Source organism: Mycena indigotica (genome assembly GCF_014461135.1).
Source record: "Mycena indigotica strain 171206Taipei chromosome Unknown Mind.scaff0015, whole genome shotgun sequence".
NCBI classification, from domain to species: domain Eukaryota; kingdom Fungi; phylum Basidiomycota; class Agaricomycetes; order Agaricales; family Mycenaceae; genus Mycena; species Mycena indigotica.
In genome coordinates, this window is record NW_023503014.1 from 746,280 (window position 1) to 816,823 (window position 70,544).

The 70,544-nt window shown below is 49.9% G+C and overlaps 9 protein-coding genes across 9 annotated transcripts; 5 read left to right on the forward strand and 4 right to left on the reverse strand.

The window, feature by feature from the left end:
- Positions 1-11,366: 11,366 nt before the first annotated feature.
- Positions 11,367-12,658, forward strand: MIND_01334900 (NmrA domain-containing protein; the record flags this gene model as incomplete). Its single annotated transcript, XM_037369796.1, has 6 exons — positions 11,367-11,403; positions 11,453-11,664; positions 11,709-11,804; positions 11,856-12,201; positions 12,249-12,469; positions 12,515-12,658. The coding sequence occupies 6 exons, from the start codon at positions 11,367-11,369 to the stop codon at positions 12,656-12,658; spliced, it is 1,056 nt and encodes a 351-aa protein (XP_037213792.1).
- A 1,074-nt stretch (positions 12,659-13,732) lies between these two features.
- Positions 13,733-14,970, forward strand: MIND_01335000 (uncharacterized protein; the record flags this gene model as incomplete). Its single annotated transcript, XM_037369797.1, has 5 exons — positions 13,733-13,925; positions 13,976-14,234; positions 14,284-14,432; positions 14,480-14,710; positions 14,756-14,970. The coding sequence occupies 5 exons, from the start codon at positions 13,733-13,735 to the stop codon at positions 14,968-14,970; spliced, it is 1,047 nt and encodes a 348-aa protein (XP_037213793.1).
- A 1,354-nt stretch (positions 14,971-16,324) lies between these two features.
- On the reverse strand, positions 16,325-16,688 carry MIND_01335100 (uncharacterized protein; the record flags this gene model as incomplete). Its single annotated transcript, XM_037369798.1, has 2 exons — positions 16,325-16,583; positions 16,630-16,688. 2 exons carry the CDS (start codon positions 16,686-16,688, stop codon positions 16,325-16,327), a joined length of 318 nt encoding a protein of 105 aa, XP_037213794.1.
- A 9,309-nt stretch (positions 16,689-25,997) lies between these two features.
- MIND_01335200 (uncharacterized protein) lies at positions 25,998-27,630 on the reverse strand (the record flags this gene model as incomplete). Its single annotated transcript, XM_037369799.1, has 8 exons — positions 25,998-26,382; positions 26,431-26,616; positions 26,664-26,736; positions 26,788-26,935; positions 26,989-27,280; positions 27,331-27,375; positions 27,429-27,537; positions 27,588-27,630. 8 exons carry the CDS (start codon positions 27,628-27,630, stop codon positions 25,998-26,000), a joined length of 1,281 nt encoding a protein of 426 aa, XP_037213795.1.
- A 9,267-nt stretch (positions 27,631-36,897) lies between these two features.
- MIND_01335300 (CBM1 domain-containing protein) lies at positions 36,898-38,546 on the reverse strand (the record flags this gene model as incomplete). The annotated part of the gene is made up of 14 exons (XM_037369800.1): positions 36,898-36,915; positions 36,972-37,029; positions 37,090-37,098; positions 37,152-37,393; positions 37,441-37,518; positions 37,572-37,603; positions 37,652-37,660; positions 37,710-37,900; positions 37,951-37,989; positions 38,037-38,079; positions 38,131-38,226; positions 38,280-38,304; positions 38,355-38,420; positions 38,481-38,546. 14 exons carry the CDS (start codon positions 38,544-38,546, stop codon positions 36,898-36,900), a joined length of 972 nt encoding a protein of 323 aa, XP_037213796.1.
- Positions 38,547-40,499: 1,953 nt separating this feature from the next.
- On the forward strand, positions 40,500-42,152 carry MIND_01335400 (ZnMc domain-containing protein; the record flags this gene model as incomplete). The annotated part of the gene is made up of 9 exons (XM_037369801.1): positions 40,500-40,572; positions 40,626-40,772; positions 40,828-40,916; positions 40,967-41,113; positions 41,168-41,232; positions 41,289-41,392; positions 41,449-41,587; positions 41,638-41,820; positions 41,867-42,152. The coding sequence occupies 9 exons, from the start codon at positions 40,500-40,502 to the stop codon at positions 42,150-42,152; spliced, it is 1,233 nt and encodes a 410-aa protein (XP_037213797.1).
- A 522-nt stretch (positions 42,153-42,674) lies between these two features.
- On the forward strand, positions 42,675-43,598 carry MIND_01335500 (uncharacterized protein; the record flags this gene model as incomplete). Its single annotated transcript, XM_037369802.1, has 3 exons — positions 42,675-42,808; positions 42,858-43,519; positions 43,570-43,598. The coding sequence occupies exons 1-3, from the start codon at positions 42,687-42,689 to the stop codon at positions 43,596-43,598; spliced, it is 813 nt and encodes a 270-aa protein (XP_037213798.1). The 5' UTR covers positions 42,675-42,686.
- Positions 43,599-43,612: 14 nt separating this feature from the next.
- Positions 43,613-45,860, reverse strand: MIND_01335600 (Carboxylic ester hydrolase; the record flags this gene model as incomplete). Its single annotated transcript, XM_037369803.1, has 11 exons — positions 43,613-43,691; positions 43,739-43,880; positions 43,939-44,075; positions 44,138-44,260; positions 44,307-44,375; positions 44,425-44,917; positions 44,973-45,230; positions 45,275-45,361; positions 45,408-45,509; positions 45,561-45,679; positions 45,728-45,860. The coding sequence occupies 11 exons, from the start codon at positions 45,858-45,860 to the stop codon at positions 43,645-43,647; spliced, it is 1,710 nt and encodes a 569-aa protein (XP_037213799.1). The 3' UTR covers positions 43,613-43,644.
- Positions 45,861-67,326: 21,466 nt separating this feature from the next.
- Positions 67,327-69,078, forward strand: MIND_01335700 (DUF659 domain-containing protein; the record flags this gene model as incomplete). The annotated part of the gene is made up of 3 exons (XM_037369804.1): positions 67,327-67,680; positions 67,733-68,348; positions 68,393-69,078. The coding sequence occupies 3 exons, from the start codon at positions 67,327-67,329 to the stop codon at positions 69,076-69,078; spliced, it is 1,656 nt and encodes a 551-aa protein (XP_037213800.1).
- Positions 69,079-70,544: the final 1,466 nt, after the last annotated feature.

A 70,544-nucleotide genomic window follows, 5' to 3' on the forward strand; every position in this document is an offset into this window, starting at 1 on the left:
TGGGATGAGCTGATTCCGGCCGCGGAGTTCGCCTACAACAACCACGTTCACTCCTCCACGCAGCAGGTCCCCTTCATGACGGACACGGGACGGCTCCCGCGCATGGGCTTCGAACCCGGAGTCCGTTCCGCCATGGAGTCAGTGAACGAGTTCCGCGACCGGATCGCCACTGGTGTTGCTGAAGCCAAGGCCGCGCTCACTAAGGCCAAAGAGGAGTACAAGCGCTACTACGACCGGAGACGGACTCCGTCTCCGGAGTTTAAGGTTGGCGACCGTGTTTGGCTGGATGCCTCTGACATCAGGACGACTCGCCCCTCGGAAAAGTTCTCCCATCGCCGCCTTGGACCGTTCAAGATAGTCGCGGAGATCAGCAAAGGTGCCTACAAGCTCGACCTCCCTCCGCGCTACTCGAAGCTCCACCCGGTCTTCCCTGTCGTCAAGCTCGAGCTCGCTCAGGACGACCCCTTCGACGGACGCCCCGGCTACGACCAGCCCCCTCCGGACCTCGAGGACGGAGTCCCGGAGTGGGAAGTAGAGGAAATCCTGGACGCAAGGGTGAGGTATAAGCGGCTGAACTACTTCGTCAGATGGAAAGGCTACGACGCATCGCACGACCAATGGGTCCGCTTCGACCGCGTCTTCGCCCCGGAGAAAATTGCGGAGTTCTATCGTAGATTCCGTTCCGGTCTATGCGTCGGGACGCCGCATTCAAAGGGGGGGGTGATGTCAGGGGAACCTCCCTTTCGGCCCCTCGGAGACGCCTCCGATTCCGGTCCGACTCCGGTTCCGACTCCGGTCCGGCCCTCCATCTCGCCCGCACAATCACCGATCCGTCAACGCCCTCCCGACGGTCGCCCTGGGACCTCGCCTGCGACGCCGCCCAAGCCTTCTGTGCCCGACAGCGGCAGCTACGGACAAGCAGTATATAGTCAGCTACCTAGCAGGCGGACCCTTAGAGTTTCTTCTCTTTGGATCCTCCCCTGCTAGGTCAGCTTCATTTGTATTCGCTTACCAATGTTCACGCTTTGGATCCTCCCCTGCTAGGACCTTGATCTCAGGCCTCCGGGGTTGCCCTTACACAAGCGGGGAAAGAACGAATCACTGGGGGAAGCAGTGTCGGCAGAGAGGAGATGGGCAAGGAGGCCACGGCCCAGTTGTCCGAACAAGGGGCGGATATCCTGAAGGGAGCCGTCCTCGCGACGCCAGATGAAGGAGGAGGGAAACGCATCGAACAAAACGCCAAAGTAAAGGTGGTGGGGCCCGAAGACAACGGGCTGCCACAGACCGGCTTTCATCAGGCGGTCGAACTCGCCTTGCCACAAGATTCGACGGGAAGACGACGGGAACTGGGGCGCTGCAGGGGGGACTGGGAGAGTGGGAGCTCGATGCGAACGGACTACGGGGGCCAACCGAGGGAGCAGCTTGGAGGAATACTCGACAACTTGAGACAGAGGCAAGTCCTCCAACGGGGCGGAGGCGCTCGAACGACTCCCGGTACGACGGGTCTCGCCCTTGCGCGATGGGCCAGGAGGCAGGAAACTCGACGAGAGACATAGAGGTGAAACGAACGAACAGACGACCAGGTTCCGACGACGGGGGAACGACAAGGGGGGGCAATAACCCGGAGCGGTACAAGTTGGGGGGTGACATGGAGAGAATTAGAAGGGGAACCCCCGGCTTATATGGAGAACGAATGCGTTCTATATCGAACTCGACCGAGGTGCGCAGCACAGCCTACTCGCAAGCAATAGGAACAAAGGACGCGCAACTGAATTGAAAAACACCTACGATACGCCGCACGTGACCGCGGTGAAACACTTGATAGACAGGAAGAATCGATCTGCGGACGCCACGAGGCGACAGAAGCCGCGGGAGATTAAAACGCGCAGCCGAAGCTTAGCTTAAGCTTATGGGCTGGATGGAATTTGCGATTGGAAGGACGAGCTAGAGTCAAATTAACCCGAGAAACCGGGGCGACCGAGCCACGCCGACTCGAGACGAGTCGTTCCTAGGGAGGGGGTGATGTCACGGATAAGACCCGGCCCGTCCGCTCCGGCGCTGGTGTCGATTGCGGGCCCGCAACACGCAGCACGTGACGACGGGGAACATGCGCCCCAGTAGGAGGAACGCACACGTGGGAAGCACGTGACCGAGAACGACGCGTCGAGCCGTCGCCGAGCCCAACTCGACACAAGGGGACTGGGGAGGAGTGCTAGGAGGTCAGGAGTAGCGCCTGGCCCGCAAGGGATGTACGATCGTCCCCTCTGCGGCCAGGAACGGGAGCGAGGAGGAAGAGGAGAGGCCAGGGTGTCCGATCACCCCCTTTGCGGGCCCGCGTATATAAGGCGCGATAGTGTACTCTGTACTCTATCGCTTAGATCGTCTGAAGAACTACCTTACTCCGTGCAAGGAGACGCTATCGACTCATCGGGCCCGACACGACCCGATTCGAACCTTCGACCACCGACTACGGCAAGGGACCGAGTTCACGGGCCCTTTCGGTTTCGATCTACCCCGCCCGCCGTACTTGCGGGCCCGACTACCCGTCTGTTCTGTTCCGGGCGCGCGTTCTTAGGAGAAGTCCTTGCACGGCCCGACCCGCAGTCTGACACCGAGACGGCCATCATTTGTCATGTACTGTGCAATGATTGCTTGGAAAGCGTACTGGTTGGGCGAAGTCCATGCATCGAGGGAGATGCTAACTTTCGATTCAAGTTCCTACAGCACCGAATTAGCAAACAGGCCTAGACGGTGGAGCTATGCATACCGCAAACATTCGTTTCGTCCCTTCTACTGTATCCTCCCCCATTTTCATGATGCGAGTCCGAATGGCCGCTCGTTTGGGCACCTTGAAGTTGCGCGTCGCCCCATGGTGAGTGTATGTAAGCAAGCGGACAAGCTCTGGTCGTTCCACCTCCTCAAATGGCTGATCGCATGCGACCATCCATTCAGCCAGAAGTCCAATGAAGACTTCATCCTCGAACTCACCCTTTGGAGACCAGTTAGCCGCGCAATAACAGACAAGAGGTGGCGCTATACACACCTGCGCTTTTTGCGCCTGCTTCTGAAGTGCCTGCACAATACTCTCCGTAGCTACCTCCAAACGAGATAGATAGGCATGGGCTTTATTGCTGTCGATGTCGATGGTTCCACGAGCAAGATCCACTTCTTGCTAGGTGGGCGGGCTGTCACGACGCGTGTACAGTGCCATAAAAAGGCGGTAATGTGCTGGAGCATGCTTCTTGAGATGGACAGACAGCTCTGAACGGGAATTAGCTACGGTCTCGGGGGAATCAGAGATATGACATACTTGTCGTATTATGGTGCATGGCCTTGGTGATTGTGATCGGTGTGCGAATAACACCATGGTGGCAGATATAATGCTTGTCGCCTTTCTGACCGACGGTACCTTCGCTGTTCTTCGGAACGCTGTTGAAGAACAAATAGATGGGGTTCTTGTACTAGGAAGAATTAGCAGGCCCGATATCGCAGAAGAAAACAATACATACCCGGGTTGCTGATGTTGAATCCTCCTCATCCCCCGCGGCTGCTGCCGCAATAGCGGAGCGCTTCGATGGAGTTAAAGCGGCAGGCGCCATGTTCTTGTGTTTCGTGTTGGTCAAACAAGTGGTCGCCGATGTTGTATTGTTGCGAGCGGGCACAGTCTTCGATGTCAATAGATCAGCAATCTAGAGGATTGGTGTTGGTAAATGGGGTTTCTGAGACAAATACCGTGCTAACCTCGTCATTGTCGACCTCAAGGTCGGAGTTGCCGTCCTCAGAGTCCGATTCCGACTGCAGTCCGGGCATATCGATATCCGTGAAGTCGTCGTCTTCCTCCTCGCTCCGGGTTTCAGCAATAAAGTTGACTTGCGCCGCAGTTGATTTTCGAGGACGCGGGACACGGGGTTTCAGGATATTCCCATCCTCATCCATCTTCTCCACTTCAAGCCACGTTGTGAGCTTGTCGGTCTAACAAGGGCGGTCGCTGCGACGAAGAGGTTGTTGAGTGGCTATCACAATCAACAACGAGAAAGAAGAAAACCAAAGACGCACCAATGGGCCGTTCATCACTCTCAGAGTGGTAAAATGTCAGCTCTTCTGCTGGCTTGAGATTTCCATGGGCATCGAGAGCAGTCTCGTCAGCCATTGGGATCTGGGAAATGTAAATTTTCGTGTTTTCTCTCAAGTAAATATATACCCATGGCTCCGGAAGCCTTCCGCAACAAGTGTCATCTCCCATTTGAAGTATTCAGGTCACGTAAACGCGAAAGGTCAGTCCGTTGGCCCACCAACGCCCCAGTCGGCAAAATTATTGGCTGTAAGCGCAGAGCGGGCGGTGACTCCTGAGCATGGCAGAGAGGTTGCTGCCGTCGGTCTGGTGCAGTGGGCGGTCTCGGAGATATCAGGTCGGAGGGAAAGAAATGCTTCAGCCAGTGGCTACCTGGAGGCGAAAAGCAGGATGCTTATCATGCGTGATATGACAAATGGGTGGTGATTTTCGGCTTGCTAATCTATGGTTTCTATGACATTTGCGATAGCCGTCGAGCCGTACGACGGCCGTAGCAGCCGTCGATGCGACAGCAACTACGGGAACCAGCCATCCTGTAGCCGCGCCGTGGATGTAGGTTCCAGCCCTGCCAACGGCACGGCAACGGGTGCCCGTTGGCGGGTGCCGTTCCCCCCGTCTCAACGGGCACGGCCGACATCCCTACGACTTGTAGCAGCTGATTCTTAACATATCACATCCTCTTTCATACACTCTTGTCCTCATCCTCTTGCAGGCCGAAAGCAAGTCTGAACAAATACGTGAACTTCTGCGGATACGTTCGGAGAAGCCAAAGGCGATAAGGCTTAGAACGCAGGGAGGAGTCGGACGAGAGCGGAGAGCGAGGCAAGAAACCTTAATAACGAAACTGAAGTACAGGAGTATAGAGTACGAGTATTTATACTAAGTGGTAAGCATAAGGCATATGCGGAATAAGTACAAAGGCATAGAAAGTAAGGGGAACAAGAGGACATACATGAGGCAAAGGAAACAAGGTGAATGCCTAAAGGATATAAGTAAACAAACGAAAGTCTAAATGGATAAAGATCCGAGTTGATGGTTGGAGGAGCTGAACAGGTCTGAGGGAGTCCGCATGCAGATTAACAGTTTGAAGGGAAACGCTCAGATACCTTCATTGCGTAAACACCCTGTTGCACTCCAAGGATAACCTCGGAGCGTCCGAAGATGCACGGGATATAACACATACATTCTAAGCATTTATGGTAACTTTAAACTCTATTTATTGCAGCATAGGGCTAGGGTTAGAAACATTTCTAGTTAGAATGCACACTATACTGTAGTATATATTCTAACTACAAGAAATATATGGGATTAATAGATGGCTTGATGGAGTTGCGTGTTAGGGAGATTATTTTCAAAAAGGGCTATGGTCACAGGTAACAGGAAATACACAGAGGGACCGACCTAGCAGGGGAGAATCCAAAAAAAAAATAAACTCTAAGGGTTCGCCTGGGCGCCAACTATATACTGATTGTCCCGGATCTGTAACTGCCGACGTAGAGTGCAGAAGGCCTGAGTGGCATTGCAGGCTCTGTCTCAAGGTGATCGTTGGGAGGGTCTTGCTAGATTAGTGATTATGCGGGTGAAGGAGGCTGAGGACGAGGGTCAGGGTGGGTCGGAGCATCCAAAGCAGGGGTTCCCCTGATATCATACTTGTGCTAGCTTATCTGCTGGTGGCTGGACCATGTGACTATTGAAACATGTGAAATGAGAGCAATGGTGAAAGCAGAAACAACTCCGCAAACAACCAAAACACCCAAATTAAGATCTGTGTGTTTAGGGCTCCATAAAAAGTATATTTATACTGCAACCCATAAGAGCAAGATGACAATGAACAAGTTGAGGTAGTGAAAGTTGTGTTGGTGTGATGGGATTATTGATGGCAGTGATAATATAGATGATGGGAAGTGTGATAGTGGTGTTGGTGGTGCTGGTGGTGTTGATGATGATAATACTCTTGAGTTGGATGGAGAGGAAGGAGGTGTTGATGTAGGGTAGAATAAAGATAACACACTAAGTATGCCTCTTATATTCAAACATCCCCACAACTACAACCCACTTTAAAATGATCCCAACCCACATAAATACCAAAACCCAAAATGGTAGTGGTCACAGTCACAGTCACATCTGGTATGTTGTTGCATCTTCATACCTTCACGTCAAGCTAGAACTTCAAGGTTTCGTAAAATCAAAACAAATCAGCACTTGTTCAACAATCAGAGGTTTGTCATCATCCTAGACGTTCTTGAGGGTAGCAAGTTCAACTTTCCACTATAGGGAGCAATAGAACCGCTATGAGGAGCGTGTTGTATTCTGAAATCTACTGTAGCATACAGTGGGAATTTATACCTGAGTATCCCCCGCCTTATCTAATCTTTGGCCATAGCCCACAGCATCTCCGCGGTCATTTGCCTGCCTCTAAGGCTGTTTCAGCTCTTTTCTAACGCGTCCCAGCCCCTTGTTTCACGTTTATGATGTGTCTAGACCTCCTTATATGTTACATCCCTTTGTTTAAAGGGCCAGTGTTTTACCCGGGACGTGTTTGAGGCTAAACACGCCCTACTTTGTGGTTTTGGGGGTGCCTAGCCAGCTGCGGCCCAGTCCAATTCTGCCCTGGGGCCCACCCAACTGCCTGGACATGGCCTAATGGCCCTTCCGGCCTGTTTCCCCTGCTCGGCACGTTGCACGCATGACACTGTAGGGACCACCTGCCAAAATAGGCAAATGTCACAAATGTCACAAATGTCACAAATGTCATGCTCAGTTGGTCCGCCTGTGAGCCCTTAAAATAACTTCAGTGCATATGTTCCTTGATTTTTTTCTTCCTTCCCCCTTGCTCCACATGTTGATTTGGCTCTAAATTCTGGTACTCTTGATTCTACAGAATCTAGAACACAGTTTCTATATTTTACCAAATCCGGTGTGAAAGCCTACTTAATAGTGCTGTCCAAATACAGATATGATACACAATTTTGCATATCATACTCATACTTATTACTCTTATATTAAGCAGATGTCGTGTGAATGTGTGCACATGCTTAGCATCAGCTTTAGCAATTTATTTACTTTCCACTTTTGGGACTACTGCTGTTGAAACCCTAATTTGGTAAGAAAAGCTGTCAAGTCTAATTGGGACACAAAGCTGTAAAATCAAGATTTTACATCAAGTACCATAAACAAGTCCAATCTAAGGCTTTGAATAAAATTGGCACATTCAGTCTGCAAAAAATTGTGAAACACCATTTGAAGCTGGGGCGTAGCCCCAGCCTGTCTAGTTAGTATTAAGTATATCTTGAGGATCAGGGTATATCATATTTGTACTTTATTATATCAAGAGTAAGTGCATACGATAAAATATGTTTCAGATATATATCAAAAACATATTAACTAGTTTTTCTTGCTGCAGCTGCTCTCAATGTACTTGACTCCATCCACAAGACCCGACTTCAACTTAAACCACTCCTTACTAAGTTACAAATAATGTTGATAGATGCAGTTTCCGGGGTCATTGATGTGCCTGTGTCTGTGAGTGTCTTCTTTATGCATAGAAATACTGTAGTAATTTATTCAATTCGGCGGTCACGCGTCACACCAGCCCTCCGACGCCGAAATATTTCGGCGTGTCGCGGGCCCACAGCCAGATGCTGAATGTCAAACAACCATCAGACCATCAAAAAAAATTTGGCGGCCCTCCGGGCCGCTAAGTACCACCTGTGGATTCCACATATCCTCTCTAATGAGAATGACCATTACCCCCCACTGGTCATTCTAATTAGAGAGGATGACTCTGAAACCCCTACGCTGTGATAAATACTCCAATAAAGCTGCTATAAAGTGCATAAATCCCAAGCTTTGAGGTAACTTGGGTTCTATAGTCTAAGACTCGGGCTTGAAATTTGATACTGGTATGTGACGTCGCAAAGGGGTTTTCTCACAAACTCTGATATGAGTGTATTGTGCTATAGATAATTACACCCTTAGGTAACTTGTGCTTATTTCAGCGCCAGAGTCACAATGTTACATAGTGATAGTGTGACAGATGTCCAAAAAAGGAAATTTCTGACATCTGATACTATAATCATCAGAAAATATCACACATCGTCACACAACCAACGTTGTATATTTTGTCTATATGAACAACTTTCATTGAGTAACATACAGTAGTAGCTAAATGGTTGTGCCAGCACTAGCCAATCACTAGCTGATTACAACTGATAAGATGATATCTTAGTAACTGGACAGGCTACAGAGCTGATTGAAGTACTACTCAGGAAATATCCCTATCAATATAATATTATCTGTGTGCTGCACTACCTAGTAGATATCCATCAGATGTCTTGATCTCGTCATATCTCCATGAGTTCTCGATGGATTCAGATGATTGTCTTACTAGGAGGTAGGCAGTTACCTAGCCTTTATATGTTCTGAAGTGATCATAGTCCCATAGCTTTAGACTATCCTAGTATACCACTTTTCTGTAGTTTTTTCTGTTTCAAATTTAATCAAGCACAATGATGTCTTGATAGCTGGGTCAAGAATGCATGGATAATCATGATCCAAGTTGGGTTATACATTAATGAATGTCTATCATAGCTCTAAGAAACCCATTGATTTTTAGACATCCCATACATCTGTATATCTGCCATGCACTCTATAGGGTCAATCTCCCAATAACTCACTCAGTGGTGAGGGACCCCTTATGGATTTAAGGTAGGTAGGAAGTATACAGGGGGGTCCTCTGATGAGATAATATCCCTCAAATTATCTTGTATGCATGTAATCTGCTGTTATTGCCTAATATTCCCATGAATTATATTGCACATCATATTGACAATACAGCTATCATCTGGTAGTTGATCATAGATCCAAATATCTAGAATTCAGTCACTGAGGAGTTTAGACCTTCCCACATACATTGATTGATCTCTGAATGCCTATGGAGGATGAATTGGGGTCGACATTCAAAGATAGGTTGGGTTCAGAACTAGTTTACATGAATAGTAGGGCCTCTAAACTGAGTACTGGACATTGAGGTGGGTGTATGAGGATATTTGGATGTCTACTAGGACCCTGTACTATAATCAGTTGTGGTTCTAGCATGTGCCACTGAAGGTACCTGAAGAGAGGGTAGGTACCTATAGAGCAAAAGAGTGTGTCTTCGCTATTACAACTGGTCAGAAAATAATTTCAAGTATGATCTAAGACTTGAATGTAGAATGGTATAGACCTTCAAATTAACCTGTCCAGCACTTCAATCAACTTTATAGGTATTGTGGATCTCTCACAGTACCATTATCAGTGTTATCTATCCCAAAAATAATAAGTTCACCACGGCATGACCTTTATGAATCTGGGGGATCTGAGTATCCCTATCAGTAGGGATATAGTCCACCTCCCAGAAGATGGTGCCCTTGCCCCTATAGCAGATCTCTATCCTGGGCTATATAGCACCTAAGGTCTCTAAGAATTGAATGACCCTAGCACTGACTGTGTGGTCAAAGGTGGGTGGAGGTGTAGTGGACTATCATATGTCACTATATTAACTTAAATCATGAGATTCCATGGATGCAGTCCCAAAATATCAGCAAAATGCTCCATACCTCAGTATTTCATTATACTTGGCAGTCCATAGGTCAATGTAATGGTACTATGATAAGATGGCTAGATAGATGGGATCATGGTAGAATGAGATACCTTTCAAATGAGCACTCTCCCAGCTTTATCTGCCCTGACTAGCTTGAGATCCATAGTTATCTTCCATGGTTGATGGAGATTAAATACTACTGATGTGTGGATACATTGTCTTGCTAGTATCATATTCACTCAGGTTTTGAAACTGAAATATCAGAGCCCTGGTGGGGAGTATCTGAACATATAAGTCATCTACCACACATTGGTTTAAGTACCAGATATTCCCTTTGTTATAACTAAGAGCCAAATACAGTCATCATATGGTATGATATTACTGACCTATTTCGATCAATTCAGCGGGCCTGTGACCCGTGACCGTTTGGTCAAAATGTTCAATTCGGCCGTAGGCCGAATTTTCGCGTGACCTATTGCCTAATGAGGAAATTCGGCGCGCCGCAGGCGCCGAAAATTTGAAAATCATCCTAATTGGGACACTTTGGGACCAAAAGGTTTGGCTGTGACCTGTGCCCCGCCCGAAATATTTCGGCCAAAAAATCCCATGTGACCGTGACCGGCCTAATTGAAGGAAATGGGTCAGTAATCAAATAGCATGGTTTATTAATGGTACCACTCAAGAGCTTCCTGGTAGTACTTGAATCATGTCTTTACCTCAAGTTGTTATGGAGATAGAGGCTCATCAGTTGTAGATCAGTTAGTGATTGGCTAGTGCTGGCATGACTATTTAACTGGCGCTATAGGTTACTTAATGAAAGTTGCTTGGATGAAATATACAACTTTGGTTTTGTGACAATCTGTGACATTATCTGATGATTGTGCTGTCAAATGGCAAAAATTTCCCTTTTTGGAAATTTGTCACGCGATATAATTCTGTAAGCTAGGGACCTCAACTAGCCTAAGTTCCTCAATGGTCTCATTAGCTAGTATTCTTCCTTATATAATAACCTTGTATTCTAGTCTCTAATTAATCCCTTTGTGATGATGTGATGTTACATAGTGTCTAAGCCCGAGGTTACCTTGTGAGGTTTCAGCCTGGGATTCATTCACTTTATAGTAGCTTTATTGGAGTATTTATCACAGCGTAGGGGTTTCAGAGCCATCCTCTCTAATTAGAATGACCAGTGGGGGGTAATGGTCATTCTCATTAGAGAGGATATGTGGAATCCACAGGTGCTAAGTACGCCGAAAATTTTCGGCGGTCACACACATTGACAGGAGGCGCCGAAAATTTAATTTCGGCGCCGGTGTCACACCCTTTTGGCACGCCGAATTAAATAAATTGCTACAGTAGTCGCTCACACAGAATACTCATGCCAGGAATGAATAGGAAATTCAGCGTACCGAAGGCGCCAAACTTTTGAGATTCTTCCAAAGCGGGACGCTTTGGAACCAAAAGAATGGGCTGTGACCTGTGACCGGCCGAAATATTTCGGCCAAAGAAACCGATGTGACTGTGGTCACGCTGTCACGCGGGTGATTGACACGTGGCAAGTCTTCTCACCCAAACCATCATCATCTGTAGACTAAGAGGGACCGACCCCTCCCCCGGCAGTGCAAGGTTACCCTACTGTTTGCTTGGTACTCTCTTTTAAGCATTCGTCCAGCCGCTTCCAGTTCTCACACTGTCAGACCTTCCGCCCAGACATCGATGGCGACGCAGCAGATTCTCTTCATCGGTGCCACTGGTGCGCTCCAGGCTGACAACCGCTGACCGCTGACCTCTGACCGCTGCAGGATACATCGGCGGCACAGTCCTTGCGCGGCTCCTCCAACCTGTCAAGTCTTCCCGCAACAACACAGACAACTTGAATATCACAGCCCTAGTGCGCGATGCGGGGAAGGCGCAGCTGCTGGAGGAGCTGGGAGTCAGCGCTGTGGTGGGCGATACTAACGATGCCCCGCTGCTGGGCCGGCTCGCAGCGGAGGCAGACGTGGTGTTCTCGATGGTGAGCCCTTCCTCGATGGTGACACGTGCTGAAGCGGGCATTAGGCGGAGAGCGACAATATCGGGGCAGCGGAGGCACTCCTTGCCGGCTGTAAGATGCGGTTTGAGAGGACGGGTGAGGCGCCGACGGTCATCCACACGGTGCGTGTCAGTTTTTCCATTGCATTTCATCTTACGCGGACTTTTTTGCAGTCTGGCGCCGGAATCATCGCCGACATGGGGGCCATGGGTGACTACAGTGCCTCGCCTATTTGGGACGACCTGGACATCGCGCGCCTGGCAACTATTGCGCCCACCCAGCTGCACCGCCCCGTTGACCTCGCCCTTCTCGCGTCAGACGACAATGGCTACATCAAAAGCCATATTGTCGTCCCCCCGATGGTCTACGGTATCGCACGCACCGTCCTCGTCGAGCGCGGCATCCAGCGCCCACACCACACGTTGCTCACGCACATTGTTCCGCCCGCAGTTGCCAGGAAGCGCGGCGGGTTCATAGGCGCAGGGAAGAATGTATGGGGACATGTCGAAGTTCATGAACGTAAGTAGACACTCTGTTCGGCATATGCTTATTGACAATATTCCCAGTCGCAGACCTCTTCATGCTCATTTTCTCCGCCTCCCCTCCGAGAAGCGGCGCCTCTGGCTTCTACTTCGCCGAAAATGGATCCTACGCGATGCAAGACGTCGCGGACGTCATCTCGCAAACGCTCGGTTGCCGCCGGCGCTGCGTCTGCAGAGTCCACTACGGCCACTGCGTTTACAGAAGCCGAAATGAAGCAATACTTTCCCATTTCCGTCCTGGTGCGGTCGCTTTTTTTAAAAACTCGATAGGCGCTAGCTGACGGTGTTAGGCTGCGTTGATAGCGTCAAATGCCCGGTGTCGTGCGAGCCGCGCTAGGGCACTCGGTTGGGCACCGACCAAGGGAACGCAGGATATGATGGAGAGCGTTCGGGAGGTGACGCGGAACTATGTGCTGCTAAGCCGGGCGGCATAAACAGATGATTTACCCCAGTGCTAACGATGCAAAACTAACGTACGGAAACATCAATAAACTTGAAATGGTTCTGTCACTGATACATAGAACAAAACATAGGTCCCACTACTACCAATCGACAATCAAGTTTAGACAAGTTGGAGAGGATTTCGGTGGGCGATGTAGGGTTCTCCTGCTAATTCTGGGGGCCCCAGAAGACGTAACTCTCCCAGTTGAAGCTGCGCATTCCGGTCAGCCACACTGCATTGCGAGAGAAATGCTGCACGCACCCGTCTGGCGCGGTGGCGCAGCCGTTTTCCTCCCGGAAGCTCTTTCCCGGAACGCCGGTTGCGGTATCGGCGCGGCTACAGAAGTCCTGGCTACCACCGGACTTGAAGAACTCGATGCGATGGGTGTTCCCCGTCCATGACATGCTACGTGCAGTTCTTTTATCTGGTGACGCATAGACGCAATCGTTGTTGGCAGCGCCGTTAGTCGTGTATATCACCTCGCCGGTGCAGCCCGCGCCGTCGTACCACAGAACCTGACGCGGTGGTGCTGCGGGCAAGAATGGTGAGGATGCCGGCGAGGCGCGGGCCGCGGAGGCGGCGAGGAGTACGAGTCCGAGAAGGCCGATGTGTTGCATGGCACTGAGATGGAGCTCGAAAGGGGCGACGCCTGCAGTTTTATGCCCGGGCTCAATGGCTGCGGAGCCGGGAATGACATGCGTAAATAGTGCAAATGCGGTGTCTTCACGCCGTTGTCCAGGCTCCTGTTCGGGTCTATTATATTCAAGTTAAGTACCGTCTATGCATAATACCACCAAGTAACTTAAGTGTATTATCCTTATAGCAATAAGTAGCTATGTCTGCGACCACTGGCATGCAGTACAATTAAGCTGGCTGTCTTGGATCCGTGCTCCAGCCGTTGAGTTCAATCTGATGCTCCATAAGCAAGTTGGAAATGATACCGGAACACGCGTGGCGCCATCATCGCCATCACCGCCCGTGACAGCGCGGCGTCACGCTTATCACAATCACGCTTAGCTCACTTCTCCTCCTCCCTTTTTTTACCCAGCGATTGGCCCCGCCAGCAATGGATGCCGGCGCGGTGAACGTGAACGTGACGGCGGACGACTTCGACAGCATCCTCACATACGCCGACCAGGGCTCGTGGACAACGCCAGACCCGTCGAGCAAGGCGTTTTCCGCGGCGGGCAGTCCATGGCTTATGGGCACTTTCCACTCCACGGACGTCGTCGGTGCCGGCGTCAGTATGAACTTCACCGGTGCGTCAGAATGTCCTCTATTCTGCCAAGTGATTAAGCACCACAGACAGGCCCAGCGGTCACTATTGTCGGCGCATCTGGCCCGGAGTATGGCTCGGTGGAGGTGGTGCTTGACGGGCAGGCAACAGTCCACAGTGCGTACGCTACGAGTAACGCGTCGGCACCATATATCCTCTACAGCACCGCCAGCCTCGCATATGCCCCCCATACGCTTACGCTGCGCAATCTGGGGAAGCAGGGCTCGGATGCGGGTGGAAATAGGTTCTTGCTGGACTTTGTGAGGACCGTGGTGCAGGTGGCGCCGGCTGGGTGCGTTATCCTTCAGCTCTCACATGTTTTGGGCTCACAGACAACCTAGCGCGACCGTCACGAACCAGACATTGGAAGAGACCGACCCGCGGATCAAGTACTCGGGCACTTGGGGCAACAACAAGTCGCCCAACTTCGGCGGAGGCGGGACGACGTTTACGAACGACGATAACGCCAGTTTCGAGCTCGAATTCAGCGGTGTGTCCGTAGCCCGACCTTTTTTCACCTCCGTTCACGCTTCCCAGCCTCCGCGATCTATGTCTTCGGCGACAAGAAGAACGACCACGGGCTGTACACCGTAACGCTCGACTCGCAGCCCGCACAGACGCTCAGCGGCATTTCTGGCTGCGGTGGTGCGTTTGGGATGACCTGCGAGCAACAAGCGCCCACTCTGAAGTACTTCGCGTCCAACCTCGCTGCCGGGACGCATAAAATCACGCTCACGAATCGCGCGGGGGTGAACCAGTCGTTCTTCGGTGCGTTTCGTCGTTCAACGCAGTTCTGATGACCCACCTGTGTAGACCTGGACAGCATCGTCCTCACTGTGCCCTCCGTTTTTGCACCACGCAACTCTTCCGCCGACGGAAGCCACAGCTCCGCGCACGGGTCGGCATCTTCTTCAGCGCCATTGGCACACCAATCAACGTCGCATGCGCTGCCCACCGCCGGCCTCCCCTCATTCATTCATCTGTTTTTATTTGTGTTTTTGTGTGCACATATCGTGCGACATCACTAAAAGGGTACTTAATTACTGCTTTGGACTTGTTATTACTTGTGTCTAATCCCAGCAGCAGTCGCTGTTTATCCTTGACGTCAGAGCCGTTTGCCGCGGCGGTTAAGAAATATGAATATGAAATGGGAGGCCCTGGCTATGCGTGGCAATACGGACAATCGCGACGGGAAGCACACTCCAAGCGCCTCGCCCAGCCTGCTGTGTTGTTTTGTTTTCGGCGGCACGGGGGCGCTTGTTGCGGACCCGGTCCGGCAAATCTGGTCGTTTCGCAACGGGGGCACCGGCAGCTGCTGTTGATTCCCCTGCACAAAGGGGCCGGCGCGAGCATCCGTTGTGTTGTGGACACAGTACTAGTCCGGCATCTTCCAGGCTACAGTCAAGTCGTTTTGCACACGAGGGCGCCGGCAGCCCCTCCTGGATTAGAGGAGACAGGGGCGAGGATCGCTCGCGGTGATGTTTTCCGTCTTAGGCCAGGCTCCATCCATGGGCGCATCGGGTCCGAGTAGACGGGATGGACGGACAACGCATCCGTTCGGTACCCTACCAAGGCCATAAATACGCCGTTGACCGTCCTGAACCCTGTCTCTAAACTCCCCACCCTCAACCAAGACTGATGTGCGTCGCCCCTACCACTGGCTCCTGCTTCCCAAGCTTACCCTTGCTTAGCACTCCATGCGCTTAATCACAGCCGGCCGCTTTATCGCCTTCTTTGCCGCCGCCGACGCCGCGACGATTCAGTGGTTCGTCGGCGCGAACTGCGAGGGCGAGATCATCGACATCAGCTACCGCTCGCGCCCCGGCGACTGCATCGCGCTCTCCTCCGGCGGCAGCGCGCGCAGCATCTTCTGGGAGGACTCCTTCACGGGCCTCGAGTTCTTTACGTCGGGCGGCGCGCACGACAACTGCGCCAATGGCCCACGCCTCACCAGCACGGACAAGGTCGGGTGTGAGAATGCGCCAGCCGGGTGAGTCGCAGCTCGCTTGCCAACTTCGCTGGCACCAGGCTTGCGCTGACCACACATACAGTGTCAACTGGCAGAGCGTCCATGTGATGTGACAACGAGATGTTCTGCTGTACATAATGTAATGCCTTGCCTGTAGTCGAAGCAATGAGTGCACATTTGAATCCTGTCTTTCACAAAAGAAAAATCCGAAATTTATCTGCCAGCCTTAAGGCTCAAATGGAAAGGTTCATTGTGAAGTTCACACAGGTTGCTTACCAACCAATCATAGGTCAGCTGTAACCTTGGCTGCATCCGCATTTGGACATGGCCGTCATCCAACTGTAGGTTGACTGCTGTCATAGGTTGTTTTTCATTTTCATCCTATAACCATGCTACACCTAGTCCTGGTTGATTCATAGGTTGCTCAAGATAGGTTGATGCTTTCCAATCTGTGAGAGTTGTGCGAGCTCCAAGACATATCGATCTAAGGAGGCCCATGGAAATGTCCGACTCCGGATTCTGGGCTGGAGACGCCCACAATATCGCTCCATGGGATATGCCGAATAGCACCACTGCGGCCCAGCAGACAGAATGGCGTCAGGAATAGGGAGAAGAGCATGAATGGTGAGGGTGTAGGTAGAGAGTCGAGCTGGGTCATATTGGTAATAAAACCTGATTTTTAAATAAGAAAAAGAGGTAAAAAAGGGTAATAATGTACTTCTCATAAGTTTGGACCCATTCTGGAATTTTTTCCCTAAGCCAGTCTATCTCGTCCATCCCAATTGGCAATCTCGAACGCCAGGCATTTATTGAGGATTTGAACAAGAAGAATGAAATGATCATAATATTTCACATGGGTAAATGCCTGTTGCAGAAGGGTCGGTCCAATAAACTGTACCCAGATGGAGTGCATCTCTGCGGATATGGGAAAACCACCTTTGGCAAGATTGGGCACAAATACGCTGGGAATTGTCCCTCCTGCTTTGGCTGTGTCCTTCCCATAGCAGCCCAAAGTGCACTATCGATTGAATAGTGCTCCAGGCCCTCATCAAGCCCCTTGAACTTGTTGGTCCACAATAGGATGAGATTGGGAATAAGATTCTCCCATATAAGATGCATTAGGGCTTGGTTTATATAGGGGTGTTTGTAAACCGGTTTATAAACACCCCTGTTTTATATGTTTATAAACAGCCTGGCTGGAAACCCCCTGTTTTATGGTTTTATATTAGTAAGCACATCAAAAGGAAAAAAGCTAGCAAACCAGACTTACTTGACACCAATGGTGCACGTGACTTGGAAATTACCAAATAAGGTAATTTCCGAGTCACGTGCGGCGGAAATCCGTGGCCTTAATTTAAATCCAATTGGCTGACCCCATTTGGCGCCGGTTTTCCCACAAATAAGTCCTGCTTCGGGCCCCCGTTTTTGCGCGAATCCCCGATGTGTATACTATATTAACCATATAGATTTAATTATTATCAAGATCATTATAAATTTTCAGTGGTATAAAGAATCCATAACAGGGCATCCAAGATCTGCTGATAAGATAACTTCAAATAAATTGTATATGATATATATATATAACTTAGCCATGTTATGCCAACTTACAAGTGATAGTTGATATATCCTGGCTGTTTCAACCCCTACTGTCTATGAATCTTAAAATCATGAAATTAAAACACTAAAATTTGCTGCAAAATTTCCCAAAAAGGCAATTTTGATCTCTCCCGTCATATCAGCTCAGTTGGTTTATAAAACCTAAAAACCGGTTTATAAACAGGGTTTAAGAGGCTATTTTTATCAAACCGTTTGATAACCCCCAAAATCTTTACAAACCAAGCCCTAAGATGCATGAAGTTGTATGGAAAGGAATCAGGAAATTTGAGTGAGTTGAGGCAGGATAGAATGGCTGTTCCCTTAATGCGATACTGGCGAGCCAGATTTTCCGCATCTGTCTTGGTACGGGCATTATCAACAGCTGTAGCCTGTGCCATAAACTCCTCTTGTATGCGTAGTGGAAGGTTGTGTGGGTCGTATATGGTGATCATATCATCATGGATGTCAGGGTGTTTGGAACGGTCAAGAGGAACATAGAGTGTGTTGTTAGTAGAATTCGGAATACGGACACCGTGGATGTTGCACATGCGACAGGGTGAATAACTGTTATGGCCTTTAATGTGCATAAGCATAGAGACTGCCGGTATATCACCAAAAACAAGGATAAGGAAGGCGCGAAGAAGAAACTGGCTGTTGGAGATAATATCATATGTCAGAAGGCCCTCCTCAAGGCGCACAAGCTCGCGAACGAGTGGATAAAGGAATGATCACATGTCTTTAGGCTTCGATGGACCAGGAATAACACCAAGAGAGATGATATTCTCCAGATGAAATCGAATTTCCAGAGGAAGATTATAATTGAATAGGATAAGTGGCCACGCAGTATGCCGACGTCATTTAAACGGAGTGAAACCATCACTTGAAAGGCCCAGAGCAATATCTCGGTCATTGGCAAAATACTTCGGAACTGGACGCCCGCCTAGGTTAAGTTAAAGGCTCGAGTCAAAGACATCTTTGATTGTCTTGTCCTCCGCCTGAAAACGGGCACAGTACTGGAGCAACTCTGCCATAGCTTGATTCTGGAAGAGCGACTGCAGCTGAGGAATAAGGGGAATGTAATTGAAAACCTTTCGGGGTTTGCCATTACTCCGGACTCGAGGCTCCTTGCAAAAAAGGCAGTCGGTGTCATCCGCATATGGTCCTACGTAGCAGATACAAGAGTTGATGCAACAGTCATATGTTTCGAGCGTCACTTCGGAGAGCTCAGCAACACGGGACCAGTGCTCATCCAAACTGGGAAGCGCATTGTGACCCTTGAAAAGCACTGGAAAGGCCATAGGTATTGACTTGAATTCGGCATCAGTAAGATGGCTCTTGAGCTTCCACCTATATGCATGACAGATATTGAGGTCATACGATTGTAGTGTTTGACCTAAAACCCGTATCAGTCAGCAGATAGCAGTAACGAGAAAAGACTGCCCACCCTCACGAATGACACATGAGAACAAGCCACCAGCCCAAGGGGTATGCGCCAGCGCAAGCCGAGACGTCAGGGGGGAGGGGAGGGGGTGGTCTGGTGGCCTTAATTCACTTTTCTTTTATAGGGTACAGAGTGGCTAGGAATGCTATTAATGGTCTCAGAATGCATATAATTGTCATTGAAAGCAGATTTTGAGGTTCTTCTGAGGCATGTATAAGCATTTTGATAGGAATTTCCTATTTAGGTGGTGATGACATGGCCACGTCACACCTGCCAGCTATGCCCGCAGCTAAAATTGGGTTTATAATGATGTCTGCAGGGTCAATGTGGGTGGAGGGCACAAGAAGGGACACTATATATAGAGGAAATTAGTAGTACTGCATGACATTTTCATGAGTTTCTGGAGCCCATCAAGGAATTGCCTTTTTGGGACATCACGTGCAATCACGTGGTGTGACGTCACACAGGGAGGGGGGTGTCCAGCAGTAGCTAATTCACTTTTCCGACCTGATGTTGGGGGTTTCAGGTATGCATACCTCTTGCACCAGCCAGTTTGTGAGCAGCAGTGAGCTGTCGGCTTCGCGCAATACAATCATACCACTCCCAATCATAGACTGCCTGGTCGGCATCAATATCTTCATCGTCTGCCATATTTGGGCTTGTTGACCGTAGTGGAACAGTGATATCTGCCTCTTCTTCATCCTCTGGAACCTCCCAAAGGATTGTATGCACAACCACAGGTCGCTGGACCAACTCTTCGACATGTAAGACATGTCCGAAGTTTTGTGACAACTCCTCCATCTCGTCTGAATTGTCCTCCTGATTATGAGGAGCCAGATTGTCTTCGTCACTGGAGCCAGTATCGTGCAACGCAGCAAGAGATGTTGTGTCAACTGGCAGTGTAGCCTTGTAACCACTCCCCTCAGCATCTGACTCCTCCTCAAAGTCTTCAAAGTACTTGTTGACAGTAGTCGAATAAAGTGTCGAAGGATGACCAATGAGGTGGTGTGGAAGTGTGGAATGTCCCTTACGTAGCTTTCCCATATGAGGCAGTTTCCCCTTTAGAATGCCCACCTTCCCACACCATCCGAGCCGACTTCTTCCCCAGTTCCGCCCGATTCGCGCTGCTGAGCACACCGGTCCGCTCAATCCGAGTTCCTCCCATCCCGAGATCGCGCCGCTGATTTCCCACGCCCCTCGCCGACGTCACACGCATCGAACCAACCAGCCGCGCATGCTAATGCCGTGCGTCAAGTGTCAACAAGCTAAATCGATGCAGTTAATTCAAAGATTGCTGTTCGACAACGCCCTTCGAGCCCACTTCACAGAGATGATCACCACCTTGAGTAAGCTTGATCCCGACACTCTGGCGGCGCTTTCTGACAAAATGATGGCAAGTCACACACTCCCGCCGTGTTTCATCCACGCTCATCTTTCGCAACCAACCGTGTGTCCCTTTGGCTGAGTACTTTCGTCATTGGTTTCCGATCCATTCCCACTTCCATTCCGGCAATCTCGAGGTCGAGATTCAAGTTCCTCCCACTGTGGAAGTGTGAAATGTCCCTTTCATAGATTTTCCATATGAGGTAGTTTCTGCTTTAGGACGCCCATCATCAATATTTGATGTGGCTATTTGTTTGTAGTCTACATCATCATTTAATAGAACTCCTCACACCCCAACCACCACCGAGTTTGCAACCAGTGCCGAGATTGCTCCACCGAGGGCAAGTTGCTAGTGAATACCAAGCCCCCGACCACCAGATTCTTGCGCCTTTCGAGTCCCCGAGCCCCGAGCCGAGCTTCACGACTGGAACGAGTTTCTGCGATTTTACATTCACTTTTGCTTTCACTCTTACACGAATTCTTCCACTCATTTCCCTCTGAAATCTTTCCATTCGTGCTCCCCCAATCCCGGACATATCGACCGTTCTTCTGGCGAACACTGCACAAGCCAGTACTTCCACAGTGGTCGCTGTGACGGTGCTGATTATAATGGTGGCGAGTAATACGAGCGCCATTGGTCTTCCCACATTGAATACAACGCCAGCAGATACAAAGAACAAGCTCAGTGGTGCACTTGCTTCTTGCGGGAGGCATGACTATCGTTGTCTTGAACAGAGATAGGAGAGGGGCTGCGATTGCGACACATCACTGAAATTTGTGAGATCACATGCAAGCACACAATCATATAAAAGACAAAACACTTACATCCTTCTCTTGACTTCAATCCGCCATGCCATCCTCGAAGGTCGCCGCTAACGCGCTGACACAAACCACCAATACCATCAAGACCAACTTGGGGTTGATCCTCCGGGTTCCGATTCCCAGTGCAACGGGCAAGGTTGGCAGCGAAGCCATCAAACAGGTCCAAACTGGGCAAACCACGGTCAACAATACACCAAACCCATCGAAAAAGAATGTGAAGCACAAACCTAAACCCAAGCCGAAGCAAGCTGCGACTGTCTTTACCACCAGCACACTAATCACGAATGTGCCTATTGTGAACGCGCCTATTGTCAATGCGCCTATTGTGAATGCACCTATTGCAAACATACCTATCATGAACATGGTGAACGATCACGGAGAAACCATCCTAGGTCAGTTTGAGTTTAAAGTCATTCAGATATGCACTTGACGCACCACCCAGAAGAGGTTACTCATCTCCGTGCTGAGATTGCAGCAGGACATGCAGCTGCGCATAAGTCAAATGTTCATTCCGGTGAACAAGGTCAGTAATTGCTTCTACGAGCATGTAGATAAACCTTACTCTTCACCCAGCTGCTCAGACGATGTTGTAAGGGCAACCCTGGAGACTCCGACGAAAGCCTAGCAGGGGAGGATCCAAAGCGTGAATAAAAGCTACGGGAAATACACGGAGGGACCGACCTAGCAGGGGAGGATCAGATTTCGAAGGGCGGATACGGCCGGTAGCAAGTCCCTCCTCGATGAACTCGTCAAGTTCGCGCTGTTCAAGGGGGGAGATCGGATACACCTTGCAATTAGCGGGCTTCGCGTCGGGAACGAGTTCGATAGCGTGGTCCCAAGCCCTCCGCTCTGGTAACGTGTCGAAGGACTCCTTGTCGAAGACGTCTTGGAACTCCTTAGCCCAGTCCGGAATTTCCGAAGGCGGGGGGGCCGAGTTACGGGCGAAGGCCTCTGCAAGGCGTTGGGACACGGTGCTCGCAGCGCGAATCTCCTCGATTGGGCGAAAGGAGGTGTAGAAGATGCGGTCGCCGTCTTCAAGATGCTCGTCGTCGTCGAGGTCTGGCGGGGGACTCGGAGGGTCCGAAGTAGCTCCGAGTTCATCGTCAGCATCGTCTGGACCGGCAATATCGATAGCGCAAACGGTGGGGAAGGCGCCCGAGAGCAAACACGATTTGAGGAGTCGGAGGCGCCGAACCTCAGCGCGCTCGGTCCGTTCCTCATCGCGGCAAGTGGAGCAGCTTTGGGGGCATCGACTCATTTTCACCTCTTTCGTTTCCCAGTTGATCTCGGGGTTGTGTTTCTTGAGCCAGGAGTATCCGAGTATCAAGTCCTGTTTCCCAAGGTGGGTTACAGCCAGCTGAACGCGTTCGGAGTGTCCGTTGTACCGTAGAACGAGGTCCGCGATTTGGCGAATAGACCCAGCATCATTGGGAGTACCGTCGACATTGTAGACCGGTATGGGTACTGAGAGATTTCGGACTGGCACGTTGTTTCGGTTGACGTATTCTGTGTCGATAAAGTCCGAAGTGGCTCCGCAGTCGACCAGACCTGAGAGGGAGAGCTTGAGCGCGTTTGCAGTGGACTCAAGTTCGAGAGGAAGGTGGAGCGAGTTAACCCCAGGAGCGGCAGAGATGGTATAGCTGCCAGGTAACTTTTTCTCCCAGGCAAGTCGGCGAATCCGAACGGGGGCTTCGGAGGGGGCAGGGGGTGCGTCTTTCGTTTCAGGCTCGTTGTAGGGCAAGGGAGTTGATTCATCATACAAACAAGTGAAACGATTTATGGACGCGAACGAGGGCACACCAGTCACTCGTCGCGGGGGGACAAAATCCTCTGCCGGAGCCTCCGAATGCGCCTCCGCTAAGGCCGCGGTATCGGACAGCCACGCAAGCAGCTCTCCCAGCATCTCATCGCCAAGTTGCTGGATTACCTCGTCAAGGATGTCCACATGGCGAACATCGGCGGGGAGCGGACAATTCCGAGCCAAGTGGTTGGGGTCGCCACATCTGAAGCAGGCTCGACGAGGGGCGCCCCGAGCCCTAGTATGATCCAACTCCATAGGGACGGGAGCCGGAGGTACCGAGACGGGGGCGCGGGCCGCGGGTGGCGCAGGTGCGGCCACCGAGCGGATGGGGAATGGAGTTGCCGAACGGGCGATAGGGAATGCGCCACGCGGAGCCCCCAAGGGCGTCCGCAGGGTGGTCCCTTTGATGAGCTTCGCCCGTACCAAGGCTTCGTATTGGCGGAAAGCCCGAGTGCGCCAGCCCAGATAGTCACGGAGGTCTGGGGGGTCGTTCGAGGACGTGATGCCATTGTTGATCAGGGGGTCAAGTCCATGGCGGTACTTGGTCACCTTAACCAACGCGTCTTCGAATCCGGCGAGGTCCATTAGGTCCTCGGAAGTCGTCGGTGTATCCGTAGACGTCCCGCGTTCCCATGTGATAACCCACGCTTTCCAACTTGGCGAGCGCAAGGTCTTGCTCGTTCTCCTCAACGAACCGAAGGCGAAACTCGGAGAGGAATAGGTTCCACCAAGGGAAGGGGAACGGGGTTTTACTTCCATGACGCTCTGCCCACTGCTGGGCAGGTCCCTCCGCCATATATGACATGGCGTAGCGGACGGCCTTTTCTTCGCTCGGCTCTCCGTTGACCACGAAGGCCTCCGGGGCAAGCCGGGCGTAAGTCTTGACCGCGTATAGGAAGGCGCGGCCACGTTTGCGATCTCTGTTAAACGCAAACGGGGGGTTTGGCCGTAAGACCAGTTTTGAGGCGACAGTAATGTCACCAAATAACGCATCCGCGTCGGGGGCATTCGGAGATGCCGAAGGCGGTTCGGGAGCTGCCGAAGGTGGTGCGGCAGCGGAAGCGGAAGCCTGGGAAGCAAGGTGGGTGAGGATATTGGTGAGGTTGTCTAGTTTCGCCTCAAGTGCGTCCATGCGCGCGTCAGCGTCCGGAGCAGCTCCGGTAGACATAGCGGGCGTAAAGACGACAAGAGCAGAGGAGGAGGGGTCAAGTGGCAGGGGCGGTGACGAGGGGGGTACGGACTTGTACTCCGAGCCTGAATCAGCGCCAAACCTGGCAATCTTGACCGGTTAATCTCGTAGAGAGTTTCTTCTGCTGTAAGGGCAACCCTGGAGACTCCGACGAAAGCCTAGCAGGGGAGGATCCAAAGCGTGAATAAAAGCTACGGGAAATACACGGAGGGACCGACCTAGCAGGGGAGGATCCAAAGAGAAGAAACTCTAAGGGTCCGCCTGCTAGGGCGCCAACTATATACTGGTCGTCCGTGACTGCCGACATAGAGCGCAGAAGGCCTGAGCGGTGTCGCAGGCTCTGTCCCAAGGTGATCGTTGGGAGGGTCTTGACGGATCGGTGATTGTGCGGGCGAAGGAGGCCGTGGGACGATGGTCGGGGTGGGTCGGAGCGTCCAAGGGGGCACCGGTCGGATGCGCCTCGGATGCGTTCGGAGGGTCCATAGGAGGCCGAAGCGGGGGTTCCCCTGACAGATGTGTCATACACGTCCACCAGTCGCACGCCCTTCCTTGCCATCTATTGCAACTACACCCACCACTCATGGCCATTCTAATACTAACACTGACCATTAGCCTCTGTCTGCAGCAAGAGACAGAAACACAAAGACTGCAACAGATACTGGTAAGTCTTCGGATTTCATAGTCAATGCCCGGCTCACTATTCATAGCTCCTGCCTCTTCACTTTGGGAACAACGTGGCCAGAGCGTGCACATGAGCCTCCAACTTGCTGGAAGCCAGAAGGCCAACAAGCACTACCATCTGATTGTTGTAAGTATCTAACTATGGAAGGAAACAAGTCTGACGTTGAATAGCGAACACTTCATGAACTGGTACACCAAGCAGATCTGCCTGTTGAGAAACAGTGGAATGAGCAGGATACGCAGTCAATTAATTTGATCTGCAAAGCGGTCAGCCGGCTGTCATCGCACATCTGTTTACACTTACTTGTTGTTCCTAGGCCCGCGAAAAGTTCCCTCGTCTTGCTCGGTGCCCGGGAGATTAGGCTGTAAAGAAACTGGTCCACCAATACTTGAAAAATCGGTGCCAGAAAGCCTACAAGAATGGAAGTATCAGTGTTCCAATACAATTTGACTACCTTAAGTACAATGCTGCTCAACGGAGCCAGTCCGGGTCTCATGTCAAGAAAGAAGAAAGCAAGCGTTACCAGATGGAAAGAGATGTCCGTTGCCTGTCCTCAGCAAAGTCAGCAGAACCAGGCTGCCTTTGTGCAAGGCTCTTCCCACAATGCAAGCCCACCTGTTGGTAATGAGGATGATGCACACCCTACCATTAACGAAGACTACAATTCAGAAGAGGAAGAGCAAGATGACGAGGATAGCGCGTTAGAGGAGCACAGTGATTTCGAGACATAAAGGTTTCCAGAGGGCAATTTTCTATTGAAGTAATCTACTGCAACAAATATAACTCTATATTCCTTCAGTCTTGACAAATAAGCTGTAGAGTCTACTTACATATTGTACGCTCGAGCTCGATGGTGTGTGGAAAGAGGCCTTGACGTGGCGTGACCATGGTGTGACAGTCAACAAGAATGATTGACTTCAACCGTGATTGTGAGTCAGATTATGTTGTCCAAGCCTCATCTATGCCAACACTATCCCAGGTCTATTGGCCACAGTCTTATACTACTATTTGCATCTCACAGACAAATTGTGCTCAATGGTGTGGGCCACGGTAACCTTCTTTTGACCTGCACACCCAGTACGGTTAGCGAGACGGTCGCGGTTCAATTTCAGGTTGACAGATGTGAGATGGCGGTGATGGATGGCATCGGCTAGATAATATTGTAATCCAATCTATTCACGTTCCAGCTCTGTAGCCATTTGTGTAAAGATATCCCAGCCATTTGCCATTGTAAGCTCGGGCTCCCCCAGACGGAAGTAGATATGGCTTGCCCTCACATCAAACTCCGCCGTCAAACTCGGCCATGCCTGAAATTGGGACTTGGGCCCCTCCGCCAAGTTAAGCTCCATCCTCAAGTCCTCGACAGCTTCGTGTGGGACTCGAATCCGACAGTCGAGCGCGCCAAACAGCTCGGGGTACTCCATGGCATGCGACGGCACATGTCCCGATGGCAGTATCTTCTCGTGTTGATGTCGAACGCGATGGTTGTTCCACCAGTCGGCGAAGTCATCGAGCTCATGCTGTATCAGCGGCGCAAAAATCCAGTAGAATAGTGGCCTAGAATGGGTCAGAAAAATGCCAAATTGACTTGAAGGATTAAAATACTCGTGGAAACGGTTGTGGGGGTTGTAGAGGTGCTCAGTCTTGCCTCGGAGAAGGTAATCCTTCAGATTTAGACCAAGTTTCTCCTTCAGGTGACGCCAGAAGCCTTCGATGACTGTGTTGTGGACACTTTTGATGAGAACATGGAAGGGGTAAAGGTTTGAATTGATGTCCGGTGCGTAAGAAGCTCTAAACACATTCAAAATGATGTCTGAGAGTGGAACAAGTACTAGTACCTGAGCGCTGACATGAAAGCATACATCCAACCAACTTCAGACCCTTTGTCAGTCGTGAGTTGTATCGGAATAACTGTAAGTTGAGCATCAGTTCAAGCACAGCAGGTATAACCAGTTAACCCACAGCCAGTATCTTCAACAAAATCAAGGAAAATATGGCCACCCGCTCCAGCACTGCGCACATCGGGGAAGACCTTGATCCAGAGGACAGAGTCGGTATATTTGTCCTTGTAGGCGTAGATGGAAAAGCCGACGCCACCCATTCGAAGTGCCTGCGGAGCAAGTTTCTCATGCCCGTCACTGCTGACCTCGAAGTACGGCCCACTTGCCCGAAGAAGGACACGAATGACGCGGCGCCCTCTCTTCCCAGGAAAGCGAACGTCGAAGCCATCAGGGTAGCGTTGGACCATAATTTGTCGGATAAGGTCTCTAGAGTCAGCATATTAGTGATGGATAGGCTAGCTGGAAGGACGGAGACTTGCCGAGGAACGAAGATCATCTTGAGACGGAGTTGGTCCTTGATAAACGCCGGGCCGTGAGAACTTGCGGGGTCTTTCCCGACTTTGTTGATTACCGCTTGCGTCACCGCCTCGACGGACAATTTCTGCGTACGAACGCTGTGAACAGTGAGTGAGCAATGCAGGCTATCGTGATTAGAGTCACTCACGTTGGAATATCAAGACGGAGCTTGATTTTTCGGAGGAGAGTCAACCTGCGTGTGGATCCAGAAACACGCCCAATAACGAACGAGAATCGAATACACACCCAATCTGGACCCCAAAATCCTTTCCCAAGGCTGCAATCTGTTGCTGGCGGGTCATATTCTGCCGTGTATACTTCAGCAAAGCTGTTCGAAGCTCATCGTCGGGTGGGACTGTCAGAGGTAAGTGGAAGACCAACACTGGAAGATAGTGAGCAACTCACGATTTTTTTCGCCATAGCCATTAACACCGTCGAAGTTGGGCATGGAGGATGGAATGGGATTGGACAAGCTGTGGAGTGCTGCCTTGTTCCTCTGGATTAAGGACCTTTTTAATGGTACGTTCTCGGAAGTAGCGGTTCAATTATTTGTCATTTTCCTTCACTTTCAGATACGCTAGGGATGCTAAGCAAGCTCTTTCCATTGTCCTTCACCCAGCCGTTCATGTCGTCGTGGGCCGCAAGGCCTGGAATAATATTGTTCTTTTGTCTGACATCATCTACTAGCGCCGGATTGTCGATTGCTGTGGGCCTGACGCTCAGTCAGCTTTCCCACTCAACAATGCGCTTAGGTCTTTGGCACTACAGCCCCGACGCAAACAATGCGCTTAGCAACTGCAAGATTATGCTCAAGTCCTTACTTTGTCTCTGTCTAGCAAGCAAAAATTGGCAATTGCGGGCCTTAAAAACTTAGGAAAATGCAATGGCTTCAATCCCAACCAACCGAAAATGTCGCAGCCTCTCACTTTCGAATGCAACGACTGTGGAACAATGTTCCCGCTGCGTACCGAAGGCACAGGTATTAGCTTAGGTAATCTTAAGATACTTTTGGCCTAGTCACCCTTTATCTTAAGTTTACTTATACCTTAAGTTGAAATAAAATACCTGGTATGGGTCACGAGTATGAAAGATTATGTAATTTCTTTATAAAACATAACTTAAGTTCATGTCTTAATTTATTGAAGCTGAAGGGTAAGATCTTAAGATATTAGCCTTGTAGAATTGAGTTACAAGTCTTATGTACAAACAAACCTTAAGATTTATTGCAATACAGAGTGCTGGAAATCAATCATCTAACTAGGGAACTGAAGCTAAACTAGGGAACTGAAGCTAAATGAAGCTAACTAAAGCTAAATGAAGCTAAATGAAGCTAAATGAATGAAGCTAAATGAAGCTAAATAAACTTGAAGAAGTCAACATATTGAAATATGTTATATAGGATGTAATGGAAGCTAAACACAAGCCCCATGACACTCCATACATGAGCTTGAACATCTAGTGGATTATAGTAAACCTATATAGTGAATTGAAGCTAAGTTGGCAGTCTAGGAGCATAGCTGAAGCTAATTTGATAGAGCCAACTATGATTTACAAATTTTTGTATATAATGGCACATGTAAAATGGTCCTTATTTGAGTTGAGTCAAATTGAAATGCTACAATAGTACCTTTAAGGTAAAGATATGGAGCCAAATGAAGCTAACCCTGATATTCATGGAAATTATCTGATGATACAATTTAAGGCCAACTGAAGCTAAACTCAATAAGTGATAATCATGCTGAAGGTTTATATCTACAGAAGAAAACTTAAGTTGAAGATTTGGTGATCTTTTGGGGCATCAAGTTTATATACTTAAGGCTCAGGTCTTAAGAGTCTTTTAAGTTACATACAAACCTTCAGATTTATAGTGGGCTATTTGATTGAAAACTTAAGTTCCAAAAGCTTAAGCTGTGTACTAAAGGCTATACTTAAGTATTAGATTTTAAGATCATGTTATATAATCATACATATAGATCTACTTAACCAGTGAGAGGTCCTAGTAATATTTCCAATATCTTAAGATTGAGCTAGGCTTAAGAAATAGTTTGACTAGGCCATGGAAAACTTAAGTTATGCTCAGCTAGTTTATGGAAGGCACTATCTGCCACAAGTGTGAAAAACTGTCGCATTACAAATGCGATTCTCCCGACTATCAGCGTATCGAGGTATGGAAACCTTTCTCAATTTCGACCTTCACCATCTCACGCATATTGCAGGAAGAGCCCCAGTGCCTTTTCTGTGGTGTTAGCCGCCGCAACAACATGCCCGTTATCCACGAAAAGCAGACATGCAATACCAAGGCTTGTGTCGAAGAAGCTCGCAAGTACTCGGACGACTGTGACTGCCAGTGCTGCTCCTGGTACGCAAAGTTCCTTTCTGTCTGTTGTCACTCACCTTGTCACTCACCATCTTCTAGGCTCGGCAGTCCCCGACTCGTACAAGGAACGCGCCGACAAGATGAACGACCGTCTCAAGCGCCTCCCTGGTGTCAAACCAGGCACTGCGTTGCACACTGCGGCATTGATCTATCACGAAAGCGGCAGCGGCAGCGGCAGTGCCACTGAGGAGAAGATTCGGCTGGCTGTTGTTGTAAGTGATGTCTTTCAGCTTTGAAAACCTTACTCATCAATGAATATAGACACGATGCAGTAGCGCAAAGTCCGCAAATACCCAAATCGGCAATGTCATCCACATGTTTGCTGTTTCTACACCGATGCCTGGTGCATACACTTCCATCTTGAATGATTTTATTGCTGATTTTCGCTTTCATAGATGTCATCGCCACTCTTATCGAAATCATCTCGCCTCAATTCCTGTTACACAAGCTGGGGACTTCGCCGTTGCAGCTGTACGTTGATCATTCAATACTGTGAAGTCATGTACTCACAACAAATAAGGAACGAGGTTTACATTAGATGGACGGGGAATCGTATTCCAGAGCCAAACTCGCTTACAGGAACGCTTGCCGACTTCTTCCGCTTGCACGATAAGCTCACGGCGTATATCAACAATATTCCTATCATCTTCCGTCAAATCGCGCGCAGCCATAACTCGAAGCTTCTTTGCCTTGAGTTTGTGGTGAATATGGACTTGGTTAGTCTTTCTCTCCGCTAATACCATTACACTGAAATATTCTTACAGTATCGGGAACGCGAGGCCATGGAGGCAGCGCTCAGAGAAGGGACAACAGGAACAGTGCGTAAGCGCACTGCATCGAGCACTGAACCCTCCGGCATCATTGGGCTCGGAAACAAGCGTGTTCGCAGCTTGAATCCCGGTGCACCCAGTGCGTGATCAAGCAATGCTGCCTGCTGCTTACTGAACAGTTTTACAGATCTTGGTTCGCTTCTCGGCTCGCGTTTTGGTCCTTCCGGCAGCGCCGCATACCCAGCCCACTTGCAGCAAAGACTCAATCCGTCGTTTCTCTAGAGAAATTCGATGTGTCGATGGACCCCACCACACTCGCTCCTGAGCTATTCAAGCGTCCTGGTACCATTGAGGCATTGATTTCCGACGAGCACTTTGCCAAAGGTGCTTCAAAACTTGCATACGATGTACGTGCAGATTCATTCTACTTCTTATTCCAATTCTGACATCAAATCCTAGATGGTCATTCAGCGCGAGGGTAGAGACGAACGGGCTGTTGCCAAACGCATCCACTCTGTCTCGGATGATCAGAGCTCCCTGGCCGAGGTCATTACTCTCGCGCAGAATCGAGCGTTGCTCGAGTCGGAATGTGTCCGTCTTTCTATTGGTAACAAGTTCTTTGGAGATTTTTTGGCATACGCCAAAGATATGAACGTCCCTGTTTTCCAGCGTACGTGTTAATCATTTTTCTTCCGCTTCTTAATGAGTAACTAACTGTTCAAGCAGATATTCAATTTGCTCAAGCTTATCTCGCCACCGAGATGCCGGTCCAAGTCACGCGTTCTCCCAGCGTCGCGTCCGGTCTCATCGTCTTCGATGTGGACGATACTGGGATGACATGGCTTATCGAAGCCAAGCGCGCTTCAGCGGTCATTCATTTCACCTCAACTCTCGACCACAAGCCCCGTGGCTCTGATCTTCAGACGGAGACGATCCATAGTTTCGCGCACTATGTCTTCGGCGAAACCGGTGGGTCTCTCGTGATGGCTGACCTCCAAGGCACACCTGCTTTCGTTCGCGGTAACGATGGACTTGTTCTGTTCGATCCAATGACTCACACGACTGAAGGGTGCGCAGTTTCTTCCTTCTCTCTCACCGAAGGTCGTTGATCCAGTACATATAGCTGCATCTATGCAAAAGATGTGGGTACCATCCCAAGGGGGTAATGCAAAAGATGTTATGACAGATGTATTTCATGAATTTCTCACTGGAATCAAGAGATATGACTAATATAAAAATACATATAGGAAGATAAATCACCTTTTCTTTGGGCCGAATATTCGTAATATTATATTTGGGACCTATAAGCCCAGGGACCAAAAAATTAATAATCGATTAAGTAAGGTTGATGTAGCAAGATGCAGTCATCAAAAGCTCTGATGGCAATCAAAAATCGTTCCACATTGATTAACATACCTGGCTGCCATTGATCCCATCACTGATACCTTGATATAGCAGCCACAAACAAGAAAACAGTGTTATTTAATTTAATTTCCAAGCAGTTGCCCTCATCTTTTGCATTACCGCCCTAGGATGCTACCCACATCTTTTGCATAGATGCAGCCATATGAGCTGGTTGATCCTCTGTCTTAGTGGCTCTGGACTCGGAGATTTTGGCATAGAGGGTATTCAGAGCTTCATCGATACACACGAATGCAATCAGCTCTGCGAGAAGCTCGATCTCTGCGCTGCCTTCCCGCTTGAGCTTTCAAACGACATTCCCGGGCCGGGCACGACCGACGGATCCGAGGGGTGGGGAGGAGAAGACCTGCAGCTGGATGATGACTAGTCCGTATCATATGTGCCTCAAAGTGGCCTTGTAACTGAGTCTCAATCTATTACATTTGTGCTTGCCTAGACCAAGATATCTAACCGACATTACCCGACGCCAAGCATCACCCCTGTTAATCCCACATATCCCTTGTAGTTAGAATGTACGCTACAGCGCGGTGTGCATTCTAACTACAAATGTTTCTGTAAATGGCCCAATGCTGCAATAAATAGAGTTTAAAGTTGCAATAAATGTAATAATTCTGGGGCACAAGACTTGAATGCTAAGTCGGCAACCTATGCTGCAATATCTACTATAAATATTGAACTAACAAATTGTTGAGGCTTGCCAAAAAAGGCAATTTTAGTTCAAAGGCACTATAACGTTTGTAGACTGTAATATCTGCTGTCTCCAGTAATATATTATGATTACATCATTGAAAGCTTAACTGTTCTCTTAGACATTTCATAGATATATAGTCCCATGGAGACCCTTCAAAACGAACCCACCCGCATCTTGCTGTATGCTCCCATCGTTGAGAACGACATTGACGAATTTTGCTATATTTGGCATGTAGGTAGGCTATCAATGAGCTGACCTGCATCTGTGCAACTGCGCCATTTAGCTGGATGTGTCGCAGAGATGGCAGAGAATGGGGTGGGGTAATGGGAGCTATTGATTGGGCAGCTGTCTATAGCAACTAATATATACTTGTTTTTCAAACTAATATTGGCTGCATTACAACCTAAGGACAACCTAGTTTTGGATAACAATTGGCCATAGGTTGAGTGGACATCAACCTGAAGAGCAACCTATGTTTGGCTGTACTGCATGATGCTCATCAGGATATCAACAATTGGTTGATTACACTGATTATCAACTAAATATTAGTTGCAATTTTTTATCCTACAACAGGTTGGCACTCAATCTACAGTAGGCTACTAACCAACCTACCCCAGGTTGGATACCTAGGTTGCAAATCAACCTGTGTGACTTTCTCAGAGGTTGGAGGCTCCAACCTTTCCATTTGTAAATATTTGCAAGCAGCAAATAGGTAATAAACATTTAAATGCCCGTCTTATTTGTGAGCTTGGGCAAACATAAATTAAATACAAATAACTAGTTTAAATGGTTTTCACTCCAAACACACTCAAATTAATGTCAATAGTGTGGTTCAAGTACTTATTTCTAAACCTTAGAAACATTTGCACCCATTTTAGAACTAACATTTCATTGCTATGAAGTTTATATTACATCTCTTTAACACTGAGCTGCACTTTATCTTTCATAATTTGGCAAGATAATCAATAGGAAGCATACTTCTGAGATCTATTTTGCATTGAAAGGGACTATTGCAGCTTAAATGAACATGTCTCTCTCACTGGTAGATGCATATAGGTCATAAAAATTGACATAATATATAGCAAAATTTGTAAACAGATAGCCCAATGTTGCTTGATGGTAAGAACCATTTATAAATAGTTTTAAACATTTATTACTGTTTCTATTTGTGTTTCTATTTTATTGAAATTTTCACAAACAGAAATAAAATAGTTGAGACTGTCAGTGCCAGTGACTCATTGAGGACAATGAAAAGTGTGAATGCCAGGTAGGATATTGCCCAAAGATAAGGGAATGCTGGCTACCCAATATATATATTGTAGTGCAAAAACCCATGAGAGCCTTAGGTCTGACTGACCATAGTGGACATACCAGTCATAACTGTCAGGGGAACCCCTACTTCGGCCTCCCTCGGACCGTCTGAGCACATCTGAGGTGCATCCGACCGGTGCCCCCTCGGATGCTCCAACCCATCCGACCATCATCCACAGCCTCCTTTGCCCGCACAATCACTGTTCCGTCAAGACCCTCCCAATGATCGCCTTTGACTGCATATCCGTCATTGCCTAACATCATTGAATGATGATGGTCATTGAAATATCATGCTGCAAAACAAGTGGATGCTGCAGAGCGGTCGAAGAGGAGTGTAGCATACCAGAAACTGACAGTTATCAGTGACAACCCTAGAATAGCACTGATAAACCACAGTTACTTTTTCAGTTCTCATATAAATAAATAAGCATTGAGGAGAGCAGTTAAGTCATATCAGGTGCAAGTTGTCAGTCACTACATGCAGAATAGCCTTATAAATAAGCCCCTTCAAGATCTCCACATTTAAATATCATAACGTAAGTGAAGCAGTGGGACAAATCTAACCCAATATAGTAATTTGCTGATAGGATGGCTACCCAAGACACCCTTACTGCACTTGCACAGATTCCTTTATTCACCTCCGTCTCAGGAAATTATTTACCAGTTACCTAATGTTGCCAGTCAAACAGTGTCATACTGGCCTTGTACACAAGAAATGACGGGAAGCATAAGAAGTTTGAGGAGATTGAGCGACTGTTTCAATATAAGATGCTACTCCACTGATTAAATAAGTATATATTCCAGGATTTCCTCATTGTATTTTGTATTTTACTCAATCTAGATGAGAAAATTTGCTGGCATTGGTGTGATCTTCCCTCTTAACATTAATAGAAAGTCAGAGTTATTTATAGTGTTTTGCAGTGCACATACAGGAAAGGCATCTTGTGAAAATGACAACATGCCACTTAGACTCTGCTTGAGGCCTCGTAATACTGCCCGTGAATTAAGGCTAATCCAAATTTAGCAATTAAATATTTACAAAAGCAAAATAACCTTGCAAAGAAAGAATTGGCAAAGACTATAAACAGATAGACACTGTTAATTCTAGCATTCATCAGAGGAAATGATAACACACTGCGCGCTTCAATAGTAAACACTGCTACCCATAGGACTGTCTCATGCATAAGAAAATTGATTGGAATAGATATTTATACCCACAGTTTGTTGGCATTACATGAAACTAAATTCTGATTCAGCATCAAGAATTACTTTGTAACAAACAACATACAAATATGAGTGTAATCATTGAAAAAGTACTGAAAAGCTGTGAGATGGTATTCATCAGGCATTTTAAGTAAAAACCTGGTTGCAACACCAGTTTCTTGCTTTTCTGTTAGTAGTTATACACATAATTCATATGGCCAACTAACCAATTGTCCAGGTTATAATTTTGTCCACAAACATTGTTGTTCTGGAAATCACGGTTATTTTTGTTTATGAGGGATGTATTTGAGCTTACTCCTTATGCAAACCATCTCTTTGTGTCCATAACAGCCATACAAGTGTGCTTGTGATTGTGATGTCTTCAAGTGCACTGAGACCCCATACTGTCAATGCAAGGGGCTGCCACTTTCCAATGAACTCTGTTGTATTCTTGGCATTAAGTGCCACAATAAACAGGGCGACCCCTGTTGTGAGACGGAGGAAAGAGAGGGTGTAGGTAAAGTATGGGATGAAGCGGAGTCGGGACCGGGCTCGTGTCCGGAACAGCACAGATATCCGATAGGTAAGGAATACTTGAACTGAAAATATCAATTTTTCCAAGTCTATATTGAACAATGGGAAAGAACACATACCAGTGACAGCAATGGCCACAGTCAAAAGCAGTGCCACCAGAATGGAGCGAACAGGCCGGCCAAATACAACATCCGCTTTACCATAGTTTGTGACAAGGAGGCCCCAGACAGTGCCTATAACACATCCCATATGGGCTGCTTCAAAAATCCTAATGATAATCAAGATTGACATCACATATGGCTAAGCATGCTCTCATACCAGACAAACATCGCAGTGAGCCTCAGAACCTTGTGGTCCTGACTGAATGACTTTTGGTAGATGTATGCTTGAACAGTTGTAACTCCTCAAGACAGCCTCATTATGCTAAGCATAAAGGTGAACCAGGTAAGATTACCAAATAAAACTGATGACACTAATGAGCCAATCACAACTGCACCTAGCCAAGGAATTGTTAGTCAAAGGCTTTGAGGGATACAAATTAGAATGCACCTAGTGTAGTATTGAGATTCAGGGCAGGGAAAGGCATTTCTGATACTGCTGTGTAGGGGGGATGGATCAGGAGCGCACATCAGTCCTCTGTGGTTTATGTATTAAATTCTAATTTTATTGCAACATCTGGGGCCTGTCATACTCGGGACTCAAATGACTGAAAAGTCACTTGTCAAATGTGATAGCCAGCGGTTGATGGAAGTACAGACAGAGCTAATTATACTTGGACTTCAACATACTGCTTATTTGTAGTATTGGAGAGCAAGTGGACACCAGGACATAGATAATAGTACATATTGCACTTCATGCATACAATGCGCTTGCAGACATTGCAAGGACAGACTCTAAGGCAAATTTTGGCAGATCTGACATTGACCAGTGACTGTGTGGCAGGAGTGGCATTGGCATTGGCATGAGAGTTAGGAAAAGAATGATGATAATGACAGATTGTTGATGCACGGCCCACGGGTTGTGCTCATCAGCTTCTCCGACTGCTCGCTTGTACAATAGAACACCAAGAACCTGTCCTGTAACTCCTATCCTCGAACATTTCTCGCGGCGTCATGAATTGTGACGCAGCGACGTCGACAGAGCCGAATGCAGTACTTCATACAAGCTCATTATATCATCACTAGCAGTCCCAATACTAACACCGGCCGCGCGCAGCATTGCATGCCGAGTGGAAAAGTGTATGTATCGCCGCGGCACAGCCCAACAGTGTGTAGTGTGCCAAGTTGCGAAGGACCGGCTAGGAACTTGAATTGTGATTTGTCTTCAAACAAATAGATGTCAATTTGAGGGTCAATTGTTTAATACAAATGGACATGACAATGGCCAGAATTAGAGCTAAGGAGCCATCTACAGGCACTGGCTGTACTATAATCCAGTCAGCACTGCGTTTTCTTTTTATTGAAAGGGAAAAGGCGACGCACGTAGTCGTTGACGACGGTGCACTTGAATGGACTGACACATCCAGTGGCACCAGTATATCTGTACAGAAACAAACACATCAGTCGTGTCGATGCCGCCATGGGCTGTGTTGCTCCTTACCCGGAACCGCTGTAATGTGATTTAGTCATAGGCGGAGATCCCAGAGGAATTGTAGGACTCACCCGCACTGGCCGTACTGCGCTACCGTGCCGGTTGAGGTCGAGACCGCGGACGTCGAGGTCTTGACTGTCGTCGTCCCGCTAGCAAACGTCGTGGTCGTCTTGACGGTCGTGGTCCCCGCCTGTGTCGTGCCGGAGCCGGAGCCGGAGCCCGATCCGGAACAGCTGAAAACGGGCGGGCCAGGGATGGTGTAGTTGGTGAGCGTGGGGTAGTAGATGTTGACGGTGATGCCGGGGTCACTGCCCTGCTCGCATTGGGGAATGGGTCTAGAGCGTTGGCGAGCACACGCACCTTGTAGGCACCCGGGAACGACACGGTGGCGGGTTGTGTGCTTCCGCCGCCAGTGACGGAGATTTGTGCGCATTCCATCTACACAAGGGGTTTAACCCTCGATAATATAAGGAGTTGATGATTATACATACGTAGAACTGGGCACCAGGGTATGCAGTCGCACCTATAACCGTGAGCACGTTGCGAAGGGCTTACGGCTGTCCCAACTTACCATGCAAAGCTAACAAATATTAAGCACAAGCGCTTGTCTTGGGTCTAAAGGTACTCACCGATGATCTCGTGTCTGAGCAGATATTGCCCGGCAGGGATGCAGGACGGGATCGTCACCGTCACCTTCCCTTTGTTCGCGATCATGCGGTCGACGCCCCACGTCTGGTTGCCCGCGATCAGGCCGTCTTCCTGGATCTTGAACCACTTCAGCCCGGTAACAGTGCTCTGCATGGCGTTTGGAATCGCGGCCCTGGCGCGATGTGAGGCCGGGTTAGGGAGACAGAACGGAGGGCAACATACATGTAGGTTATCGTTGGGCCCTTGTGACTGGGGTCGATGCTGAAAAATCGTTATTTCGCATTCACGGATGAATGCGGAGGGCTTACGGGTCCTGTGAGTCGCTCGCGTCCGCGCCGTTGAGCGTATGATCTGTTTTTGGGTTAGCTTTATACTCACAATACAAAGAATTCTGCGACTTACGCCACTCTGCTGTGAATTGCGCGCCAGCGGGGACGGTGATAACGCTTGAGGGGAGGGGGGAGTGGTATGGGTTGATGCCTCCATTGCAGATGATATCTGTATCGTCCAGTATAAACTTCTCTGGCGCCTGCAACAGGACAGTAGCGCACCATTCGACGTTACATCACTGATAGGCTGGATTGGGCGTCAGAACAGGAAGATGCGCAAGACAAGCAGGAGCCTACGCCGTCGTAATCGGGGACACGGATGCCTGTGAGATGGCCCTGGCTGACGCCGTTGACATAGGCTTGCTGGAGTTGCAGTCAGCGACATTCGTGAAAGCGAATACAAGTATGATGATGTCCACGCACCTGAAAGATCGTATGCGCACTGGCGAGAGAAGCCGACGCGGCGAGCGCGAATACAGAGGACTTCATGACGACGAACGGAGGGAAGGGAGGTCGAAGTTCTGGTCGCGACTGCTGGATAATAAGGCAAACGCCGCGCCGGGTTTTTCTGGCGTCATCTGACAGGATTTCCCGAAACAAGCCTCGTCAACCTGCGTCGGAGAACCTTCGCGGAAAGTGCGGCTCCGGGACGGGTTCGATGAGTGGTTTACCCGGCGGTATTGCCTCGTATCTAGGCTGCCCGAGGTCGCGTGGTCAGTGGTGGCAGGTGGAAGCATGATGACGATGACGTGTGGGCCATGTCGGAAGCACTAAAGTGGATAGTGATATTGCGTACTCGGAGGACGAAGGACAGAGCCTAAATAGAAGAAGTTATGTCAAGAAAATAAGCAACGGCCTCGACTCACGACGTGGGCTGATTCTTCTTGCAAATCCCTCCTTGGCGAGCTCGAGTAATTGTATCACCGTGAATACGATTCATGTCCTCTAGTTCCGAAGTCGGAAAATCTCCGAGAGGGACTCAGTAAACGAATGTAAATGGGAGAAAAGGTGCATCAACTGTCGTATCCGAGAACTGCGATAGGCTACTCACTGACGCATGACCGCAGACCCGGAACTGATTTAGAACGGTATTTACGACCAGTTATAGCTTCGCCTCGCGCTGGACCCGCCGAAATATGTTCTCCCCCCACCCGCGTCGCACCCCATGCGTCTTGTTCGTGCGTCCCCGCCGCTAGCACCCACTGCGTGCGGATAATACCGCCTCGTTCGTCTGGCCAGAACTGCCCTGCCCATGCCGCCACCGAATGTGCATTCAGCAGGGCGTTCTGATATGCCACCGTCCATCCCAAGGCAACGCCTTTCGTGCCCTCTTTAGTGTCATCCCGCTCTGGCGCGGTATCGAACCGCCCGACGAGCTCGTATTGCTTCACAGCCTTGCCCACCGCAGACTCGTAGGTCCCCGACAACCCGCCTCTCGCGTCTGCTCGCAGCCGCATCAACGAGCCCAACTCGTTTTGCCACACCCCACAGAGCTGCGTGTGATGGAATTTGATGCCCATGGATATGAAGTCGGGAGATGGGAGTTGAAAGAAACGGGAGAGTTGTGTAGTGGATGGCAGAGGATGCTATAGAGCATGTGGCTTCAGGGATAGCTGTTATATCGTTGGTAAGGCGCTAACTTTGCTGCGCCTTACCAGAGCTCCACAACACGCACATACCAGCAGGCCGGAAGACGTCGTCGATCATAGAATCCGCCACCGTCTATGAATCGAGGGTGTTTACGTAGAGTTCATGGCGACCAAGCTTGTTCGTAGACAACACCCAGCAGCAACAGCAGCTTCGTGGGGCAGCACAAAAGTAGCTTTAGGGCGTCTATCGATGCTTCTCCGTCAGAAGTTGTGTGACGAGAATGTGCATTCTGCGCCGTGGGGGTGAGGCAAAGGTAAGGTGAAGGGACAGCCTGACGCACCAGTACTAGTCAGTCAGTCCCGCTCCGCCGTCTTCTCAGTCTCTAGTACCCATTCCAGACTTTGCTTCGAGAACGCGGCATTCCATAGTCTTGTTACCGGTCGGCCCGTACGCCTTGGACGGACGTATAAGGCTGTGCCGACTGTGTGATGCGTTTTGCTGGTGGTCGACGTTGGAAGAGAAGAAAATTTTCGTGACACGTCACACTCACGGCTTCTCTTCTCCGCTTACCTTCAGTTGCGTAGGTCAGCACGAATACTCCCTCATGCGCTACTGGACGCTCCCACCTGAAAATATATCTGACATGCGTTCCTGGGGGAATCAGCTTCGCTGGGGACGACCCCAGGTTGAGCGTTCCTGGTGTAGTGGTGCTCCGTGCACTGACAAGCTGTCGGGGCCGAGTACAGCGGAGTCCTCCCTCGGAAATACCTAGCCCACCCGTCCCGGACGAGGTTATCCATATATATATATATATCCCGCCACCAGCACGCACAAGGCTGCATTCTAACCTCCATGTCGACGGCGAGCAGCACCCCCGCCGCGACAGTCACCGTCACTCTTCCCGCGACTGCGCCATCTAATGACCGTGAGCCTCTCCCCGTGCATTCCAGATACATAGGTGCTGACGCTCACATATAGCTCCCACTCAGCCTACCACTGGCGGCGTCAATTCCGCAACAGGCACGACAGCTACTAGCACAACATCCTCTCCAGCGACCACCGTCTCCGGAAGTGCCCCCCCTGCGAAAACCCAGAGAGCGGGGCTTAATATGGCAGACTTCCTAGGTGCGCCCTATATTTTCTCTCTGATTATTTGTCCGCCTGACGGGGCCCACACCAGCGAAGAACCCGCTTCCGAAGCCTCAGGCGCTCACAGCGAACGTCAAAGCGAGCCAGACCACCCCGGCAGTGACGCCCGCAACCGTTCAGGTGGGTTTTGATCCTTTATCTCCACTGGCTAGCGCTGACTTCGGACTTAGTCTCCGACCTGCGTCATCATGCCCTGCGAGGAAGAGCTACGGCACGATTTCTGTGCTGAGCGGCTGATTAACGCGGTCGCAGCGTCGGCAGGAATCGCGGCCCGAACGCTGGGAAGGAAAATCCACCAATTCTGGGATATTGGGCAGGTGGCGCCTAAATCATCGGAGGACATGTCCAGCGGCTAATATTTTTTCTCCAAGACAGTTACTTTCTCCTTCATATCTGGACATCCCAACCAGCAGACAAAGGCCGCCTATTTGCTCACGTACGCGTCTGTCTATTCGTGTATGGTTGGTCACTTACTCGATTCTCGTAACATAGCGCCCCATACGCCTTCTACTGGATCAATTTGTCGTTCAGCCAGGTCGCGCAGGATGGCGATATCCGGATTTCATTTGATTCGACGATGGGCAACTGGGTTTACGGTAATTCGTTTGGATCATCCCCCAGTACGAGTATCTGACTTGATTTGTGTTGTTAGTCGGCCGCACTGCCGCGGAGGTTCCAAAGCCGCGACCGACGCTCAACTTTGCTTCGCTCACGGAGGATAGCAATACGACGGCAGAGGAGTGGAATGTCATGAATCACATGGTGGGGCATATCTACGGGTTGTTGCACGAGTGGGTGCCCCCTTACTTAAGTTTATTAACCATAACTCATCGCAAACTAGGTATCCAGGCGAGTCGAATGCTACTGTCGGCCAAATACCCACGCTGGACGCAAAGCTGGTGCACGAGTACTACGCATACACGCTGGGCTGGGACGTCAAAAAAATCGACCGCCACATCCTCGACGTTTATGCCTCTGCGCCGCTGTCCAATTTTCCCGCCTACAATCCCGACTCGCTCATGCGGTATGCTGCCTCCCCAGTGATCCAATCCCGAATTAAGTTCCCTCAGCTACTTTATGCCCGCCGCGCTGAACACGAACAGCACGCCGACGTGGCCCGACGCAGCGACGTACCCTGCCGCGCCGACGAATATGGCGAACCAGGACATAAGTTACCTTGGGTGTGTTTACCCGATCACGCTCCCCGGCATCGATACGTCGCTCAGTGGACTCGGCATTGATCCGGACGCGAAGGCCGCGTTCAAAGCGGCACTCAACGCTGGAAATTTGAATCAAGCGCGCGCGATTGCGTGTGCGTGGTGCATCGTCGGGCGCTCCGCGACCGTTAAGGCGTAGCCATTTTCTTGTGGGGTGCCATTGCTACTCTTCCACCCCCAAAGTAGCTTGCAATTTTCTCGTCTCAAAAGCCATATTGAAAATACACTTTTCGTTTCTTAGCAGTGCAACTTGCCAACTATTTCTTAGATGTGCGACTTGGTCTTTTCAGCAGCTCACCATGATCTATATTGGCAATATATATGGTCACCCACTTCAATCTCCGAGTCTAGGAGCATCAGGAGCATCTTAAAATTAAATTATCTTAAATGAAATAAAGAAAATATCTAATAATTGTTTGGGATTTATATTGGTAATTAGTTAATTTCGCTACTGTGGCAGTATTTCTAGCGTTTCTAGCATTAGAATTGAGGATTATGTTGCTAAAGGCCATATTATCATATCCTTATATTCTGATGATGTATTTTATCATCATAGGCTAGCATGACAATCACAACACAAGGAATGAGTCATATCCTCAGTCGTAAGTGATCAGGAATAAGTCACATGTGACGCATATCGATCACACATCACCGGCTCTTCCTCCGAACGTTCATGTCGTCGACGGCGCCGCGCCTTCCACCAGAGTTAGAGTTCGCGGTGTTCAGTGAAGCAGCCAAGGTGTCACGCCAGGTACACTACACCCTGCTCCTCGTGGCACGTCGAGTTTGCTTATGGTGAGTCTCACCGTCCTGGCGAATGCTTTTGGGAGTCGCAACCGCGTAGGCTGGAGCCCCTGCTATACCGCACCCTCTTCTTCGGCCATGAATATCGATCCCCGGAGCTGTCGACAATGAGCCTCCCGAGGCAGTCCTTCCTGGTGGTCACTGTCCGTCACATCGTCGTCTGTGGCAACCCTCCCGGCGCCCCGCTGCGCCTCTTCTCCGCTGTGCCACATATAGCGATCGGGGGGCCCTATCGTGCCCGTGACATGCGCGACGCGTTTTTCGCGCTCACGAATCTTCGCTCCCTCGCCACCGATCCGCGCATCATCGCGGACGGGTGTCTTACAACAGCCGACGCCGTCCGTCCGGTCTTCGCGGTGCTCACCCACCTGGAGCTGTTCCGCCGGCCGCCAGGCGTCGCCGAATTCTGCGCTGCTCTGCCCTGTCTAACGCACGTCGCGCTGAACGAAGATATAGACTCATGGGATGACGCAGAGCCCGTCATCGATGCAATCCTCACCAAGTCCACGAAACTCATATTGCTCGTCGTGTTGGAAGAGCCCGACGAACTACCCTTGGCGGATTGTGTCTCAGAAAGCCTCTCCGATCCGAGGCTAGTGATTACCACGTCCGTGGACTGGGCAGAGGGTGCGCTGGATATGTGGAGCTACTGGGATGCCGCGCGCGAGTTCTTACAGGGAAAGGCGAACGGGCTCATCGCTGGTACGCACCCACTCTTAGGTGCCGGTCGCTTCTCCTCACGGCCTGGATAGCAGACCAATTCCGGGCATGGCGCTGTTAACTTGAAGAGAGATAGAAAAATATTTTCAGGTGCAAGATATGGAATATCAATGCCCCCATAGTGCAGAATTGGCAGCCATATACATGGTTTGTTCTACGAAAAATGTCAGCACATGCAAATACATCGCGACTTCGCCTCACCGGAGCGGAAATTGTCCGGGATCATCGTAAGATTCGCGCCGTTCAGCTGGATAACCGCCTGTACGATCGCATTCAGAGTGAGGGAGTGGGGTACGCGCGAGACTGGCCTTGTGGTGTACGGAGTACGGTTCCCATTGGGGGCCTACGATCCGGTCAACTGAAGGGTCTGGATGAAGAGCTGAAGAGGGCGTACGAGAGACCCCACATCCGTCGTTCGGCGTCAGGCTCGTCGCGAAAGACAGCCAATAGTCCACCATGATCTTGCTCAGTGCGACCGAGGAGTCCGACGTGTCAAACGGAGCGCCGTAAACAGATGGAACTTCGAGGCCGTGGGCCACTAAACCATCGCGTCAGCATCAAAGGAGTTAGGTCCACTCTTATGAAGGTGAAGCAACATACCCCCGTATGCAGCTGGCACCTCGGGTTGCGGCTGCGTGAAGAGGTATCCATACGGCTGGAGGCCGTGTGCGGTCGCCGCGTCCATTGCTTGCCGCCGGAGGGAGACGAACCACATATCCGTGACTAAGCGTGAGTGTGAGTCTGCTGGTGATGACAGGGGGACACGCACGGAGGGCGGCGGCGCGCTTGAAAGTCGTGCTCTTCCCGAATGTTGCGTTCCCCGTGCCAAACGGCGAGCCTTGACCGGCGCTTAATCCGGAATCGAAAGCATGGAAATGGGCACATACCAAGCGCAGGGATGTCTGGATACAATTTCAACAGCTCGTCCACGCCCCTCTGAAGGGCAACAGATGGCAGCGCAGCTGGATTGGCGCTCGTCCGAAAAACAGACTGAAACAACAATTCTTTCAGCGCGTCAGTGGAATCCACCACATACGACGGGTATATCAGGTCAAAACCTGTCGCCTCGTCTAGGTTTGTTCCCGCAATAAACGGGATCTTGGCAAAGCGCCCCGCAGCGAGCAGCTTTGACGGTAGGTCGGGGATAATGTCTCCATCAACTACGGGCATCCATTGGTAGGCGTCAAGAGACGCCGCCTTGACCGTCGCGGTCGCCGTCAGGATAGAGCTCGTGCTTGCATTGTTTTTGACGCAGGAGAAGAGCTGTCGTGCTGGGAGGGAGGCGCATTCCGGGATGGCGGCTATGAAGCTGTCCCACGAGCCCTGGTTACGTGTTGGCGGGTATAGCCCCATCGTTGCGGCCAATCCGGATTCCAAGATCTGCGGACAGGTCAGTGCGCGGTAAACGACGACTTTCAAACGAAGACAACCATACCGCTGCGCGGACAAACATTTCCAGATCTGGATTGAAAAAGAGCACGCTCGTCATCATGGAGCCCGCGCTCTCGCCGAAAATGGTGACCTTGGTCTTGTCTCCGCCAAACGCGCCTATGTTTGCGTGTACCCATTTGAGTGCCGTAAGCTGGTCTTTCATCCCCAGGTTTAATGAGCCAGCGCGCGCCGCGTCTGCGCCGACAGGAAAGCCAAGCGCGCCGAGGCGGTAATTGAAGTTCACGTAGACGACGGGGGTGCCCTATATAATCAGCAAAAGTATAAGGGCATGCATGTGCCACTCACCCGAGCGACACTCTGGGCGACGACGACACTGGCGTTATATACGCTGGAGTTCCCGCCGACGAAGCCACCGCCGTAGGTCCAAAACATCTGCGGAATTATTAACGTTGGATCTGGTTTATGGAGCCAGACGTACGACAGGAAGTAGCGCATTGCGGGGTAGATCGGCTGGGCGAAGGATGTTGATAGTCAAGCAATCTTCGGACATGTTCTCCAGTGGCACGCCTTGCTCTTGGGGCTGTTCCGGCGGCCGTCAATGCCAGGCTTGGAGGAAGGAAGGAGCACGCACCAGTTGCACACACGAGAACCCATATTCGCTCGCATCGAACGTCTCTACGTTAAGCTGGGTCGTGAGCACCGGCGGCGACAAGCGACGAGGGCCAATTGGCGGCAGGGCGTAGGGCAGACCTGTGTATGGTCATTATGACGAGTGAAATGTTATGTTCTATCTCCTACCGCCGAAGAACTCCTGCTGGAACTCGGGAATAGCACGCCCGACGACGGTCGTGCGACCCAGGGTGACAGACGGAGCAGGGATGGCGCAGCCTGAGGACAGAATGGCGAGGAGTACGAGCAAAGAGAGCGCCATCTCTCAGGCGTCAATGGAGACACACAGAGCGGGTGAGGCTCTTATAGCCGTTCAGCCCATGGAACGCGTCGAATCAACGCCGACCGAAGGTGGTGGTGGTGTGTTGACAAGTTGATCGCGCTCACGTTACCATCACGGAAACACGTCACCGCACCTGACATTTTGCCAACATTGTGCCGTATCCAATCCGAATCCGGACCAAAAGAGGACAAATATCTCAGCATGTCCGCGTATCTCAGGCGGACCTGTCAGCATATTATCAGCCCGCGGTGGATTATGTCACTGTCTTTGAAGTTACAATTTCCGCGGGCGCATGTCGCAAAATCCAGTGATCGCCCTACAGCCGTTTGCATAATTTCGTGAAAATGTCAAAAAGAATTTGCGCGCACATGCCTGATGGCCGCCGCCGGCAAGCCCATCAAAGCAGCGAAGCCGGACATTAATTTGCCGCGCATTAGGCACAGACTGGGCTTAACCCAAAATTAAGACCACAAAATATGTTTTTAGAGTGTACTATGGAGGCTTATGTATTTACAAAGAATGTTTATGAGTACAGTACTCTGGCCAAAGTTGCCAAACTCTGGCTGCTAACCATCTATTTCCTGATCAATAGTGTCCACAATAAGTATATATAATCCTTCTCAGATATATTGGTCTACCAAGCAGCAATATGTTGCTACATCTGTGCTTACTTACACCGCCAATGATTTTCCACCTGTGACAGAGGTGGGAAATCCGCGGTAGACACCTGTGATAGCCAGCCGGATCCAGGATCAACTCCACCTGTCATCCATGTTTGGACGCAAATGGGTCCATGCTGGATCCAGAGTGTCTGGAAACCAGCCAGAGACCCAGGTAGTTGCCTCATAGCTTAGTTGCTATAATATATATAGTCTAATTGCTGAACTGCCTATAAGTATAAGTGCGCGCACCAGCACTTTTGCCTGCCGCTCAATATTTGAGACTCTTGACTTTGAAACAAATGTGTATTAATGTGGATACTATGCTACTTGACTACGCCATCCCATCACCCGAGCCTTCACCGTCCATTGGGTCATCCTCTGCGTCGTCACCCGTTGCCCCTGCTGAGTTCATCACAGCCTCGTCGATGGCTTGGTCAACCTCCTGCTGTACACGGTCCGCCGCATTATCCTTGATGATATAGTCATTCGTGCCATACATCTCGCGATCCTTTTTCAGGACTTCGCGGAATGCCCTGACTATGAATGAGCAACAAAAAGCCATGCAACGTGTGGTAACATACCGGGCAACCTGCTGCTGATTCCCCTTGGCCTGTTCGCGAATCTCCCCAAGCAGCGCATCGACTTCATCCCAGAACTTCGATGTGTCGTCCTTGTAGGTCTCTACCCAGATGTAGCGCTGTCAGAAGCGTCAGGCCAATGATTGCTACTTAAATAAAAAACCTCACCATGAGCGCGACACGAGCACAAAGCTCGACTGTGACCACACAGTCAGAAGACCCGACGATGGACTGCGTCAGGTTGTATATATTGTCGCAACTCTTCGGGGCCTTGACGCGTGGATGTCTGTACGTGTAGCCAAGCGACTTCGCGATCTACAAGCCCGTGAGTCAACGAAAATAATTGGGGCGATGGGAGCTCACCGCCTTCTTGATATCCGAGCGCAGCTGCGTGAAGATATTCCGGACCGCACGCTTGAGCGTGAGGTAGTCGGCTGCATTGTGCTCGATACCGGGCGGAAGGTCGAAGCGATGAGCTTTGAGGATATTCTAACAACGCAGATCAGAAAGAAAAGTAACCTGGGATGGAACACGCACCAAGAGAACATTGACGGGGGTCTTGCCCTTGTAGGATGCCTGGCGGGGCGAAAGCATGGTCGCAATCGCGTACTTCTTCATGTTTTTCTGTCAATAGTTAGTGGGACAGCGGAAATGAGCAAACAGATTACCATGAGCGCGTCGGAAAGCTCAAAGGATGGCTGGGCAAGCACAATAGCAGTGATGCTGTTGAGGATGGCGAATAGGAGCACGAAGATTTTGGCCATGACGACCGAAACCGGATCCTACAGACGGTTTGAGGCTCCGCAAGAACGAAGACCATGCTGACAAAACTCACCCGAAGGACGGCAATGGAGTCGGCAACCTGGTCGGGACGCAGTTGCTGCGCTGTCGCAAAGCGCTGTATCGTTTCCGTTGCATTGCGGCTGACGAGCGGCGGCAGGTCCGTCTCACTGTCGTCGTGGCTGCGCGTGGGGGAGGAAGAGTTTGAGGTGTTGCGGACATGGAAGACGGGCGCTCGCAGTGGTGTAGTTTGTGTCATGGCGGTGAAGATGCTGCCATGCCGACCTGAGGAGCGAACGGGGGTGGAGGAACGAACGGGGGAGGAGGGGTCGGACATGGAGGGAGGAGGGAAAAGAGCCCTCTGCCGACATTTTGGGCGCCCGACGGTGATTGTCGATCCACTCGCGGCTAAACGGTCCCCGTTCTTGGCAGTCACCCTCATGCCGCCAAAAGGAAGCGGAAAGATCCTGGAAGAGAAAGGTGCGTCAGTATCCACTGCGAGACCATCGACTGACACACACCAGAGTGGCTTACTCGCCCCACGGACAGCTCTGTCCTCTGCCGCATCTGCTATGGCAGTCTCCCCCCCGAACGGCAAGAGTGGATTCTCCGCCGTAATGTGCTGAAACACCTCGCTTCTGCTGACCACGGCCGGGCGAAGAAGACGCGTGAAGACGGGGCAGTATTGCGATCAAGCGCCCAGGCGGAGGCGAATCGCTCGACAAACGCAGGTGGCGCTTCCACGCCAACAGGCCCGCCCTTTGCCTTGCCTGCTTGGCGACCCCGAGGCCTTCCCAGCAACGCCCGAAATCGAGATGTGGCGCGATTACGACATGGATGGAGGGGATTTCAGTGCTGGGGACGCGGTTGTGGACAGAAGCGCCATCGATGTGTCGCGATTGGACCGTGAAGCGGAGTTATTGGGCATTTTGGACCCAGAGGGTGTGGCGCAGAGACTCGGGTATGGAGGAGGGTCCTTGGCGGAGGATATACTGGAGAGGGATGCAGAGGACGACTTCCTCGCGGAGTTACTGCAGAATGCGGGTAAGTGCAAAAGCCAAGGGACATCGTGGCACTCACGTAAGATGTGTGGCGACTGTCTCCGCTCCCGCGCCGCGTCCGGTCAAAGCTTGCAACAAGACTAATGCCGGTCCTAGGCATCACAGACACAACATCGGAGGAGATTCAGGCAGCAGGCGCCAAAATACCCGCTCCGACGGCAAAATTTTTCCCATATCCAAACAAGACAGTCAGTTATTCGATTGTATTTTGTGTTGCTCACTTCTGGTACAACAGATGTTTCTGCTCGACACATTAGACAAACTCCCGCGTCTACGCGTCTCAAACTCGTTGATGCGTGTATTTCTGTGGATTCTTCGTGAAAGTGGAGCTCCTGATGTCCCTTCGCTCGAAGGCCTTCGAGCAATGCAGATAAAGATGCAAAGGGAAGCTGGGGTGCCGAGTATTCCATGCCTCTCTCCACTCGGAAATGTCTTCTTCATGAATGACCCCCGAGCTCTCATTCGGCAGGTACAAGTGTCAAACCTCAAGGAATAGTACGCTCTGATCTCGAAATTTGCAGGATTGGGCCAACCCAAATGTTCGCAAGTTCATCCATCTATACCCTGAGATTCCAGAAGATGGTATTGTGCGCGAAATTTGGCATGCAGAGAAGTGGAGGCATGGTATGGATCTGGACACTCTGAGTCCGATGTATGATGCCGGCCATGCACATTTCTATGTCAACGAGCTGGTCCGGCTCAAAGACGGCCGTCTGGTTGTCCCAATTCGCTGGGTCATTGCAAGTGGGCAGGTACATGCAGATAGCTTTCTGGTGTGCATTGATGAGGTTTGTGCTCCTGATAGCCCTGTAGGAATATCACTAAACTGGATCTTCAAGGCAGGCAAAGCCACTGTTAATGATTCAGAAACAATTCTTATTTGTGCAACTGATCTCACCACAAATTACTTTGATCTCAAGGAACGTGGTGAAATACCAAGCTGGGCTGGTGTGTAACCTCTTGTATATATGGTTTAGTGGTGCTAAGTATGCTAGATTTGACAATAAATGCTGGTTATCCAATACGAATGCCTAACCCGATTCGTGATATCGCAGGAGGCTCCCCGATTTACTCCACTTTTGTTGATTTCTTTGGTGACGATGTCTCTGGAAATCGGAGCAAATCCTGGAATAAGCATTGGAATGCCTATATGACACACCGAAACCTTCCGCGAAAACTTCTCATGCAGGAGTTCCATGTGCATTTCATCTCAACCTCTCCACATGCGTCTATCTCAGAGCAGTACCGCACATTTAAATCCACTCTTGAGTCAGTCCTGACTTTGGCATCTATGTAAAATTCACATATTCCAGGTCCACACATACTAATCCAATTTGTGTGAGTGACACATCTGGTGATATCACTAAAATTCGGGTATTTGCAAATGCTGGTCCATCTGACAATCCTATGCAAAGTGAAGTGTCAGGGCATATTGGTGGTAAGGGTATAAAGCTTTGCACGAGTGTCATTACCTGCAAATGCCGCCACAGGTACCTGTGGATAAACATTCACAGGTTTTCTACCTGCGAATGTGAATACTTATTTCCCACGGATATTGAGAATGCAGGTGCTGATTTGGCCCACGACAGGTACCCGTGTAAGCATGATTATGTCACAGGCAGACGATCAGACCGGTGGCACTGCCTGTCACCTGTCGTGACTGGGCTTGCTGCTTGCCACAACCAAGCACCTGGACAATGCTCAGTGGCCGAAAATGCGTCAAAGCATCAGGTGCGCAACAGTATAAAAGCATCTGGGTATACTGACATGGTCAATACTAGCCCCTCATGCCTCCCAAACGAGCACTTGACGCCTCAGCCGCTCACACCTCGGAACCCGCTGCAAAACGCTCCAAACCGCTTTCGCCACAGGAACGCGACCAAGAGATGCTTGCGAAGTTTCTCAGGATCGAGAAAGATCTCGATGTAGAGGATAACGATGCTGTCCTCCGTAAGTTCAGCTCTCCCAAGACGATGTTCCTTACTGAAATTGCTGGGTAGAAGTACAGATTCGGGAGTGGCAGCGAAACGGGACAGACTGCTACACCCACTACCAGAGTCCACCGACGATTGTCATTGGCGAGGACGACGGAGTCGTCCGGTACAAGTTCGTTTGCAAGCGGTGCGTGGTCAGCTCGTCGATGCTGAGCTATTTCTAACATGTGTGTGGTTCACAGCTTTCCCTCGAAGTCCGTTAAGCGAGCACGATATGACACATCGACAAGCAATCTTCTCAACCACACCAAGACCTGCGAACCTGGCCAGAACACTATCAAAAAGTTCACGAAAGGCGGCGACTACAACCATGGGCGCTTCCGATACAAGTTGGCGTTGTGGTGCGCTGTTCGGAACCGACCATACGTCGCTGTCAAAGATGAAGAACTTCGTCGATGCTTTCCGCACCCTCCAACCGAACGTTCGTGGCATCTCCAACTATGCTGTGGAGCGCGATCTCAAGCTAATCGTGGCGCGAGCAAAGCCAACGATCAAAAAAACTCTTATGGTATGCTGTTCATACATTTCATGGTGCGTCTGATTCTATTGCTAGGCAAACCCTGGTGTCTTCCATGCCATGCTCGACGGATGGACGTCTCCCAACGTCCTTTCTCTTGTTGGCTTGGTCATCCAGTATGTCGAGAACGACGAAATCAAGACTTTGCTTCTTGATATGATTCCGTGAGTCATTTCCACCCCGTCTCGATTTCGACTGACTTGTCTGATAGTCTGAGCATCGCTCATACTGGGGTCAACTTGGCAAGAGCCCTCATGGACACACCTATAGTGCACCCTAATACCCTCTAGTTAGAGGGATAGAGGGGGGTACTCTCTCCCTCTAACTAGAGGGGGGTTAAGCCAGTACCGGGCACCCCCACTAAATATGGCTACCAAGAGGGGTCTTGGTAGCGGGGAAAGAGGTCCAGAGGCTGCCATCACCCTCCCGGCTGCCTCCCCGCCCCCGCCTACTGTGCGCGCTGCCCACCGCCGCCCCCATGGCCTCGGCGTCGTCGTCACGATCGTGACTTATGTCACCGATCGCTGATTGACGTCGCCACGTCGCCGCCCGCTGTCGTCGGCCGCGGAGCTTCTTGCCCGCCGGTGTCAGGCACCCCGCCGCCACTGTCAAATAGTCCGCCCGACGTCGTCCTCGACGTTGCCCTCGATGGTGAGCCCAATTCTTCATCATTTTCCATCAAATAAATTAATTTCTGATCAAACTTGATGATCACAACACAATGGCGGTGTCATCATTGCCATCCACTGATCCCGCCCTCCCCCGATGCCCGCCCGACGCACCCGACGTGCCTCCCAACACCTCCGGACCCAAAAATGGAAAAGTTGCGGAATGTCACGAAAACCGTCCCAGTACAAACCGCTAATCAATATCTTCATTCGTTTAAGAGATATTAATAAAACTCATTAACTCAATATTGTCATTAACTCAATCATTAATGTTGTTAACTCAATTGTCTGAATTTCACCATATCTCTCTCAATTCTTCATTGATCTCTTTGATCTCAGTGTTCCTTAATTCTTCTAAAGCTCTCAAATAACTCCATTTAGTCTGAGAAGTGGTGATCTAAAGATAGGCTCATGATCAAGCATTAGGTATCCTTGTGTGATACCTGACTATGTCAGTCAGTACTTCATATTTCCAAATGAGCTGAATATATATGGTGCTGACCCATGCTTGTAGTACTCTAATGACCTCAATATCTTTACTACAGCTCTATATTCTATATAAAATTGTCCATAGCAAATTTTGCTATATAGGCCTTGAAGCATTCAAACTTTACCAGATTCTATAGGGGAATGGGTTAGAAGTATCAGAGAACTTCAAGGAACAGTTTTCTATCCAAAAATAGCTTATCATGTTAGGTGAAATTCCAGAAACTCATATGTCACTCCTTCAGGTGTCACAGGTGGCATACCCATATTACTCAGGGATCTGGTCACAGATAAGCTATTGGAAGGCATTGGGCTGTAGAGGGCCTTGCATTAATCATTCAGCATAGCTACATTAGTCTTTAACACCAGTCTTGGGGAAGGTTAGGCTGTACTCTTCAGAAGTGACTGATGTCACACAATGCTATATGGAAGATTTCACTCCTAGGGGGTTTGTTCTATGGTTTAGATGTGGTAGAGAAGTATATTTAGATATCTGGAATGAGTCTTACCTCTATATATGTGTTGTAATCAAGTATGTCAGTGGTTACACCAGAAGGTAGGGTTGGGATACTAGCAGTGAAAGGGACTGTCCGCACTAAAACACTTGCTCAAAATAAATTTCAAGTATGATCTAAGAAATTGGTATAGGCTGTTAGGGGACTTCAAATTAACCTTAACAGAGCTTCAACTGCTGCCATAGCTATACCAGATGTTGTGCAATGTTGTAATCAGTGTTATCTATACTCAATCTAGTACATCTATAGTTCTGGTACTTAGAGGTGTAGAGACAGATCCTCAAGGGCAGTTGTTATGGATCTTCACACCTTCCAGAAAACCCTCTAACCTTCCCTATATCTGCCCTACAGCTTATGATAGGATGTACCCTAGAGCCCCTGTAATTCAGTGTTGTCTGCTAAGGCTGTGAGGCTATAAATCCATAGAATCATTTATATCCATATGCCCTATGAGGATAAAGTTAGATCAGGATTATCCATCTAGTAATCATAAAGATATCAGTCATTTGTTCCATGTCTTGGGTAAAACATACAATTTATCCTACATACAATGGGTATACAATGACTCCTTAGCTTGATACCGTAGATTGTATTCCCCTAGGATATTACCTTCAAGGTGAGCCCCATATTACCCATTTCCACTAAGTATATTTGAAGATACACTCTAAGTTGGGATGGATCATTTTCCAATGATGGGGTCATATAGACCTAATTGGACCATTTTACAGATGGAAACCTCATGAAGAAAGGCTGACTAGTGATAGTTTCAAGCCTACCAATGTTTAGATTCAAGCCCTAGCCATTGTGCAGTTGAATTGAGTTAACAACATTAATGATTGAGTTAACAACAATATTGAGTTAATGAGTTTTATTAATATCTCTTGAACGAACAAAGATATTAAGTAGCGGTTTGTACTAGGATCATTTTCCCAACATTCTGCAACTTTTTCATTTTTGAGGGTAGAGGGGTCGGGAGGCATGTCGGGCGCGTCGGGTGGGCGTCGGGGGAGGGCGGGATCAGTAGATGACATCAATGACACCGCCATCATGTTGCGATCATTAAGTTTTGTTAGATATCAATTTATTTCATTTGAATTGATGAAGAATTGGGCTCACCATCGAGGGCAACGTCGAGGACGACGTCGGCGGACTATTTGACAGTGGCGGCGGGGTGCCTGACACCGGCGGGCAAGAAGCTCCGCGGCCGACGACAGCGGGCGGCGATCGGCGACGTCAATCAGCGATCGGTGACATAAGTCACGATCGTGACGACGACGCCGAGGCCATGGGGGCGGCGGTGGGCAGCGCGCACAGTAGGCGGGGGCGGGGAGGCAGCCGGGAGGGTGATGGCAGCCTCTGGACCTCTTTCCCCCGCTACCAAGACCCCTCTTGGTAGCCATATTTAGTGGGGGTGCCCGGTACTGGCTTAACCCCCTCTAGTTAGAGGGAGAGAGTACCCCCCTCTATCCCTCTAACTAGAGGGTATTAGGGTGCACTATAGGTGCATGGACACGTTCGACGAGTTTGGTATCCAAAACAAGGTGTGTGGTTCACCGTTCTGTTTCATCCCTTGCTAACCCGTCGTTCTCTAGGTTTTGAGTATCGTTGGCGACAACGCCACCAACAACGATACCATGATGGAGGAATTGGTGGAACGCGCACCTTCCGCTGGGCGCCTCACGTCCTCCACCCGCATTCGCTGTTTTGCCTCGACTTCCCATTCAGGGACTCCGTCTTCTAGTTCGGGGGGCGGTTCGTCGTAGCCGGGTCGTCCATTGAAGGGGTCGTCCTGAGCGAGCTCGAGTTTAACAACGGGAAAGACAGGGTGGAGCTTGGAGTAACGCGGGGGGAGGTCGAGCTTGTAGGCACCTTTGCTAACCTCTGCGAGTACCTTGAACGGTCCGAGGCGCTTGTGGGAGAACTTCTCGGAGGGCCGAGTTGTTCTGATGTCAGAGGCATCTAACCAAACCTTATCACCAACTTGAATATTCGGAGCGTCCGATCGTCTCCGATTGTAGTACCGTTTATACTCGTCTTTGGCTTTGACGAGCGCGGCCTTCGCCTCGGAGACGCCGTTCGCTATCCGATCGCGAAACTTCGTTCACTGACTCCAACTCTGAGCGGGTGCCCGGCTCGAAACCCATTCGGGGGAGCCGACCAGTGTCCGTCATAAAGGGTACCTGTTTAGTGGAGGAGTGAACGTGGTTGTTATAGGCGAACTCAGCGGCAGGGATAAGCTCGTCCCAGTCGTCTTGTTGGTAGTTGGTGAAGATTCGGATGTACTGCTCGAGCTCTTGGTTAACGCGTTCGGTTTGTCCTTCGGTTTGCGGGTGGTAAGCTGTAGAGGTAGCCGGCTTGACGCCAATTAAGCGCCAGAGTTCGCGCGTGAAGTCAGCGATGAACTGCGAAGCGCGGTCCGAAATGTACTTCTCGGGGGTTCCGTGGTGTCTCCAGACGTTCCGATAGTACAAGCGGGCAGCTCCGACCGCGTCTATTGTCGTATGGCATTCGGTGAAGTGAGCGCGTTTCCCGAGGGCGTCAACCACTACCATAACCGCGTCATACCCATGGGCCTCGGGGAGCTCGGACGATGAAGTCCACAGTGATAGTGTGCCAGCGCTCGGGGGGGACTTCGGTTGGATGTAGCTCCCCGTGCGGAAGCCTTCGGAGGGCCTTCGTACGACAGCATAAGTCGCAGGTCGCGACGTAGCGTCCGATATGGCGGGACATCTGTGGCCACCAGTAGTTGCGCGAAACCAACTCCAGGGTCTTGAACCGCCCGGCATGTCCGGCGACACGCGTGTCGTGGCAGAGCTCTATAATGCGCCTCCTCAGGTCTTTGTCTTTGGGGACTACGACCTTGCCGCGGAAGTACAGGAGGTCGCCTGAGACGGCCCACTCGTCCGAACGCGATGAGCGGGGGCCTCGAGCTTGACCTCGGACCTTCAAGAGTTGCCGAGCCGCAAGTGCGACGGGTTCCTCTAGGTCAGGCTCACCGGATAGCGCTTCCTTGATGTCGCGGACAAGTTCGGAGCCAGGCCCAGAGACAGTGACGGCCTCAAGCGCGAACGTGGAACAGTTCGGGGCGTAAGAGGGTGACATCCGAGTTGTCGTCGGAGATACCGTGGTCAGGCCGGGCGGGAGAGAGCATCGGGACGGCCCATCTGGCGACCTGGGGACGTGGTGCAGCGTAAAGTCAAACCTGGAAAGGTACAACGACCATCGGGCTTGCCGACGATTAAGGTGTTGCGCCTTTGGAAGTATTCCAAGTTCTTATGGTCAGTCCAGATCTCAACCGGATGCGCGGCGCCCTCGAGGAAATGCCGATACTCCTCGAGTGCGCGGATGATCGCGAGCATCTCCTTGTCGTGAATCTCGTAGTTGCGCTGGACATCATTTAAGCTTTTGGAATAGAACGCTACAGGGTGCCACTTCCCGTCCGGGGCGGATTGTTGTGAAAGAACCGCCCCCGTCGCATAATCTGAGCTGTCTGCTTCAAGTCGGAAAGGCCGAGAGTCGTCCGGGATCGCTAAGACAGGTTCTGATACGACCGCGTCCTTGACGGCTTCGGCGTCTCCCCAGGTCCATTTCTGGTCTTTCTTGGTGAGGGCAAAGAGAGGTTGCGCTAGGGCCGAGAAATCCCGAATGAACCTGCGGTAGAAATTAGCAAACCCCAGAAACTGCTGGACGTCCTTCTTGTTTTCGGGCGGAGGCCAGGCGGAGACTCCGGCGACCTTAACGGGGTCCATTTCGACATGGTTGTGCGAGATAATGACCCCAAGTAATCGATTGACGATTTCTTGAAGTCGCACTTTTCCTTGCGAAGGTACAACTTGTGCATTCGGAGCCGCCGAAGGACTTCCCGGACGATCTCGCAGTGCTTGCGGAGGTCCGAATGTGCGATAAGGATGTCGTCGAGGTAGATCATAACGTCGCCTGAAAGAATGAGATCCTGGAAAATGTCATTCATCATCGTTTGGAACGTCGCGGGGGAGTTTGTCAGGCCGAAATACATCACCAAAGGTTCGAACAACCCTCGGTTAGTCCGAAAGGCCGCCTTCCACTTGTCTCCTTCTTTAATCCGGACGTTATTAAAACCCCAGCGAATGTCGAGTTTGGTGAAGTAACGAGCGCCCTTGAGCCTGTTGATAAGGTCGTTAATCAACGGAAGGGGGTACCGGTTCTTAATCGTCATTGCGTTGAGGGCGCGGTAGTCCTGGACAAACCGAAGCCCTCCGTCCTTTTTCTTAACGAAGAAGACGGGGGAGGCCATCGGAGATTTCGAAGGGCAAATACGGCCTGTGGCAAGTCCTTCCTCGATGAACTCGTCAAGTTCGCGCTGTTCGAGGGGAGAGATCGGATACACCTTGCAGTTAGCGGCCTTCGCGTCGGGGACGAGTTCGATAGCGTGGTCCCAAGCCCTTCGTTCTGGTAACGTGTCAAAGGACTCCTTGTCGAAGACGTCTTGGAACTCCTTGGCCCAGTCCGGGATCTCCGAAGGCGGAGGGGCCGAGTTACGGGCGAAGGCCTCTGCAAGGCGTTGGGACACTGTACTGCCAGCGCGGATCTCCTCAACTGGGCGAAAGGAGGTGTAGAAGATGCGGTCGCCGTCTTCAAGATGCTCGTCGCCGTCGAGATCTGGTGAGGGCTCCGGAGGGTCCGAAGCAGCTCCGAGCTCGTCGTCAGCATCATCTGGGCCAGCGATATCGATAGCGCAAACAGTGGGGAAGGCGCCCGCAAGTAGTCGTGATTTAAGGAGTCGGAGCCGGCGAACCTCGGCGCGTTCGGTCCGCTCTTCGTCACGGCAGGTAGAGCAGCTGGGGGGCAGCGACTCATTTTCACCTCCTTTGTTTCCCAGTTGATCTCGGGGTTATGCTTTTTGAGCCAGGAGTATCCGAGTATCAGGTCCTGTTTCCCAAGGTGGGTTACAGCCAGCTGAAGCGTTCGAGTGTCCGTTGTACCGTAGAACGAGGTCCGCGATTTGGCGAATAGACCCAGCATCATTGGGGGTGCCGTCGACGTTGTAGACCGGGATGGGTACTGAGAGATTTCGGACTGGCACATTATTCCGGTTGACATATTCTGTGTCGATAAAGTCCGAAGTAGCTCCGCAGTCGACCAGACCCGAGAGGGAGAGCTTGAGCGCGTTCGCAGTGGACTCAAGTTCAAGGGGGAGGTGCAGCGAGTTAACGCCAGGAGCGGCAGAGATGGTATAACTGCCAGGTAGCTTTTTCTCCCAGGCAAGTCGGCGAATCCGAACGGGGGCTTCGGAGGGGGCAGGGGGTGCGTCTTTCGTTTCAGGCTCGTTGTAGGGCAAGGGAGTTGATTCATCATACAAACAAGTGAAACGATTTATGGACGCGAACGAGGGCACACCAGTCACTCGTCGCGGGGGACAAAATCCTCTGCCGGAACCTCCGAATGCGCCTCCGCTAAGGCCGCAGTATCGGACAACCGCGCAAGCAGCTCTCCCAGCATCTCATCGCCAAGTTGCTGGATTACCTCGTCGAGGATGTCCACATGGCGGACGTCGGCGGGGAGCGGACAGTCCCGAGCCAAATGGTTGGGGTCGCCGCATCTGAAGCAGGCTCGACGAGGGGCACCCCGAGCCCTAGTACGATCCAGCTCCATAGGGGCGGGAGCCGGAGGTACCGGGACGGGGGCGCGGGCCGCGGGTGGCACAGGCGGGGCCACCGGGCGGATGGGGAACGGAGTTGCCGAACGAGTGATGGGGAAGGCGCCACGCGGGGCTCCGAAGCGGTCGCGGGGTAGCCGTTCCCTTAATGAGCTTCGCTCGCACCAGGGCTTCATATTGTCGGAAAGCTCGAGTGCGCCAGCCCAGATAGTCACGGAGGTCTGGGGGGTCGTTCGAAGAGGTGATGCCGTTGTTGATCAAGGGGTCAAGTCCGTGGCGGTACTTGGTTACCTTAACCAACGCGTCTTGAAGCCAGCGAGGTCCATCAAGTCCTCGAAGTCGTCGGTATATCCGTAGACATCCCGCATTCCCATGTGATAACCCCGCTTTCCAACTTAGCGGCGCGAGGTCCTGTTCGTTCTCCTCGACGAACGGAAGGCGAAACTTCGGAGAGGAACTGGCTCCACCGAGGGAAGGGGAAGGGGTTTTTGCTCCCATGACGCTCTGCCCATTGCTGAGCAGGTCCCTCCGCCATATAGGACATGGCGTAGCGGACGGCCTTTTCTTCGCTCGGCTCTCCGTTAACTACGAAGGCCTCCGGGGCAAGCCGAGCGTAGGTTTTGACCGCGTATAGGAAGGCACGGCCGCGTTTGCGATCTCCGTTAAACGCAAACGGGGGGTTTGGTCGTAAGACCAGTTTTGAGGCGACAGTAATGTCACCAAATAACGCGTCCGCATCGGGGGCATTCGGAGATGCCGAAGGCGGTTCGGGAGCTGCCGAAGGTGGTGCGGCAGCGGAAGCGGAAGCCTGGGAAGCAAGGTGGGTGAGGATATTGGTGAGGTTGTCTAGTTTCGCCTCAAGTGCGTCCCATGCGCGTCAGCGTCCGGAGCAGCTCCGGTAGACATAGCGGGCGTAAAGACGACAAGAGCAGAGGAGGAGGGGTCAAGTGGCAGGGGCGGTGACGAGGGGGGTACGGACTCGTACTCCGAGCCTGAGTCAGCACCAAACCTGGCAATCTTGACCGGTTAATCCCGTAGAGAGTTTCTTCTGCTGTAAGGGCAACCCTGGAGACTCCGACGAAAGCCTAGCAGGGGAGGATCCAAAGCATGAATAAGACTACAGGAAATACACGGAGGGACCGACCTAGCAGGGGAGGATCCAAAGAGAAGAAACTCTAAGGGTCCGCCTGCTAGGGCGCCAACTATATACTGGTCGTCCGTAACTGCCGACGAGGCGCAGAAGGCCTGAGCGGCGTCGCAGGCTCTGTCCCAAGGTGATCGTTGGGAGGGTCTTGACGGATCGGTGATTGTGCGGGCGAAGGAGGCCGTGGACGATGGTCGGGGTGGGTCGGAGCGTCCGAGGGGGCGCCGGTCGGATGCGCCTCGGATGCGTTCGGAGGGTCCGAAGGAGGCCGAAGCGGGGGTTCCCCTGACACGATCACAGTTCCTGCTCTGCAATTCCAATGCTGTGAAAGCTGTGAATTATACTGATTTTTCTCCTCAGTCACTTTGGGATAGTGGTAAAATAGTCACTGCCCAGTCTGGTGACCAATGTGCGCGCAGCTCCTGGATTTTCACTCATCTTGCAGCTGATCCCGTTTGTTACTTCATTTTACAGTATTTTGTCTTTGTCTCATCTTCTCAGAGTGTGGTCTTTCCAGCACGCATTATTGAAATTCTGCACGGAACCAGCACTAATATTGTGCTAGTGGAACGTTTTCGATGCTTAGCTGAACGGGACCCAATTTATGGAATGCCAGTTTTGACTCGTTCTGATGGAGACCCAGGGATCACTATTGTCTCTGCCATAGTAAGGCTATAATGAACTTCCAGTTGGGTTTTCTGAATAAATGTAGGACATCAAATTCTCCTTTAATGCCCAACATGATTGCCATACTGCTGGTTGTACAGCCACTGGCACCCGGCCAATTATGCAGGAACGTGTTGCCTCTGATAAAACAGAAACTTATATTCAGCACCTTGAACTGGACCAATTCATTCTCAACACTCATGCATTTCATAATGCCCATCTTCTACGTTCCACCCTTCCTCGCTCACTTTGGGCTCCCCTTCCTCTTTTCAATGATAGACGAGCAAAACATGATGAACTTGACCTGCGTTTGCGACAATCAAAGGCAGGAAGCAAGAAGCCTACAGGTCATGGGCCAGATAGGGACAGTGCTGAGAATAATGAGAATGTAAGACAGGGTCCTGGTGATGGTCATAAACATAGTCGCAGCAGTGGACCTGCATCTCGTTCATCACAATCAACCAAACGCCGACACTCACCAACCTCTGCTGATGATGCTCCTCCTTGAAAACGGGGACGTCCAAGGGCTAAAAAAGCGCCTGGCACACTTCCTGCTGTGTCTCTTGCTCTGACTGGCAATACAAGCCTAGCAGCTGGTAGAACCAAGAGAAATACACGTGAAACTGCTCGTCTGATAGCATCTAAGGCACAAGAGGCTGAACACTCAACTGATAGTGATGATGGGGGTATAGACTCAGATACCCTAGAGACAGAGCAGTCAGACTATGAGACTGAGTAGAATATGAATATTTTTCAGTATATATGTAGAGTTGATAATTTTTGTTAGTATAACAGGCCCACATGGAACAAGTGCTAAAATACAGATGGACATTTCATCTCAATTTTAGCTGGAATTTCCATCTAGATTTTAGCTGAAATTTCCATCTGAATTCCACCTGGAATTTCCAGCTGGATGATTTTACTAGGAATCAGGTGGCACCCACCTGGACCCAGAGGTTAACTTATGTGAAGATCAGCTGGAATGTCCAGCTGGCTCACAGCTGTGAGCACTTTGGTGGTGTACCCGGATCTGATATCTTCATAAGATCATGCAGGTCTAGGTTGCCAGCGCCGGCCATCAGGCATGTGCATGCAAATTCTTTTTGACATTTTCACGAAATCATGCAAACGGCTGTAAGGGCCAAAGAAAATTAGGGCCCGAAGGCCCTAAGCCAAGGGCCTAGTTGAAGTGACAGTCTAGGCAAGGGCCTAAATAGGCCCTGATGATCGGATCAATCTAAGCAATGATGAACTTGTATAAATAATGAGTTATCATGAAAATTTTGTATGTGGTGACACAGTGTTAGGGTTATAGATTATACTGGGTAATTTACCTGTTATAAAATTTAACAACAGGCCCTACATAAGAATCACAGAAATATAAAACAAACAATCATGTACTTTCATAAGTGCTTTTAAGTTATCACTAATCCATTCTTTGAAGCGGCGGCTATTATCAGAGAAACCTCCCTTTTGGCTAGGGTTGTCAGGGGAACCCCCCTTTTAGCCCCTTAGAGACATGTCTGATTCCGGTCCGGCCCTCCATCTCGCCTGCACCATCACCGATCTGTCAACGCCCTCCCAACGGTCGCCCTGGGACCTTGCCTGTAACGCCGCCCAAGCCTTCTGCACTGCCCAGCAGCAGCTACAGACAAGCAGTATATAGTCAGCTCCCTAGCAGGCGGACCCTTAGAGTTTCTTCTCTTTGGATCCTCCCCTGCCATGTCATGACCTTGATCTCAGGCCTCCGGAGTTGCCCTTACAGCTATCAGCAAATGCAGGCACTACTGTAATACTTGAAGGTGGCTTAATTATTATATGCAGCAACTTGAAAAACATACTAGCAGTCAATTTTGTTATTATAATTATCCATGCATTCCTCACCTACATATCAAGTCATCATTGTGCTTGATCAAATTTGGAGCAAAAAAAACTAAAAAAAAAAGTGGTATGACTATATATTCTAAAAGTTATAACACTATATTCATATCAGACCATATCAAGACAATATTATCACCTACCTACTAGTAAAACAATCATCTGAATCTAGAAAGAATTGGGAGAGATATTAATAGATCAATAGGTCTGATGGACAATCATTAGGTAGTATATATATACTTATAATATTGTCTCATCAAGAATATTAATCTTACCATTCAGGCATGTTTTGTAGTACTTGAATCAGCTGTATAACCTGGCTAGTTATCAAGATATTATTTTATTAGTTGTTGATCAGCTAGTGATTGGCTAGTGCTGACATGACTGTTTAACTGGCAGGATAGGTTACTAAAAGAAAGTAGTTTGTATAAACAAAATATACAACTATGAGTTTGTGATAATCTGTAACATTCCCTGATGATTGTACTGTTAAATGGTGAAAATTTCCTTCTTTGGAAATTTGTCACACTATCTGACCCTGTAGTGCAACAGCGTGACACAGGCGCTGAACTAAACACAAGTTACTAGTGTGTTCAATTATTCATTGTTAATAACAGATGAATAAAGTGCTATATAAACACTTTATTGGACTTGTGTCTGAATTGTCTAGAAAGCAGAATTGCCTTTTTTAGAAAGTGATCTAAATATCAGCTATGAGTGGACTTGTCGCTTTAAGGTCTTGAATCTGAACTTTATAGCAACTTTATTATAGTATTTATTACAGCATAGGGCATTTAAGCAGTTCCTTTAATGGGAGGTAGAGTGTACCTCCCTTCCTAACCAGAAGGGTTATATAGAATTCACAGGTGCTTTCATTAAGTAACCTATCCTGCCAGTTGAAGTCACTCCGCTAAATAAGTAGGGACCATAGTAGAGATAGCACTAATGTTTTGTTAAACTAAATATGTGTGCACGCGGCTAGCATCTCTTGTATAACATGTCCGCTAACTAGCATTGAAGACATATTTCAAGCAGATGTTACTCTTATAATGAGCAAGATCCTAGGTAGGTTAACGATACAATCTGCTTAGCCCATACACTAATAAACTGCAAAGATAGAAGTGGGGCTTTTACAGTAGACTAGTTGTTGGATATGTGGTTAAAGCTTGTCTAACAAGCCTCCTGCTAACCAATATCAGCAGCATGGAAACCTGGTGGCCCAACTAGGAAACACTGAAGCAAACCAAACAATACAACAGAACCTTGCTGTATTTGAAGACTATGACAGGGTACAGAGGTGAGTGACTAAAGAACATGTGATCTACAGGTGAGTATGTAAGCCAGGCTTACACAGCATCAATAACTAATAGAAACAAATCCAAAGTGCCACTAGAACTATAGTCTCTAACTGAATTTACAAACCAAATGGCAGAAGCTTAATATATTGCTAGAATAACAACTTGATTTATAGATGACTTAAGTAGCATCCCACTCTTGAATATAGGCAGCATGCCCCCTTAGGTCTCTTCAGAAATCTATCATAACTACTGGCAACTTAGTTAATTAACAACTGGCTTATCCCTTTCCTAAGCACCTATATTAGCTTTTACAGACACTAGCCTTTTACACACTGCTAGTAGTCCCTTAGGTAGAAATTCGTCTCATTCTTGTGCTTATATTAGCACAGAACCTTATCCTGCTAAATCTGAAAAGCGCTCGAGTTAGCAGGACTAGTCTTTAATTTTGTCTGGGTCTTAGGTGTCAACAAAGCAGGTAACTAATAACACTTTAGTTGCAAGGCGTCAGCTCTTGCTAAAGTAGTCTTTGTATCTCTATCTACTACTCTACCAGGCTTTATAGTAACAGGCATTATCAGACCTGTTTTGCAAGAAGAGACAGTACAAATATTCCCGCCTATAACACACTACAGCTATCTTATTTATAATGCTGAATAAGTACTAATTTATGACTATAAGATCGACAGTAAGCCCTAGCAAATCTTCTCTAATATAGATGCAGTAGCAGTAAAGTTGCAACTTAAAGCAGAGCAACAACACTTGCTAAGCTGCTACTACTGCACATCACCTTATGCACATGGTGTTATAAACAGAGCTTGATCAAATGATGGGTCAACTGAATGAGTGATCAAGTGATGACTCTATAGAACAAAGTAAAGGGAGGATTTGTAAGATGGTAGGAGTTTGTTACTAGTGTAATAGACAGTTTAAAGCTGCTGGCTTTAGCAGAATGATCCGCCAATCAGCCAGTGGCAGATGGCACTACCTGGCAGTATGGACAATGCTCACCTTTGGGGGTGGCAGAATGACGGCCCGAAATGGCGGATCAATGCAATTTGATATGTGTTTTTGGCATTTGAACAAAGCTTAGAGCTAAGAGGTAGCAAAGCACCTGTCAGTGGCTGGGAGTCTGGGTTATATATATATAAAGTACAATGTACCAGAATTGAATATTCACAACTATCCTTCGCCATGCCTAGAGTTCTTGATACCTTTTACGAAAAGCACTGGGAGTTTGTGGAACAAGTCGAAAATAAATCTGGCCGACAAAAACTAGCATGCAAATACTGCTCCTCAGAACTCGAGCACCGTGAAAATCGGCTTGCCACTCATGCCACTATGTGCTCTGCTGCTCCAGCACTTGCAAAAACAGCGGCTCATCTCCTGATGAAGGACAAGAAGCCTAGTGAGGACGATCACTCGGGGACTAGTCTAGGCAAGCGACCATCTCCAGAAGACGGCGACCTACCTGTGGACGTCGTACAGGGCAGTTTGCCAGTGGCTGCGAAGAAACCGAGGCTCGACGCAACTCCAAAGCAAGCCAGATTCACGGCTTATGCCGACCGACCAATGACAACCGCAGAGACGAACACAGCGAATCGACACCTGCTTTGTGATTTCATTCACTCAAACACAGCATTTGTGAATGCAGACAATATCTTCCTCGACAAGTACTCGCGATCCCTTCGTCCGTCGTTCAGTGTTGCTGTTGAGACTCCGCTCCGGCTGAGCGCGGAGCAAGACATCTCGGCGCTGCGTAAGCAGGCTTTCGTCATCACGCCGCGGCATCACGCGCATCAAACGCGTTCCCGCGCTCAACGGCGACGCGTCCCCGCCCATCTGAGTCCTCGGGCGCGGCCCAGGAACTCGGTCTGACTCGCCCTCTGAGTCATTTCATTTCATTTCTGGTATATAAAGCCCTGTATTCTGTAGTTCAAGAAGTTTTTAGCTCCCCGCATTTATGATCTAAGTTCCGCCGTTCATCGCCGATATGTCCGTCCGGTCCGGAGCCCTCGCCCGTCGCTCTCGCACTATCTCTCGTTGCCTTCGCCGTTGCGTCACTTACACCCAACAATACCACACACTGTACCACCACCAGCCCTCCAAGTCCTGGGTATGGATTGACCCTCGCATATTTATTTAGCTATTGGCTGCTGGGAGTAGTGATACTGACCTATTTTGGGTTAGCTCGCGCTCTCGAGCACGCTTGCAGCGCATCATATTGGAGCCCACTGCGAGGGGCCCAGTCCAGTGCTCCAGGCACTTCTCCCTCCATTTTCAAACACCTTGTCCTGGCTTCGAATTCATACCTCTCTACGTCAAAGGATTCTGATTCTACGCTGCCGCCTTCGTACTCGAATCTTGCGCCGACCATCTCCCCGGTTTCCCCTTCACATTCGTCTCAGGCTGCTAATAGCCAAGCCGCGTCACCGCCTATTGTAGATCCTCCGCATGTCGCATCCCGTCCACATGGCTCATCTATCCCACCGGCGCCTCCCGTTCACCATCCCGTTGACCTCGAAACACATGCCAGTTCTCTCCCGCTCCCGATGCCTGCTCGTCGAGACCGTATCGCGCCAGTTTTCGATTCCGCGCGCCCCCCGAGACCTTGCCAAATTCTTTTCTGACCTCGAGTTCCTTCTCGCCCGTGCCAGCGTCACCGATTCCCGACTGCAAAAGCAGCACGCCACGCGTTACCTTGAGCTTGTCGACCAAGAATTATGGGAGTTCTTGCCCGAGTTCTACGATCCCGCCGCGTCGTTTGCCGACTTCGTCAGCGCTGTCTTTGCGTTGTATCCCGAAGCTGACCGAGACCGTCGTTACTCTGCTGCTGACTTCGAAGCTCTTGTTGCCCCCTTTGCCGCCTCCAAATCTCCATCCCGAGCCGATTTCTGCGTGTTCTATCGCAATTTCTGGCGTGTGTCGTCGTTCCTGCGCTCCAAACGTCGCCTTGCCAATTTTGAGCAGAGCCAAGCTCTTGTGAGAGCCATACCGCCGGCGCTTCGTCCCGCCGTCCACCAGGAACTCGAGCTGCGCTTTCCGGACGTCCACATCGACGACGCGTACCCGCTTGAAGCTGTTCGTGCCGCCATCGACCGTGTATTGCTGCGAAACAAGGCGTCCTCGTCATTAGCTGCAAAAGAAGAGTCAGCGTCGCTTAAGACCGAGAGAATACCACGCACCAACGTTCCCCGCTCGCCCAATGACCCTCCCGCTTCACGTCTCGACTCGCCGCCTTCGCCTCCGGATTTTCGTTCGAACTGCTCGTACTGCAGCGATCCCGCACATTGGATTCGCGATTGTCCCCGTCTCACGTTCGATCTCGCGTCCGGCTTTTGCAAGCGCAGCGCGGAAGGCAAGGTGGTCTTGCCTAACGGCCGTTTCGTCCCGCATACTATTGTTGGCCCGAATCTGCGTGCCCGAATCTAGTTGTGTCGCCCGATTTCCCCAACGCCGTTTGCCGCCCCGGTCGCCGCTTCAGCGCAGAGTCTTTCGCGAAAAGAGCCGATTATTCAGCCCGTCGAGTTGCCCAGTGTGTCGATACCGTTCACCGACGCAACACTATGTCCACGCTCCTACTTGACGCAGAGCATAGCGATGTTCATTTGAAGCTTGTAGAGGAGCTGCTGGGGTGGCAGCGCAGCGGCATGCTCATCATCGACGGGTGGGAGGATCAGCTTCGTCGTGAATTATACGGGGTGGCGGCAGGACGGGTTGGAGACGCGACAATCGTTATGGGCTTGTACGATGTCACTGGACATCGTGGTAATGCCGAGACCGTTCTCAAAACTGCGAAGACTGCAATGGCGGATATGGGGATCACAAACGCGAGCCCGTTTCTTGCAGCTGTCACCGATAATCCCAACGTTATGAAGTGCTTCCGTAAAATGTTAGAGAAGGAATTCCCCTGGCTGATAGTGAGTATCCATCATATAGCAGCTGAGCGATGGGAAACTGACCAAAACCTAGACACTAGCGTGCTGGGCCCACGGGCTGAACACCCTCATCGGCGAGATTTGCCGATATGCTGACGCCAAACGCGAAATCAAGCGCGCCAATCGAGTGGTCACATTTTTCAATGGATCGCACTACTGGGGTGGGCAGCTCAAAACGACAGCTGCTGCGGAGGGAGTGAATCGCGGTCTGAAGAAAAACTGCGAGTCACGGTGGTACGCACTAATCCTCTTGCTGAGAAGTATCCTATCGCATCGAACCCCGCTCATCACACTTGTCGCCCGCGAAGATGCCTGCCATGCCGCAAAAGGGTTGTCTGCTGTGAACGAAGATGTTATCCGAACCGTACGCGACCCCGACGACACATTTTGGCCAATGGTTTCCCAAACTGTTCGCATTGCTCAACCATTCGTTGACGCAATCGCACTATGCGAGGGACGGGCGGCTACTCTCGGAGAGTGTATGCTGAACCTGGTCGAAGCTGCGCGTCAGCTTTCTCTGCTGAAAGACGAACGCAAAGACGATATTGGCTTCAAAGAGCATGCTTACCAGGTTGTCGACAAGCGTTTCCGCAACCCCTCTTCACCGTCTCGCTCTTTTCCTCCATCCGTTGTGTCGCAAACTAGCCGTGGTCGATGTGCCGGGCTTTTTCGTTCCATGATATCAAGAAGACAGCCTTGGATATTGCAAAGAACAAATGGAAGTGGCCGAAGTCGATGTGCAAGTTGCTTCTGCTTGACCTGGTGGAATATCATGGCTGCCGAGAGCCTTGGAACGGTGGAGATCGTGACTTACGAGAGTGGTGGAAGCGTCTTTCCGTCTCCGCCGAGAAACATCCCCTCAAGCCCTTCGCAATGGCAATCAACTCCATTTGCCCGCACTCTGCCGAGATAGAGCGACTCTTCTCTGCTTGTAATGGCATTCAGTCAGCTAAACGAAATAGTCTGGGTGTCGACACCTTTTCAAAGCTTGCGAAAATCCGAAGCAAGCTGGTGGAAGAGGCCAAATCCCACATCCCTGCGAAAAAAACCAAGGTCGTGCAGCAGAAGTCCCAAGTCATGCCACTATCGACCCGAATGACGGCTGCCAATAGCCCACCTCTGGGCCCTGACAGCGCGCAGCCGAGCAAGACCTTCGATGAGGACCTTTGGGATGCACCGCTCGAAGGAGATGAGGATGATGGCGAGGAGGCCACGGAAAGGGCTTTTGCACAGCTTGAAGAAACATTAGATGCTGAGAAGGAAGATGAAGACTCAGAGCAGGCAGCTGAAGACACACCGCCAGAGAATGCAGACTCAGATGAAGAACTACCTGAGCGGCTGAAGGTTGGTGGGAAAAAGAAGAAAAAATCCCCGAGTTAGCTGTTATTGATGGCCGGTGGACGTATACGATTTTAAATTGATCAAGAAGGCTATTGAGTGTGTTGTACCTCGAGAAGAGGCCCAAAAGATCAATGTGGTTCAGGATGATGATAGAGATGACTGGAATATGGAGGATTTACTTTAGATTTTACAAAAACATGATCAAAAAAATTCAATATTATTTCATATCACGTGATGTTGTGCCATATGGCATTAAAGTGGCATTATCGTAGTGCCATAGTGCCAGGCACTATTATTACAAAACCCGTTCTGCCATATGCATTAAATAGACTGCCAAACAGGTAGGTATGTTTGGTGTAATCAATTAGAATAAAAGGACTAGGGTACAGGAGATTTGGCAGGCTACTTATATACTATCTACACCTATGACATCACATACTAGTGCAACAGGTGTCAGACTAAACTAAACTATAAGTAGCTGTTTCTACTGTTAGAGTAAGGCTATGCAACAAAACATAGACATTTAACAGGAACAGTAACAAGCAAGGATGTCATTAGGGCGATGATTGAATTAAAAAGGATAGGTATGTGGTAGGAATTAATAGGGTGTAATACGTAAATCTGCATCCTCCCTCTGGGACTATTAAGCAGCATATTTAAGTCTCTCTCTATGCTACTAAGTCCTATCTTATGCTGCTATAACTGCTATAATTCTCTGGGTATCTAAGTCTAAGTCCATGTATAATAAAATTACGCACTTATCTATTAAGCATTATATTTAGAAAAGCAGACACTTAGGCTGGCTAAGCTATAAGCTCCCTTCTTAATTTCCGTTTACAATTATGATGACTATTACATAACTGTTTTATTATTAAGCTCTTGCATCGGTTCTATTTTTGTTAAACTACAACTTTCGCAATAGCTATTTCATATAGCAGCCAAGACAGGGTAAATATCTTCACTATAAATTAACAGCCATCTTATGCATCTTTCTAGATAATGATAAGCCTTTCAAACATAGCAACAGAACCTTAAGCTTTTTAACTTACATCTTGCAGATAATGTCTAGTAAGAAGTCTAGCTGTTAGATTTTGCTCCCAACCACTAGAACCTGCTAATGTCAGTCGATAGCTGCTTTATATAGAGATGGCAAGGAATTTCCCCCTCAATCTACTCAGTTGTAGAACCCTGTCTGAATCTTTAAGTTTTTAGAACAGTTTCTATCAACATGTTAGCAGATCAGCAGAAACTTGACTTCTTCTGTGTCTAACCTGTAAATAGTGTCCAGTCTAACTTGCATCCTTTGCAACTGTTATCAATTCTGTAAGGGCTAACGCAAAAACCTATTATCTACCTGGCACAATTACTAAGACTATCAAATAGATAGTCCCAAAGTACACCTACCTTACGCTCATCTGACTATCTTCAAAAAACAAAGTGATGATGAAAAGAACTTAACTACAGACTCAGAGGATGACTCAGATAGCTACTTATCTTTGTGCTTG